The 72089-nt window shown below is 42.3% G+C and overlaps 2 protein-coding genes across 2 annotated transcripts in view; both read right to left on the reverse strand.

The window, feature by feature from the left end:
• Positions 1-2913: 2913 nt before the first annotated feature.
• CD244 (CD244 molecule) lies at positions 2914-40008 on the reverse strand. The gene is made up of 9 exons (XM_058656195.1): positions 39574-40008; positions 16778-17107; positions 16398-16673; positions 14525-14629; positions 13867-14097; positions 12582-12712; positions 7785-7859; positions 6505-6561; positions 2914-5115 (listed from the first exon to the last, which is right to left on the reverse strand). Exons 1-9 carry the CDS (start codon positions 39650-39652, stop codon positions 5035-5037), a joined length of 1365 nt encoding a protein of 454 aa, XP_058512178.1. The 5' UTR covers positions 39653-40008; the 3' UTR covers positions 2914-5034.
• A 27789-nt stretch (positions 40009-67797) lies between these two features.
• Positions 67798-72089, reverse strand: part of ITLN1 (intelectin 1) — a 5992-nt gene continuing 1700 nt past the window's right edge. Inside the window, 5 exon segments of the mRNA XM_012928166.2 lie at positions 67798-68058; positions 69250-69353; positions 70209-70329; positions 70718-70876; positions 71204-71451. Of these exon segments, the coding sequence (XP_012783620.2) occupies positions 67906-68058; positions 69250-69353; positions 70209-70329; positions 70718-70876; positions 71204-71451 (785 nt within the window). The 3' untranslated portion in view covers positions 67798-67905.

Raw genomic sequence — 72089 nt, forward strand, 5'->3', positions numbered from 1 at the left:
TGCCTGCAGCAACCTGGGCTTGACTAAGCCAAACCCAGGAGTGAGGAGCTCGATCCAGATTTCCCTCGGTGTGAGTGGTAGAGATACAACAACCTGAACCACCACCATCACCTCCCGGGATGTGTATTAGCAGAATAGTTGAAATGGAGGGTGGGGCAGGGCCTTGTATATAGGTACTCCGATAGAATGGAGGCATCCCAAGAGGTTGTCCTAATCACAACAGGAAAGGGAGAAAGAACAACATGATTTTAATATGTTGTATTCAGCGTAATATATCCAAAATTTCATTTTCACGTGAATTCAACATGCAGACAAAAACATTCAAAATTATTTATTAAGTCTTTGAGAGCCAATATGCATTTTACATTTAGAAGACATCTCAATTTGTGTGCTAAATTTTCATCATAAGTATGTTATCTGGGACCTGCATTGTTATGCAATGGGTTAAGCAGGTTTCGTGTCCTGAGAGCTCCACTTCCAATCCAGCTCCCTACTAACACACGTGGAAAAGTGGCAAAGATGGCCCAAGTACCAAGAATTCCAGGCTTGAGACAGAAAGAGCCCCAACTTCCACTGAGCTGGGTTCTGCCTCTGTCCCCCTCTTGTCCTGACTCAGCACTATCAGGTTGTGTTTGTTTCCCACTGAAGAAGAACCGAGGATGGAGCTCAAGGTTCCAATCCTGCTTCTCTTTTGTGAGCCTGGCCAAGTTCCTAATCCTTTCTAAGTCTTAGTTTCTTTATCTGTGGGTTGAGAAACAGTAAGATCATTGGACTTCCTAGCATTATGGTGAAAGGCAAATGCCTCACTCTGAGATTTCTCTGTAGAGCCACAGACTGTGACTGAACTCTCTTCTGAGAAAATGAGGTTTTTCCACGCAACAGACCAACATCAGATTAGCCTGAACTATGCAATCAGAACTTCCCCAATGTCACCCTGCTCTTCAGAGTCTTCTCTGGTCATCTCTGACAAAGCAGCCTCAGAACCCTTGGAAAGTGAAGCCCCAATGGGCCGGATAATTCTTTGGGATCTTAACCGCTACCATTTAAAATATCCTTATATAAATGCTTTCTGATTCGTCTAGCTAGAGCAGAGACTAAAATTATTCAGCAGCAATTTTTTGAGAACAAAGCATGTTATTGCTTTTTAATCCCCTGGGTTTGCCTCATTGAACAGTCTGAGATTAGCTTGTTACTGGCTTGGTTGATTGCTCAAGGCCTAAGCTAGTCCACATAACCACTTCTGCAGGACAGAAGATCACAGTCTGGCCTGGCCCAGCCTTCCTCTCTGTCAACAGAACAGGGATATGGGGGAACAGAGGCTTCCAAGGCTTTAATAGTCAGTCTTGTGTGTTCTTTCAGTCACAGGTGGTGGAGGTAGCAGGATGATGCTTGAGTCTTCCAAAATCATCACCTATGAAAATTTCATCTGAAAGGAAAATCAGCTGCTCCCTCTTTCCTGGGGTGCTCAGTATGGACAGACAACTGGACCTCATCCCATATCTGGGCTCTCAAGAGCAGAAGCACATCAGAATTTCTCTCTGTGTTTATGAGATGCCTGGATCTGACTCTGTCCTCCTCCATCTTCTGTGGCCTTCCAAACCCATCAGTGGTACAGACAGTCTCCTTTTGGAGCCTAGGGGCTTCAGATGTGCCTGCTCCATTTGTCCCCTGCACATTTACATAGTGTCCACCTCTTGGATACCCCAACTCAGATGTTGGCCAAATGTTGTTGAAAGGGACTTAACTGGCTATCCCTCATCCCATCCTCAGACACATGGTAAAGCAAATCTCACATATGGACACAACGATTTTTGTAAAAATGATTTTCACTGTAGTATTATGTGAAATATTTAAATGTCCACATAGCAAGAATGCAGGTAGATATGAGGTAATATGTCCATGCAATTGCAAGCTACGCCACTATTAAAGAAAATAAAGGATATACATGCTGACATGAAACAAATGCCAAGATACATTGTTGGGAACTAAATCCAGGACAGCAAGTATTGTATGCTATCAGTTACATAAGAAAAACCTACACTTTAAAGGCATAGATGAGTTCTGGAAGTGTAGGAAAACAGGAATCTGTACGCCAGGAAACCTCGCCAATATATAACCATAAGCAACTGTAATCTTGTGAGAAATCTCCAAGAACTCAGGGCAAAGGTCCTGAAGCAGTTGGGATTGGGAAAATGGGCATAGGAACCCCCTGATCCTCAAGCTTTGGTAAAGGATCAAACAGAAGTGGGGTTTTTTTTCCAGTTTCTTTCATGTGCACACTGTGTAATTATTAGTAGCCTACTTAAAAACACATTGTTTATTGAATCCTTTGCATGTGTACATGTAAGTTACATCCTGTTGCAAACCCTCCTCACTTATGCCTATGTGACCCTCAATCTTTAAAAGTCATTTGCTCATAATATACTTTGTAGTCTATGTGTGCAATTATCGACTCTGTGCACCAAGAGCTCTCTCTGCAGGACGACAAACAGGGAGGAAATACAAAAAGTTGTCAGTAGCTGCCTCCAGGAAGGAACTGATAATCCTGAGAAAGATGTATATTATTTGCTGCATATATTTTTACTGCTATAGGTATACATTTTTTGTATTTTTTGAGTGGTCAAAAGATCTTCTTCATATAAACTTTCCCATATTTACTAAAAATAATCTCTCTCCTTGTTGCCCAGTCTGGGTGCAGAATAGCCACAAAATCTCTTCTCCCCCTAAACTGTGGCTGCCATCCTATCTCTGTCATAAGAAGTGTCATGCCTGATTCCTTTGCAAGATGACGGGTGCTCCAGTGTGCATTTGTATTTCATGCACCTTGCAGCCCTCCATGCCTTTGATGCCACACAGTTCTGCAGTTTTGCTTTCCCCCTACTCAGGTGGTGGTGGCAGTGTGGCTTCTGTGGTCTCTGCACAGTCTCTCAGGAGCTCAGGCACTTCTTCACACAGAGTGGTGGGGCTTACCTTGGGGGGTTTCACCAACAACCAATCACACAAGATGATGGGGCTGTGTATGTAGTACCTCCCATTGACCATTTCTCAAAGCCCTGAGCCCTTGAGTCTTTTCTGCTGATTATATAAATCTGGCTAGTTCAAGATCTGCATCGCATGGGACATGTGAGAGGCCAGCAATAGTCAATGGCCAGTGACTCTGGTGTTTATCTGATCTGTTCTGACCACCATCATTTCCTGCTGTCTTTGCCCACTGAGCTACTTGACTCTACAGCTCAGCTCCTAACGTCAGCCTCAGATCCCCTAGGCCTGTATTTCCTTGGGTTTCAGCCTCTGCGTGGGCCTTAATATATGTAGCCTGTCTGTATTTCTCTCAGAGAGAGAAGTCAGCCTGGCCTGGTACAGTCAGGCAGGGCACACCTCAACTCTCCTTCATCAGACTAAATGGCTGTTGCTGTTGGTTTTCTGTTTCCCAGATAAGAACAAGGCAGAAGGACCTTGGCAGCTTTCCAAGGAGCCAGATCCTTCTCCAGCAGTATTTAAATGGACAAGTTCTTATGAATGGCCTGCAAGTACCCTTTGGCTGCTATAGAAAGTAAGAATGTAGCATATGCAAAAAGACGCATATGTTTGATTCAGGCAAGGGATATAGATTCTTTCCATGTAACAACATAGATCTGAATAAAATTTACATCTTCAGACACAGGCTCTGTGCACTGTCCCCTGTTGTGGTCTCTGAGTAAGTCCTCTTCCAGTTCACCCTCTTCTGTTTCTTAGACTTGGCCCTACTCCTCACAACCTTGTTGAAAAGTTTGTCTTAAAGCCTTGGGCAACCAGTGTAGTGCCTAGCTCCTCTTGTTTCGTAGTCACCATTCAGCTGCCTTAAACTCTCCTGCAGTGTGTACCATGGGGAGCATCATCAGGGCACCAAATCTCACTAGAATGTGGTTTCTAACAGACTACCTCTTCTGGGAAGGAGTCACAGTACCTTTCTTATACTGTGTCTTTGTCAAACAGCGTACGCACACTGAGGGTAAAATTGGTCTTGCCTTGATGATAAAGCATGTTCTCTAAGTGCGTTTTCTCTCTTCTCAAAATATTTACTTATTTTCATTTTCCTTGAAAGGGAGGGAAACACACACACAAATTCCTCCATTCACTGGGTTTGTTTTTTCTATTAATGCCTTTAACAGTCAGGGCTGGGCCATGCCAGAGCAAGGAGTCTGGAACCTAATCCAAATCTCTCATGTGGTTGGTAGAAACCATAGCATTTGAGCCATCATCTACTGCCTCAAAGGCTATGTATTAGCAGAGGGCTGGATGAGAATCAGGGAAGCCAGGACTGAATCCAGGCACTGTGCTATGAAATGGAGACTTCCAAAGCACTGACTTCACTCCTGCTACACCAAGCACCTGCCCCCTGGATGAGCTTTCTTTTTCAGAGATGGGTTGCTTTGCACATCAACTCTCATGTCTGCCCATGCCCCTTTGTGACCAGCTGGCTAGAAGTAGGGTGTAAGATACGGGAGAAAGTTGTTCATCTTCGTGTGAGTCAAGCTCAAGCTCTGATCTCAGAGAATATGCCAGCATCCCAAAAATGTACCTCACAAAGGAGGACATCTTACTCTGCCCTGAAGTCACCATCATTATTTCCTCTTCTTGCTTTGGAAGATAAATCTAGGCAGGGAGAGGAAATGCAGTCATTCAAGATCTGGGAGAATGGGAGCCAAGGAACAGATTAGGAAACCCAAGAAAGGGAATCTCCATGCTAATATCAGCACCAACAGCATTTACGTAACATTTGACAGATTACTAGTACCTGAGATGTGATCTATGAATGATCCAGCATTTCCATCCATTTGTGTCCTGGCTGTTAGTTTGGAGATATAACTTAACAGATGTATGCTTATCATGATTGTGAGAAATCATCTTCAAAACAAAACATAGGCCATCAAAAAATTCCCACATCCTTTCCTGACTAGGAACTTTCCTGTAGAGATTCCTGTAGCATCATTCACTGTGCTAATTCCCAAAGCAGATACTAATGTGTCGGAGAAGTGAGAATGGCTCCAGCACCTAAGGATAAATATCAAAGTGCTCCAGCTCTTTGCGACTCAATCGAGCAGGGTTCTGTGCTTTAGGTGTTTTGCTTCCAACCTGTAGAAGAAAAGAAAAAACTTCAGACCTACTCACTAGGAGCTCCTGTGGAGTATGAAACTGTGTCCCCATTTTACATATTGAGTAAATGAGGTTTGGAGTAGTAGAACAAAATCCTTAGAGCAGACAACTAGTCTAAATCCAATCCCACTGCTTTCAATTCTGGTGCTTTTCTTAACCACACTATGCTTTGTCCAGATCCCCAGTGCTGCTGAGGCCCGCCCATTTCCTGTAGAAAGCCAGTCTGTTCAGCCAGCTTTCATGTTGGGCTTCAGCTGAAGTGCTGGAGATTGCAGCAGCAACCCACTCACCATCTCCCTTGTGACCAGTTACAACATCTTTACTGGACTGCAGATGGAGGTTGGGTGTGGTATGAGGCTAATGAGTGGGGGTGATATGCACACAGTCATTTCTCCAGGCAAGTGAGAAGTGTAGTTATACCAGTCATATACCAACATGTGGAGACTAGATGAGGCAATTCATGGAAGACACTGTCAGGTTGCCTTATATAACATGACCTTAAAGTTTGAGTCTTCTCCTGACTGCCACATGCACATTCACTCTCTAAATGACCTGAGGGGAACCAATTCAGCCACCAGGTTTGGCCCCTTGTAGATCATTCACCCCAGCAGAAGCCTCAGAACACTCATGTCTTTGAATAATCCCCAATCTGATTTCAGGGAACTCATTTAGAATCATTTATCATCCACACACTGACCTCCTCCTCCCCTGATCCTCCCACAACATACACTCAAACCTTTGGAACACTTGTGGCTCACAACCTGGGAACTAGCTTAGGGACAACCATAATGTACAACCCGAGTCCAGTGAGAGTCCAATTTCATATGACCTTGTGTTACACGCTGGCTCTCCTTGAGCCTCCATATATTAATCTCTGAAATGAATAGTTGGCATACAGGCTTTTGTTACAGAGGTTAAGAAGCAACTCGGAGTGCTCACATTCCATATCCAGGTGCCAGGATTCGGTCCCTGGCTCTGCTCCTGATTCTAGCTTCCTGTTAATGCATGCTATAGGAGGCAGCAGATAATGGCCCCAATACTTGGCCCTGCCACCTATGTGAGCATCCTGGATTGAATGCCTGGATCTTGGCTCCTGGCTTTGACCTGGTTCAGTTCTGTATGATGTGAGCCTTTAAGGGGTCAAACAGCATATGGGCTTTCTCTCTATCTGGCTTTTTCTGCCACTTTACATTTCAAATAAAATATATGAATTAAAAAATGAAGATTTGGATTAGAAGACCCCCCCTTCTGCTCAAATGGCTGAAACTCTAAAACCATGTGGATAACCTTTTCCTAAACACCCCTGAACTGGATATCAGTGCTTTGTTGCAGAAACAAACCCACTTAAGAGAAGTTCCAGAATCCTACCTCATCGTAGATGGAGTAACTGACAGGAGAGCTGCGGGTCTTCTCCTTGGATGCAGACTAGAAATTCACAGAGTAAAGAATTCTTCATTTCAGGTTTAATGACATTCCAGCCTGATATGAGGGGTTCTAAAGGAGACTTGGGACCCAGAACCCCCTGGGGATATTCTCAGCCAGTGAATACAATCTCTCACTCAGGAATAAACACTGATATTTATGGTTTCCAAGAAAGGGAAAATGCATAATTGCATATGAAGATACATCTGCCCCAAAGTCAGAGCTTAGCATCTCACACCCATATATGCATAAAGCAACCATACCCCCCCCCCACACACACACATTACATTCCTGGTGCAGTGTCTAGCAACATCTATACAGACTTGTACTGTGGTGCTTAATCCACAACTCACTCTCATGGGAGGCGCACATTGATTCAAGGACTTATTGAAAGACAGTGGAGTAAAAACCTGAAAAATGTGTTCTAAACTGTATCAAACATACAGTCCATGACTTCCATGGTTGCATGGACTTTCACGAATTCCAAGCTTCCCAAGCATCACATCAAGGCTCACAGCTTTACGCTGTGACTCCAACCTTGGGAACACCACTCCTCCCATCCCTTCCCACACAAGGTAGAAAGGATGGCCACAGCCACCGGATTACCTAGTCCAGATTCAGGTACATATGTGACCTCACTGAAGATGAGGAGCTCAGTAGATGTACAGGCTCCCCTCAGTCAGGAGGCCTCCACTAGCAGCTAGTTGGTCAGAACCTCTGGCCCCTGAGAATCAACAGTATGTTGCTCCATGTCTGGTCCCCACCTCCAGCTCCAGGTAAGGATCTGCCTATGTAACCTCTCCATTATCTCAGCTGTAGGGCTAGCTGCTCTTGCAAGATCCTGTGGTTCCTCTGCACAGACCACTTCCTTTCTGACCTTTGCCCCAGCAACCTCCTCCTCCCACACTCTCCCCACAAAGAAAAAAACTTTTGGAAAATCCTATTATTCACTAGTCATTAAGTTTCAGAATTATTCCTTTTCTGTATATAGACTCAGGAAGGCATTTCTTGTTAGCCTCTTAGCATCTAAAATCAGTTAATAAAAGCTCTTCATAAATATATACAATGGAGAACAAGTCCATATACACACACTTTCTGCAAACTCATCCCTGCATGTGCGTGCGCGCGCGCACACACACACACACACACACACACACACACACATACACACATGCCAAACACACAGCTACCTTAGTAGTGCCTGGGAGGAAGGGGGAGAGACTCACCTTCCGCGAGGTCTGTACGAATGCATACAGTGTATTTGATGCATTTGAAGCATCTTGTGAAACAGAAGCAGGTACCTAATGAGAAGAGAAAGAAAACCATTTCAGAATCATGGATCCAGCCCAGCAATAGCACTCCTAGGGATATATCCAAAACATCTCTTACACAAGAAACCAACATGCACGCCTATGTTCATAGCAGCACAATCTACAATCGCAAAAACCTGGAAGCAACCAAAATGCCCATCAATAGAAGACTGGATAAGAAAGCTATGGTTCATCTACTCTATGGAATACTACTCAGCTATTAAAAAAAAACGAAATGCAGTTCTTTGTGGTCAAATGGGCCCGACTGGAATCCATCATGCTAAGAGAAATGAACCAATCCCAAAAGGTTAAATACCACATGTTTGCCTTAATCTGAGATGAAAAGATGACAACTTGGAAGATAGTACCTGTATATTGTAATATTAGTGCAATCTCTAACAACCTGTATCCAATGCAATAAGATAATGCGATATAATCTATAAACCAACAATTAATGTCAGAATACTTAAGATCTACATCGAAAAACTGTAAAACCTACTATACCCTCAATATGCTATGTTAATCCGTAATGGGGAGGGAGTGCAGGGAAGTCTTTCAGGACCATAAAAAGAGTGAGGAAAAAGTACAATATAGCCTATCAAGATCAAATCTGGTAATTCATAGACAACAGACTAAAACGGCACTAAACAATAGTAAAACTACTATACCAATGCATGAGGGGGGAATCGGGTGCGATCCTGACAACCTCTTAACAGGAGGTCATGTGCATGGAGCAGGGGGGCACTCCAGAGTGGAGCAGGTGGTAAGGAGGAAGCTTGGATCCCAACCATCAAGACTCCCAGACCTTCACCACAAAACTATTAATACGAGCAACAAGGACTATACCCCAACTGCCAAGGAGGCCACAGGGAATTGGATGGCCTCGGAGGCCGAGTACTCTGAGGTCACCCACCCCCAACCAGAGCTTCCGCAGGGGATAGAAGAAGTCCAAACACTACCGTGCAGAAACCAAGGTCATCGGAAAGACAACCAGAAGCCCTGAGCAGTCCGCAGAAACAGAAGAACAATAAACGTCCTTCGGGACCAGGGAGGAGAGCTTTTCTCTGGTCTGAGCCTGGCTCCAACTCTGGATCCCCACTCTCCCTCGCGATGACCATCGGGATTGCTCCGAAAACCCCTCACAGCAAACAAACAATCATACAAACTAAAAAAACCTAAAATAAATAGACAAACAACAAAAAGTATTGGTTGGAATCTGACAGGAAAGAGCTGGCGTGGATTGGCTCATGCCTCGCTGGGTGGGACACAAAGATTAGTCACTCCTCACCATGGTGTTGAGGATTTTCCTGCACACCACACCCCCCCCAAAAAAAATGTTCTGCACCTTAAATGTCGACAAATGTCTTGTTAGAGTTACAAGCCAGTCTAGATTACCCTAAAATTTGCCAAGATCAGCAAAATTATACTTCAACACAACAAATGGCTAAATACGAAAATGAAATAGACACGAGACAGCTGAATGGTACCTTATAGCCATTTTAAGGTATATAGCAGCCGGTCCTGTATATAAACTAAAATTGAAATGTCAATGAGCTAATCATAGGTTGTGGTTAAGAACTTGCTCTTTTTTTTTAACATACTGGTTACTCAAAACCATGTCAATTCCATAATGTTGCAAATTGCTGTTGATGTTATATTGGGACTCTTGATTGACTGGGATGATATTCTACCAGCTCTAACTTCGGACCAGAAATGGTCTCCCCAAGAAACTGTTCAACCCATCTGGACAATAAGTAGCTGGACTCTATGCTTGGTATACGTTTGCAAGGAAAGAATCTTGATTGAATTTGAACTGTAATACTGCATCAAGGTGGAGGAATCCACCAGGAGGGAGGGGCGTGGGGAGGGGTGGGGGGATTTCCAGAGCCTATGAAACTGTCACATAATGCAAAATAATTAATAAAAAAAAAAACCAAAGAATCATGGATCCAGCACAACCCTCAGAATGTCATCTCTACCTTGCCCAGATAGGAGATGTACCTGGTACTGAGAAGAACCTGGACTAATGGGGCAGTCAGACAACCTAAGAGCTGGTCCCACTTGCATTGAGGACAGTTACTTCATATGCACATGTTTGCTTTATCCTCGAGACCATTCCACAAGATGAGAATGGCCACAGCTTACCTGTAGCACAGATGACGCTCTCAAAGTGTAAGTAGCCCATAGAGACATTGTGCACACAGAAGCAGCACTCAAACCCAAGATTCTCATGAACAATTTTCTAAACACGCAAGTGCTGCTCTTTGCCCATGTGGATTTGGGCTAGGTGGTCTCTGAGACAAAAGTCCACCCTCGTTTTAAAATGCTCTGATCTCACCCTCACTCAACACCCAAGGCTGAGAGGAGCGCTTCTTTTAATGAACTGCAGTTTCTCTCATTGGAGTTCCATATAGAAGAAGTAGAATTAGCAGTCATGGACAATTCTTACAATCAGGTTTTGTTGGATCTATAACTTAGCAACAAAGTTTTTTAAAAGATGCTACTGCTTCAGCTACTCAGCATTTTTATTATTTTTTCCTTTTTTTAATATTTTATGATACAGTTCCATAGGCTCTGGGATATGTGTTACCCCCTTCCTGAATCCCTCTCCCCCATTGATTTCCCTCAAATTATTACAGTAGTATAGTCCTTCATAAACAATCCTAAGTCCATCATTCTGCCAGAGAATGGCAGAGAGTCCAGCATTCTATTGTCAAGATATATTTAATAGTTTCATTGGGAGTCCATCATTAATTTGGAAGTCGAGATGCATACTACATTGTATCTTCACATCTGTATGTGATAGTCTTGATTACACAGTTACTATATATCCCCCTTAAATGAAAAGCTATAAAACAAAATCAGCAACACGAAGAAAAATAGCAAATTACAACAACATGAAGTTAAATAGCATGCTACTGAATGACTAATGTGTCTCTGAATAAATGGAAATGAAAAAAATAAAAAAATAAAAAAACCCTTTTTGAAGCAAACGATGCTACTGTATGAACTATGAGTCAGTGAAGAAACTAATAAGGAAAAACTTTTTTGAAGAAATGAAAATAAAAACAAAAATGTCAAAACCCATGACATGTAGCAGAAACATTGAAAGGGCCATTGATCTTGTGTTTTGTATGAAGGTCACCTTATATCAGGAAGAACATATGATTGTTCTTTTGAGATTGATTTATTCATTGTGCATAACGGTCTCTAATTGGGACCATTTGATTGCAAATGGTAAAATTCCATTCCTTTAGCTCTTCCCCTTTTTTCTTATCGCTCTCCCACCACCTCTATCCATTCCTGCCCCATTGGAATAAACCCCCTAAGGTTAAAAAAATCCATTCCTGTAAATGGCTGAGTAGTATTCTATGGAGTAGATGTATCACAGTTTCTTTTTTTTTTTTTTTAAGAAAGATTTATTCATTTTTATTACAAAGTCAGATATACAGAGAGGAGGAGAGACAGAAAGGAAGATCTTCCGTCTGATGATTCACTCCCCAAGTGACCACAACAGTCGGTGCTGTGCCAATCCAGAGCCAGGAGCCAGGAACCTCTTCCAGGTCTCCCACATGGGTGCCGGGTCCCAAGGCCTTGGGCCGTCCTCGACTGCTTTCCCAGGCCACAAACAGGGAGCTGGATGAGAAGTGAAGCCGCCGGGATTAGAACCGGCGCCCACATGGGATCATGGCACGTTCAAGGCGAGGACTTTAGCCACTAGGCCACGCCGCCAAGCCCGTATCACAGTTTCTTTATCCTCTCCTCTTTTAATGGACGTCTGTGTTGTTTCTATGCATTTGCTATTGTAGGTTGTGCTGCTATAAATACAGGATTACAGATCCCTTTCCTCATATATTTTTCATGATACAGTTACTACCCAACATTTTTCAAATTCTTATCAAGATATTTTTTATCACTGGCCACAAGGTGGCAGTGTTTTGCCCAAAAGTGTTAGGTTATCGAGACCATTTCTCGGCTGCCAATATTACAGGAGGCTTCTCCAGCTCATGAGAGAATTTCTGTAATCCCAGAATGTCAGGGGCCAGAGAGGAAGGAGGATAGGGACCCATGAATCACCTGGCTCATCATTGTCACTACCTAGCTATGTGGCCTGAAGCACACTGAATTAACCTGCATCTCAATTTCCTCATCTGTGATTTGGGATTTAAAGCACATATGAAGTATTAGAACCAAATCATCAGGCTACATGACATTTATTAAGAAAATGGGCGTTACTTTAATATGCAATAAAGCAAAAGGGAGCAAGACAGCTCTATTCTTTGCTGAAAACTGGAGAAATCGAGACTGAAGACTTAAGGAAGAATAAGAAGAAGAAGAAGAAGAAGAAGAAGAAGAAGAAGAAGAAGAAGAAGAAGAAGACGACGACGACGTACAAGTGTTTAACGTGTTGGAAGCAGCAGGAAGGGAAAACAGCAGCTGAGTTCTCTCACAGGTGTTTAACCCTCCTCCTGCGGCTTTACTCGGCCAGACTGTATCAAGCTTGAAGAAAAGATACCTTTTCCCAAGCTTCCCAGCTCTGCTCATCGCCACATGGGAATTTTCAAATAATTTCTTAAGGCCATTTAAACCAAGCTGACTTCTGGACTCCAAACCCTGAGGTCTCATCCTGCCATTTAAAGCTGTGCATGTAGAGAGTGCATTAGGGGGCCCTTGGGGTGGGTACAGAACGGATTAGGATTACCAGAGTGGTACCTGAGCATGGATCATGGAGTAGATGGTGCTCCCTTCTGGGGGTTTCTGCTGCTCCTCCTCTTGCTCCTTCTGCTCCTGCTGCTGCTGCTGCTCCTGCTGCTGCTGCTCCTGCACAGACATGGGATAGGTAGCTGGAGTGATGGGAGCAGGGGAAGACAGCATAAAGGAAATGCAATGACTCCTGGGAGGCTGGGTGTGGGGAGCTGGTGGAGGGGAGGGAGACAGGGGAAAGCAATTTGTGTAGAGGAGCAGAGAACAGGTTGGAAGGGCCTCACACAACCCCACCCAGGGGATTCTGTCTCTCTCTCCTGGTGATGTAGAAACTCTTCCTTATTTCAATCATGTCTCCATGAAATTGGCCACACAACCATCAATAACTGGCTGAGCTGCAAGAAGGGCTGTTACCTGAGCTTTGACTCAGGGTACCAGAATTCAGAAGATTTAAACACTGTAAACCCTTCCCTGGCTCCAGACTTCATGGTCAGCATTCCCCTGGGCAGCTACAGGGCTGTGTGGAGGCTTGGACACAACGCCCAAGTTACTTAGTATGACCAGGACAGAGCAGTTTGGCCACATGTGCTTTCTCTGCAAGACTACATCCTGCAGCCAGATGCCAGGAAGGCACTTCCTCCCCATCCGTGCTGCCCCTTCACACAGCAGTTCAGAGGCAGTGGGAGACAAGGCCTGCCCTCTGTCCTCTGCCACCATGCCTTGCTTGCTCAGGGGCACAGAGATGGAGACATCTGCTGAGGAGGTATCCTCTTCTGCAGCCAAGGGTGGTGGGCAGAATTGACTGCTGCCTGCAGCGAGCTGGTAAGAGACCTTCTGCTCTGGGCTTGGTTGGTCACTCCTTCTAGCACTTCAGGCAGACTCAGACCTCTTCCTTCCAAAAGGGTATGAGTGCAAATCACTGAGCCAGTTACAGAACTGTTGTGGTTTGGCTGTCACGCCACCCCAGCTTACATAATAATTCAGAGACCATGAAGGTAACTCCAGGCTTCCTAGGAAGGTTAGAGTTTGTGACTGACACAATCTTTTTAAAGTAGCATTCCTCCTAGCACTACATCCCAGTTAATGACACTGGGCAAAAATGAGGGTGCCATGGGAAGGGTGCCAAGGGTGTCATGGGAAAGAAGTAAGGTGCCATGGGAAGGAAGCAGCAATAGACTGCCTTCTGCTAATGATTTCTGACATGCTCCATCCCTTCTTAGCAAGTGCATCTGCACCAAGATGCTGCCTCCCTTGACACTCTATTTACTCAGCCTTCTGTTTTCCACTTTTCCTCATGACCACAGCCAAAAAGCTGTGCAGAGAAAAGACAGCTGGGGATGGCTGAGGGCCCCTTGCAGAGGACAGCTGAGCAGCTCTCTGTGCCAGCTCTGAATGCCCATCCCCAAAAGAGCATTTTTCCAGACCCATTGAGAAAGACTCCAGCCCCCAGGATGCCATACTTGACTTCTCATTTTCAACTCCTTGATATCTTCATAAACTGTCAGAAATTCCGTGGGGCTGGTCTCTGCAAGAGTAGAAAAGCAAAAAAACACAGTTGTTGGAACCCCCACAGGGCTTCCTGGCCATGATTCTGCTTTTGCCAGGTCCCTCCTCTAAGGCAACTGGGCAAGACTTAAAGTCCAGAAAGGAGACAGGTTGATGCTGTATCCAGAACGTAGTGGAGCAATCAATCTTGACATGCCTCTTCCATCAGGCTGGGCAGGCACCCCTCACACCAGCCACCTACTGGTAAAGTTGAACATTGGGGGTTAGACTAAATATACAACAGCCACCACTGAAGACATGAACCGGGAGAAAGGGCCCAGCAGCTGGGGCTTGTCCTCCCCCAACCAAGCACACACAGCCTCCTCAAGGCTGTGTTCCCAGGACACAGGATCAAGATCCTGAGTCCAATGCTGCAGGCAATGACACCCCAACAACCTTCCACTTACCCGACTGCTTCCTCTTCCTCCTCCACACGCAGAAACAGGTGACGGTGCCAAGAAACAGCATGGTCAGAATCACGATGACCACCAAAAAGGGCAGAAATTTGGATCCTAAGAGACACAGAAGACTGTGCTCTCAAAACTCCCTCTTCCTCCCCTGCCCTCACCCATCCGCTGCAGGGACCATCTCAAATCCCACTCCCCTCTTTGGTGTTGACCTCATGCCTTATGAATTCAACAATGATGTCGTCTCCTTGCTTAGCTGAGTGGCTCCTGAGGGATGTCAAGGCGGGGGGATTTCTATCCAACAGATTTGTTTTAAATTCTAACTTTGTAAGCTCTGTGCTACTTGCTTAATGCCGTTCAGCCACAGTTTCTTTCCTGTAAAAAGATGGTTTGTCTCCCTATGTGGGTTAATTACAAGATCTAATATTAAACTGCTTCAAGAAGCTCACAGAAAGTGGAATTAAAAAAACAAAGATTTTTGTGCAAAATTTTTTTGAAATTCATATGTTGTTTTTCCATAATAAATATTGTTCATGAACTTTTAGAAGACCTTCTGTATGTATGAATTTCAAAATTTTTACTTCAAAGGTAAACTAGAATTTATTCCCATCTTCTATGAATCTCTGAGGCACCCATATATATGCAAAGCATCTGGCATAGCAAATGTGACATTCATCCATTCACTTGCTTTTAGTGGGGCCTGATGCCATGGCATAGTTGGTTAAGTTTCTATCTGTGATGCCAGCATTCCATATGGGGAAATGGTTTGTGTCTCTGAAGCTCCACTTCTGATCCAGCTTCCTGCTTGTTACCAGGGAAAGCAGACAAAGATGGTTCAAGTCTTTGGGTCCCTGCAACCATATGGGAGACTTGGAAGAAGCTCCTGTCTTCTGGTTTTGGACTGGCCAGCTCCAGTTGTTGCAGCATTTGGGGAGTGAACCAGTGGATGAAAAACTTCTCTCTGCAAGTCTCTCCTTCTCTCTGTAACTCTACCTTTCAAATAAAAATAAAACAAATCCTTAAAAATTATTCATTGCATACCTGCCATGTGTTGACAAGTCTGCCATTCACCTTCCTGTCCTGCTTTCACTGCTGCCCCTCATTTGCATTTCTCATTTAATACTGGGAGAAGGAGCTGATTTATGATCCAAGCAACAAGGGAAGAAGGGAAAGGAAATCAGTGTCTCAGGTGCTGGCTGATTAGGTTCTTTGGAAAATGTCACATCTGCAATTCTGTTAAGTGCATGTTAACATCACTCCATCCCACCCTCCCCACCTTAAAAAAAATTAGAGGTTCACAGAAGATGAGAGCCTGAAATCGCCAATTAGTGGATGATGAAACCATGACTGACATAATCCAAAAGCCACTGTCCTTGTCACTGTCTTAGGTAGTTCATCTTTGCTCACTAGTGCTTAGTTTTTTTGGCCCCAATATAGCTATAATTTCCTTAAGGTCAGGAACTACATTGATTGTGTTCCTTTAATGTTGCTATTGATGGCAATAAGTCTTGATCTAATAAAAAGTGGTGCATATTTAACTCAAGTAACCCTCCAGATGAACATATGTAATAAACCAGAATTCTCCTAAATATCACTGGATCCTTCTGCAGTCCAAGAGCCATTGCAGGACTGAGTTGCCAAACTACTGTGCACTACCATAGTTAAGATACACTTTCCCCTCCAGAAGACAGGGATTAGATTCATCCCTGATCAGAGCAGGCCTGGCTCTGCAGGCAGAGAGAACCCTGTGGGAATGCTATAAAGCATTGGGAGACAAAACCAAGCAACCTCACACCTGGGCTTCTTTCCCAAGAGTCTGCCTTTTAGATCCAACACCTTCAGTCCCTGTTATAGGCTGAAGCACCCCACATACCCTGGTGGGCACTCTGACAGCCCCGGTTAATGGTGATGGTGTGACTTGCCCAGCTGGCAGGGTTGCTGACATTGCAGGTATATGTGTTCTTGCCATTAGCATCACTCCACAGTTCCACGAAGGTGGCATTTCTCGACACCTGGAGCAGTTCACCATCTCTGTACCAAGTGTAGTTCACATCTCCTTCCATGGAAACTAGACAGGACAGAGTCATTTGGCACCTTCCTGTCCACAGGGGCTTCCAGTCCTCCTGTATGTCAGGCCTCTTGACATGATCTGGAAGCAGAGATGCTAATCAGAAAGGCTCTGCATAAACTAGGAATCGGAGGAGATAAATTACAGGAATCAGGATAGCAGGGTAACAAGCCCTGGAGACTCACCAAACACAGAAACAATGAACCAGATTGTGCAAACTCTCCCCTCAGCAAAGGTGATCTCTAATATGTAGAGACCACTGGTCTGCTTCTCTGCTGCCTTGATGTGAAGAGTCTGGTTTTCCATTATCCATGTATTGTTTGAATTAGTCAAACACGAAGAGACAGAGGTCTTACCAGTTTCATTCTTCCAAGTCCATAAGACCTTACTGTCTGCAGAGGATAGCTTCATCTTCCACTTTAACTCCAATGGTATCTGTGTTGTAAAGGATGGGGGCTGTAACTGAAGAGGCATTCCCACGACGCCATCCTTTTGGACAGTAACATCTGGGCGTTCTATAGAAAAGAACCCAAGTTAAAGTGAAGATGGCAGGAAGAATAGTGTGGACAGTTGAATGTGACTTCTTTTAAGATAAGAAGACTGGAGATAATCTAAAGAGCTTCCAATGTGCTTCTCTGCCTCCGTTCTCCCATGTTCTGTTCTTCTCATGTGAAGAAACCAGCAGCTCAATAATACAAGCTGAAATCTCTCAAGTAATTACTATGTGATGGGCATTTTCCAAACACTTTAAATGTTTTAACTATTCAACATCACAATCATCCTAGAAGCTTCTAACATAATTTTTATAGGCGAGGAGGTTGAATTAGAAAGAACTTAAGTAAATGGCCAAGTTACACTACAAAAATGCTGAGCTTGAAATTCAGTCAACTTGGCATTCTAGGATAAATCCATAAACATTGAAACTTATACTATTTACAGCAACACAAAGTTTTAAATACCTATAAATATGTTTGACAAGAAATATTTAATACCTGTATACTGAGTGCAGCAGAAGATATAAATTCCTCTAGTTTTGTAGTTCTGACTTTAAACTACAAAATAAAAAAACTTTGAAAGCTAACTAAGTGGAAGAATATATTCTGACTTTTGTTGCATAAGTTGATACTGTTAAAAGAACAACTGTTGGACTTGACTGGACTATAAGATGTTGGACTCTATGCTTGGTACATGCTTGCTAAAAGGGAATCTCAACTGAACTTGAACTGTGGTGATGCAACAAGGTGGAGGAACCCACCATGGGGGGGAGGGCGTGGGGAGGTGCGGGGAGAATCCCAGTGCCTATGAAATCAGAACACAATGTAATTAATGAATAAATTTAATTAAAAAAAGAACAACTGTTTCTAGATTAACTTATAAATTCAATACAATTTCAATAAAAATTCTAGTAGGTTACCTTGTAGAAAGTTATAAATTGATTTCAATTTTTATATAAGATGTAAAGAACTTGGAATAACTACAAGACTTTCACTACTCAATATCAAGATTTACCATAAAAATTTCAGAAATTAAGATAACATTACATCATCAGGGGAATACAAATAAAAACCACAGATAGGTTTCACCTCAATGCAGTTAGAATGGCTATCATCCAAAAATCAAATAGCAAAAATTTCTGGCAAGGGTGTGGGAAAGGCACATCTGTGGTAAGAAAGTAAACTAGTGCATCATTATGGAGCACAATTTGAGATTTCTCAGATGTCTGACAATAGATCTACCATATACAATCCAGCCATTCCACTCGTAGGAGTTTATCAAAATAAAAGAAGTCAGCATATAGACAGTTAACACATCTTTATTGCAGCACGATTCACGTTACCTAAGATATGGAATCAACCCAGATGTCCATCAGTGGAACACTGGGTAAAGAAAATGTGATGTGTAAACACCACGGAATACTACTCAGCCATCAAAGAGAATGAAATCCTATCTTTTTCAACAAAATGGATGCACCTGGAAGCTATTTTGCTTATTGAAATAAGCCAGTTTCCAAAAGATAAATATTGTATGTTTTCCCTTGTTGGTATTAATTCATATACAGAGTACCAACTCATATACAGATTACAAAAAAAAATCTATATCAACAAGATTGACACTCTGAGATTTATCATTGTTTACAGCTTTGGTTTATACCCTAGAGGAATAGCAAGGTTTTCTTTCCTTTTTATTTGCTGTGGGTTAAACTCTTTTTCTGATAGATTGTTAAGCCTGTGATAGTGAAGATGAGTGAAATTAAAATATGTCATTGTAAAATTTTTTCAAGAGAAAGACAGAAGGAAGGTGGTAGAAGAGGAATGTGGGTCTGAGGGTGGGAAATTATCACTATACTCCTAAATCCGTATTGAGAAATACTTGAAGTGTGTTAGCTTTATATAAATAAAAAGCTATTTTAAAAGATCACATGGCATTATTTCAAGAAAAAGCTAATAGAATACTGAAATAGAACTATACATATGTGTTTTTAGGGGAAATTTATTAATTTATTTACATATGTGAAAGTCAAAGTTTCAGAGAGACAGAGAAAATCTTCCATTCACTGACTCACTCATCAAATGGCTTCAATGATCAGCATTGGGCCAGACCAAATCTAGGATCCAGAGACACATGGATGGCAGGGGCCCAAAAATGTGGGACATCTTCTGCTGCTTTTCCCAGGCCATTAGCATGATGTTGGATCAACTGTGGAGCAGCTAAGAAATAAACTGATGCCCATATGTGATGTTGGTGTTTTAGATGGCAGCTTTACCCACTATACTAGCCAGATCCCAGATATTTTTCAATCAATGGTGTTGGGCTATTTGGATAATCATAAGAAAAAGTAAAAATATCTCCCTCATAAGCACATCTAAAAGTTAATTCAAAATAGATAATAAATTTAAATATAAATGGTGGTTTTGGTCTAGAATGACAACTCTTCGCCCTGTGAAGGACTATACGGTTAGATCATTTTGGGGGCCTTCGTGCCATGGACTTGGCTGTCTCTGCTTTCTCGTTGAAGGGCTGTACTTCAAACATGGACTCTTCAGGTAAAGCCAATCATCTTGAGTGCTAAGCCTCTTTCATAGAGAGATCCCTGGAGAACCACTGAGTCAGTTAAGAAAAAATTTTAAACTTAATTTAAATAAAGTTATTTTGGGAACAGGTATTTAGCCTAGCAGTTCCAATTACTATTAGGACATTCACATTCCATATCATATTGCCTGTGTTTGATGCCCAATTGACTCCTGACTCCAGCTTCCTGCTAATGAAGACCCCAGGAGGAAGCAGTGATGATCTAAGTCATTGAGTTCCTCCTGCAAATGTGGGAGACCTACGCTGAGTTAGGCAACTCATGGAGTTAGCCAAGTCATGCCCTGGCCATTGTAGGCACTGGGGGAGTGAACCAGCCTCTCAAATAAATAAGCTTTTTTAAAAGAAGAATTATTTTTATGGAAGTGTTTTGAATGTGTTTGTTCATCATGGAAAATGTGTGTTAAAAGAAAAGCATCAGTCTATTGTCTGAAGTGGGTAAGAAGGATTTATTCAGGGGAAGAACAGGGAGGTGGAACTGTAGTTTCAAAGGTTCTCTGAGTACAGGGAACAATGCAGAAAGTGAAAACTTCATGCAGAATATTAGAGATCAAATAGCTAAGTGAAAGTAGAAAACCAGTTGCCCTTAGTGACTGGCAGCATTACAAAAAAATAGATCCATACCATAAAGAACAAACTTCTTAGGCTATAGAAAAGAAAAATAGATTCAAAGGACAAATCCAAGCCAGTAGGATGTAATAGTTGTTAATAGAGTCATATACAGAATGACAAATATGCGCCTCATATTTAACAAAAAAGTGTCGAAGAGCGACGAGCTGGAAGATGTAAGACAAACTGTCAGTCACAATGTCAGTCATTGGAAGGGTCAAGGATAAAGCCCCACAGACAGGATGCCAAATCAACAGATGTGCATTGCATCAGCCAGGCATGGGGCTAGTAAACTTCCACCCCATCTAAGTCACTGATGGGCTGAGACCACAGGGGATCTGACATGGATCAGCTAAGACAGGCAATGGTGACAGAAGTAACCACAAACTCAGCAAAAGCACCAGTTCAGGCAAGGTTCTTGGAAAGCTGAGAGGCTCTGGCCTGTTGAATGTTATTGTCTGTTTTAGGGGATGCTGAGCTCTGTAACTTTCACCTTGTTTGCCAAGATGTTATTGCTTTTTTAACTAACAGATTGCTACCAGTGACCGCCCTGCTGTTGTGCACGTAGCATGGTTCTCACCCTGCTCTTGTGCATGTAAAATGATTTCTGCTTATTCACTGTAACTATAAAAACCCTGTTTTTTCCCCTTGGTGCACTATCCTATGAGATAATTGCTGCCCTGCTTCATAATAAATTCATTTTTCTTGAAAGATTGAAGATTCTGCATTCTGATTTAAAACATTTGGCAGCTGGACATAGGGCTCAACTGGCAGAGGAAAACCAAGAGGTTATTGGAGGAAAAATCAAAAGACTACTGGAACTCCAATTGGAATGCTCAAGGTAAGTGACTCTTGGCAAATCATGGGAAACTCATTGTCACTCAGAGAACAGTACATAGTTCTTTTACAGGGGCGTTTGAAGGGCTCAGGATTATAAACCTCTCGGCGTACATTCGAGGATCTCATTCCACTTGTAAGTAAGCACTGTCAGTGGTTTCATCCAACTGTCAAATGTGTGTTAAACTATAAGATGTGGCAGAAAGCATGGTGGGCTTTATACTTCAACACAACAAATGGCTAAATACTAAAATGAAATAGATATGAGACAGCTGAATGGTACCCTATAGCCTTTTCAAGGTATATAGCAGCCGGTCCGGTCCTGTATATAAACTAAAATTGAGATGTCAATGAGCTAATCATAGGTTGTGGTTAGGACTTGTTTTTTGTTATTTTGTTCTTTTTTTTTTTTTTTAACATACTGGTTACTCAAAACTATGTCAATTCCATAATATTGCAAATTGCTGTTGATGCTATATTGGGACTCTTAATTGACTGGGATGATACTCTACCAGCTCTAACTTTGGACCAGAAATGGTCTCCCCAAGAAACTGTTCAACCCATCTGGACAATAAGTAGCTGGACTCCATGCTTAATATATGTTTGCAAGGAAAGAATCTTGATTGAATTTGAACTGTAATGCTGCATCAAGGTGGAGGAATCCACCAGGGGGGAGGGGAGGGGGAGGGGAAGGGGGATTCCCAAAGCCTATGAAACTGTCACATAATGCAAAATATTAATTAAAACAAAATAAAAAAAAATTTAAAAAAAAGAGAGTAAGTATGAACCTTAAGCCACTACAACCAGAATCTGAAGCGTCTAGCTGTTACTGATCTGGAGCCTGCTTCTCCAAAAGAGCATGCTTTGAGACGTTATCAACCCACCAACGAGTTTCAAAGATGGTCCCTGTTGCCCTTGCCTTCCTCGAGGACAAAGAACAAGCAAAAAGCAGGGCTCAGAAGTTCATGCTGGATCGCTAACTTCCTCCTCAACTGAGGAACAGCAAGGAGAAAATAGCGATGAAATCTGGGACAAAGTATGTACTAATAAATCTCAGTATCAGGTATTATTACAGGAAATTTTAAAAATGACCAGTGAGCCTGATCATTTGAAACTAACAAAGCCTCATAAACTTGCTGCGGCTTCAGCTGCTCATAATATTTTGTCGCCGCATCCCCTCCTCCAGCTGCCTGGTTGTCACCAACGTCACTTTCACTTTCAGAAGCTTAGCCTCGGATTTCTCCTCTTTCTGATTTTCCTGTAACTGTGAGGTGGTTGAATGATGTAGAGGCTGATCCAGACTTTCCAGAGTGACCTGACCTTTTAAAATGTCTTTGCGTGGACACTAACGTTTTTAAGCGATTTAAGAAAGCAGTGACCACGTATGGGCTAAGGTTGAAGAGGCTGGACAAACTCCCTTCTCATTTGTAAAAACGACCCAGGGAAATAAAGAGCCTGATGTGGATTTCATAGCTTGGCTAAAAAACTGTGCTACAAAAAGGAATTTCTCAACCAAACATTTGAGATTTACTTTTACAAACTTTGGCTTGTGAAAATGCAAATTCTGAGTACCAACGTGCTTTACATCCAATTAAAGCTGCTGGGGGCTCTATGACTGGTTACGGAAGAACCTGTATGGATATAGGATCAGAGTTCTATAAGGCTAATTTATAGTCTGCTACACTAAAGCACTAGGCTAAAGCAGAATTGACTCAAATGTTATAATTGTGACAAGCCCAGACACCTTCAATAACAATGCAGAGCACCTCTTTTAACTCAAAAATATGGTACTAATACTGCTGAGCATCACTCCCCTAAAATGCCATAGAGGCCTACACTGGGCAAAGGAATGTATAACTAAAACTGATTGTGATGGCCGATGCCTATGACCAGGAAACTCCTGCCTAGACCAGATCCAGGTCCCAAATAATCAGAGGTTTGTAAAACACCAATATCCTATTCAATTTGTGCCTATACAAGAGTAACAGACTTAAAATCTGGTGCTAACAATGCTAATTAGACATTAATATTTCTCCAAATTTCACTGTCACTCCTGTGTCTCTTTATATTGTGCTCCTCACCCTACAGGTGGAAATCTTCAAGAACAAAGTTCTAATCAATTGTGGCAAATGGATGTTACTCATATGTCTCTCTCCCAAATAGTCATTTGTATAAACTAAACCAATGTGCTCATTCTTATCTACAACTTTTTGTGTTAGAGTAATATTTGTGTTCTCTGTCTAGTTAAGTTCTCATTGTTTAAAAATATCTAAAAAATTATGAAAGTCTAATTCAATTTTGTGTACCTTCAAGAGTTTCAGAACAGGTGAAGCTATTGGTAAAATGTAGGTCAAAAAGCCAGAAAAAGATGAATATTTATAATTTTGTAAATGTATGCAGATTATGCAATGAATATCTTGTAGGATAATTTATATTACTGAGAAAACTAAATTATAGGTTTTCAGTTTAATGGATATATTCCACAATAATGACATTTTTTTTCCCTCTCAGGGTTTCAATTCAGACTGGATTATCATGGCTGACTTTTCACTTGCTAATTTCTAGTGGGCACTGCTATTACCAAGCTTGGTATAAAAACTCCTTAGTAAATCCTAACTTGTCTGACATCTCTCTTTGCACCCTGCAACATTTAAGAGGCCTCATTCAGAGGGCAGTGGCTGTCCTGTGTTCTGGAACCTGGCTTGATAATCTGGGGAACCGCGGTGATGATTAACGCAGCCCCAGTTGCTAATCCTGGCTGCCTGGCTCACAGGATTTACACTGACCTTTACATCTCACCATCTAATGTTTGTTTTGAGTGCTCATCTGGGACTCAAGACGGCTGGACGCAGCACAGCTTCTTGAGTCAGGTCCATATGAGACATCGTTATGGCCCATTACATTTCTAAATTGTGTGTGGTGGCCACCTATGTCTGTCTTAATGTATGTCTTTTTGTTAAAACTATTTGGTTTAACAGGTCCAGTGTCAAGATAACTTGTTATCAAAACTCTATTCTTACAATCTCCCAGGATGTGTCTTATAAAACAGAAAGAGATGTTGTTTTACAGTAACAGTAGTTGGCCTCAATACTCCTTTAAAATTAAACGAAAAATGGTCACATAATGAATCTTCGTTTTATGCCACTCTTTTCCAGTTAGAGTTATTTTAGGCAAAAAAAAAAAAATTGTCAGTAAACATGTGTTTACTGGTCAGAAAATGCTACACCTTTTACTTATTATAACGAGCTCTTAAAGTTTTTCTGTAACAATAAAGAAATTATTTAAAAGGACAGATGTAATTGTCTAATCTATGTTCCCTAAGAAATCTTGGAACAACTAAGTGTAAATTGGACAAAGGTAAAAGACTATTTGGGTCTGTTTCAAATACTATATAAACTAACAGGTGCCTCTTGTTAGTTAATAAATTTTATAGTTCCAGGCACAACTATCTAAAATCTAAATCTACCTATATTTGTAAACCATGTTAAAAAATGTGGCAAACTCATGTTACTAAAAATAAAAGGTAATTCTAATCAATTAATTATAATTTTAAAAATCTGAAGATCTTAAAGTCTTCCTAAAACTAATTTATTGGGGAGGGGTGGGGGGATTCCCAGAGCCTATGAAACTGTCACATAATGCAAAATAATAAAAAAAAACTAATTTATTATTCAGTCCTTAATAAAGATCACTAAGTCAACACAAAATATTTGTTTCATATAATTTAAATGCTTAATATAAACTGTAAAAAATATCTTAAGTCATTAATGCATTCATATTCAAATTTGCCAATCAAACAAGTTATAGACATTATATTCTCATTACTGCCTATAATGTACAATTTAGTTTAGTTGCTAACTTGTACTCTTAGATTTATAGCAAGCATCCAACCTTCAGGTAAATGTTTTCTAAAATTTTTATTTGACAGTTTTCACTTAGTATTGTTCCTCAGAGTAAACAGCCTGGTGACTCAGACTTGGTTCTTCATTTCTCCTCTACTCTCTCTCTAAAACTAAAAAACTCTCAGGATCTCCATACTCTATAGAAATAATGACTAATTTATTTCTGTAATAATGCCTAAACACATATAAAAGAACAGGAAACCTGATTATCTCCTCATGGACATTATCCTACAACATTTCTAAATTCCTTTGGACACAACCTGTAAGTTCTAAACATACTTCAACTATTAAATCTTTCTTTTTCATCTATTTTTTCTATCGTAAAATTTTCTCTATTATTAATACAAACAATAAACATTCATATACTAATAAAAATTTCAAAACATTCTATTTAGAGTAGTCCATCCTACACATTACAGGTATTCCCTATAACCCTCAAAAACAAGCTATTATTAAATGTGCACATCACACCCTAGTATTGTTAAAAAATTATAAAAACAAAAGAGGAAATATCCCCTGGAGACACTTTATGTCTAACATTTTAATACTTGATTTTTAAAATTTGCCTTAAGGAGACTTTAATACTGCTAACAAACATTTCTATATCTATATTCTCTAATATGGTCTTATAAATTACTGTCTTGATGATTGGTATTCTGGAACACTAATAACCATTGACAGAGGTTACACACTAATCTCCAAAGAATTTTCTAATTAATCCTCTGAAAAACTATAGGCTTCTCTACTGTTCATCTGGCCTCTGAAGTGTAACAGTTCCCAAGAAAATAGCTCTGTCCCTGAAGAAAATGAATCTTCCTCAAAAAACAGAGGAATTTCACAGAATGAAGCTGACAGTCAAGGTACCACTCAACATAATGACAGCTGCCAAACCACAGGCATGGGATCAACTTAAGAACCTCTCTCATGAAACTACCAACATGGTGCAAGGTAAAGAGACAATGGTATGTCTCCAGAAACATTGTTTCTAGCCATGGTTGACATCACCACTATGTCCTCTGCTGCTCCAGTAAGCGGGGGTAGTAATCACACTTACTGGGCTTACATTCCTCATCCCCCACTAAATCTCCCTGACACATGGTGGGATTCAAGTGTTCCAGTATATGTTAATGACTACACTTGACTTCCTGGGCCTTTTGATGATAGGGGACTTAGGAAGAAGGGATGCCGTTAAATATGGCATTTGAGTTAAGTTCAGAAGCAATCCCCTCTGCTTAGGGCCACACTCTCACTGTTTGCAACCAGAGCACAGGGCTTGGCTTACCGTATTAAAAAATAAAATCAGTAAGTTCATACAGAAACAATTATTTTTGTTATCTGGTGTAGCTTTTAAAGGGTCCATAGTTAAGTCCACAGGGGTATCAGGCATGCCTTGCCACAGTCCGATTCAGGATTCTGCTGTGCCATAGTTGTTTTGGATATCTTGTGTGGGAGCAGTAATGAGGCAGATGATTAATATTTCCTATAGAAATGTCATATATCATTGCATCTTAAATTAAGGCAAACAAAATATGTACCTGTAAATTATAGTATTATTACAACCTCAAACAGCCTGTATCACATGCAATAAGATATTGTGATGTAACCAATGAATCAACAGTTGATGTGAAACAGACTGTTTATGATCTACATCAAAGAACAGAAAAGCCTGATATGCTTTTAATACACTATGTTATTCCATAATGGGTCAGAAAAGCAGAGAAATCTTCCACATTCTTGGAGTGTGTGGGGAAGATGTTATGTATAACCTATCAAGATTGTAACAGGTAACTTACAGCAGACTCAAATCTTCACTAGACATTAGCAAAAACTATAAAGACATTCAGTGGGATCCAGAAGCGATCCTGACAGCCTCTTAATAGGAGGTCATATGCACAGAGCAGGGGCGGGGGGGACCTCAGAGTGGAGCAGAAGGACAGGAGGAGGCTTGTATCCCAACCCTGGAGATTCCCAGATCCTCACCAAGGACTATATGCCAACTCTCAAGGAGATCATGGGGAACTGGACTGCCCTCACAGGCCGAGAACTCTCAGGTCATCCATTGCCTATTGGATCTCCCATACAGGATGGAAGAAGCCAGATCCTTTCTCATAGAATTTAACGTCATCAGAACAACAGCCAGGAGCCCTGAGCGGTCCTCAGATTCAGAACAGTAAACTTCCTTCAGGACTAGGAAGAGGAGCTTTCTCTGGTCCTTACTTAGTTCCAACTTTGGCTCCCCACCCTCTTTTGCAATGACCATCAGGGTCGCTTCAGAGCCCCCCAAATAAGTTAGATCAGATAGATAGATAAGGAAAGCTTAGAACAGACAGGAAACAGCTTGGACTCCCACATACCTTACTAGGTAGGACACAAAGATTAGTTATTCCTCACTAAGGTATTGAAGATTTCTCTGCACACCCCTCCTAAAACTGTTCTGCTCTTCAATTGTTAACATATATGTTTGAGTTATAAACCAGTTTGGACTATCCTAAAATTCGCCAAGTTCAGTAGAAATCATGCTTCAATACTATAAACTGCTAAACATAAAAATGAAAATAGACATGAGACAACTGAATTGTACCCTATAGCCATTTTAAGGTGTATAGCAGCCAGTTGTGTATAAGCTAAAATTGAAATGTCAATGAAGTAGTCACAGGATGTGGTTAAGAACTTGCATTTTCTAGCATATTGGTCACTCAATACCATGTCAATGAACTCCATGATGTTGTGAATTGTTGTTGAAGTTGTGTTGTGGCTTTTCATTGGAGGGGATGATATTCTGCCAGCTCTACTTTTAGACCAGGGATGGTCTCCCAATGAAACTGTTGAATGTATCTGGACAATAAGATGCTGGACTCTCTGCATGATCCATGCCTGCAACGAAGGAATCATGACTGAATTTGAACTGTACTACTGTAACAATGTGGAGGAATTCAACATGGGTGGAGAGCTTTTTGGAGGGGTTGGGGGAAATCCCAGAGCTTATGAAACTGTGTCATAAAATAAAATTTAAAAAGGAAATGTCATAGATCATAGTTCTGTGGGCTCTGCCCATAGCCAGTATGATAAAAGTTTATTAAGATGATTAATAAAACCACTGAGACTCATGTTAGTTCATCTGATTTTATTATTTGGCATGGAAGTGGCATGGCTGATCCTTCTTATATTTCTGGATACTCCCATTAGGACGACATTTGGAAGCTAGCCAGTGCTCTATAACCTATGAAGACTTGGATAGGAACTGTCTCCAACTGGACTGGGAAACTCTTGGTGTCATTTACCAAAACTTCAACTGTTTATACTCAAGCTTGTGTTAAACTACCCTTTGTGTTACTGGTGGGGCCTGTACGTCGGAATGACTCAACGAATTTTCTGTCATGCATGAATTGTTCTTTGTACACATTCATCTGCAAACAATACTATAAATTTCTCCCAAGAATCTGTATGCTTGCTCAGGGCTTGTGTGGGATTATGGCTACCTGTCAGACCTGAAAGGGGATGGGAAGAGTCAGCCCTACATTCATTCTACATACCTTGATTTATGAGCTTAAAACATAGGCTACACGGTTTATAGGAATGTTAATTGCAGTCATACTGGGAATTATTGCTGTCACTGTAGCTGCAGCTGGAGTGGCCTCACATCTGGGAGTGCAGACTGTACATTTAGTACAAAATGGCAAAGAGATTCAGAGCATCTATGGGTTACCCAGAGACAAACTGATAGATAATTATATGACGAGATAGCCAATTTGGACAACTGTCATCGTCCTGGGAGATCAAATACGATCCATTAACATGCAACTATCTCTAAAATGTGACTGAAATTATACTACTGTATACGTGACTCCTGTGCCTTGAAATAGTGCACAACTATGACTAGGAGAGGGTTAGAAGTCATTTAACTAATCATGGTAAAGTGTCACCTGAGATGAAGGAACTTCAAACTGCTCTTAGGACAACTTTTCAAAATGCATTAAGTATCATATATGACGATCAGTTATTGGAAAATACAGCTAAGGGTGTCTCTTAATACCTTAAGTAAGATTAATTGTCGGGGAAGTGGATTACTTGTATCATTTCTACTTATTCTTTTATGTTTTTGTTGCCTTAATGTAGTCCGGAAAACTTTTCAACCTTCAAACTAACTGCACACCATCACAAGGTGATCTAACATATTATGCTTCAAGCTCAAAAAAACAAAAGGGGGAAATGATATAGATCAGCGAAGACAGACGATGGTGACAGGGCCAACCATGAACTCAGCAAAAGTGCCAGTTCAGCTGAGGCTCTTGGAAAGCTGAGAGCCTCTGGCCTGTTGAATGTGATTGTCTGTCTTAGGGCATGCTGACCTCGGTAACTTTCGCTTTGTCTGCCGAGGTGTTATTGCTTTTTAAACTAACAGATTGCTACCAGTGACCGCCCTGCTTTTGTGCACATAGCATGATTTCCGCATATTCACTTTAACTATAAAAGCCCTGTTTTCCTTCCCCTCAGTGCGCTATCCTGTAAGATAGTTGCCATCCTGCTTCATAATAAATTCATTTTCTTTGAAAGGTTGAAGACTCTGCGTTCTGAATATATAACAGGATCCTCATTACTTCCCTAGAGGTACAAGAGCAGCCAGACAAGCCAAGCCTAAAAACTGTGGGATGGCAGCCAGAAGCATTTGCCACAAAGCCAACACCCTGGGCCAGATAAGCAGGATTTTGAAAATTAAATGGAAGCTAAATCACAGCAAAAGAAGCAAGCAAACACAATACCTGAGTTGTGAACAGTTAGCACTATTGGTTCAAGTATGGGTGTATCTTCTGACTCAAAGACAGCACCGAAGTTCAGCTGGTACAAGTCAACCTGTCTGTGTTGCTCAGAGCTGTCATCTGAAATGAGTGGAAACTGCTCATGCCAATATTGTAGGTAGATATTTCTAATATCACTTTTACATGAGGGAGGGGAGTTATTAAGGACACTGGATCAAGACTTAAAGGAGAGCCCAGCATGGTAGCCTAGCAACTAAGTCCTTGCCATGCCCATGACAGGATCCCATATGGGTGCCAGTTCTAATCTGTAAAAACAGTCAAAGATGACCCTGCGACCCTGCACCTGCACAGGAGACCCAGAAGAGGCTCCGGGCTCCTGGCTTCAGATTGGCTCAGCTTCAGCCATTGTGGCTGCTTGGGGAATGAATCAATGGATGGAGGATTTTTTTTGTCTGTCTCTCTTCCTTTCTGTATATCTGACTTTCCAATAAAAATAAAATAAATAAATCTATTTTAAAAAGACAAAGGGAAAGTTTTAGCCCTTGCCTTAAACTATTTATAATATAAAGGAAGACAAGCCTATGACATCCAACTAGGATGAGCACAAGCATGATTTGTGCACAAGAAAGGCATGGGGCATTACGAGTCGCTGCTCAGATGAGGTGGCACTTAAGGAAGGAGTGAATGTCAGCCTGGCAGAAGGAAGAAGGGCTAGGGAAGAGAGTAGAGCAACAGCAAAAGGGACACAACTGCACTCTGGTCACAGGTCTGGGCAGGGTGGTAGTAAAACTCTATCAGGTTTGGACAGTGAAGTGAGGTTTGGAATATGAGCATCATTTGAGGTGTAATTAACTGGTTTTATTTTTAACTTTCATTAGATCATGAGAGCGTAAATACAAAAAGGTGTCAAAAGCATAAACGTATAGCACAATGAGTAAGTATAAACTCCTACACAACCACCAGCAGACGGTGAGCTGGATGAAGAAGTACATAAAATGATTAACTTGCTGACTAGACTGTCACATACTTGAATCAATTCTCTGATCTGTAGTCCCAACGTTATACTACTGTCAGGTTATTTTTCAAACTACACCATTTTCAAACTATTTATACAGATATGATGGGTTGTCTACAAAAAAAGGAGCTTGGAAGAATATAAAGTGTTTGGGTTTCTTAGTTTGATGTTTCAAATGGCAGGAAAATGAGCAAAGGGAAGAAAGCGCTGGAAGAGTGCTCCTGCCCTGAGCACGTGCAGATGTGACCATTAAAAGAGGTCAATGACATTGATTGATGCTAAGAATTGATGGGCCTGGTTGAGGTTGGAGGCTGTGAATTGGTAGCTTTATTGCTACAGCTGTTTCCTGCAGTCCTCAGCAGTCCAGTATGAGAAGAAGGAAAGGGTTGGAGTGAGCTTCCACAGTTGGGCTGGAACTGGGGCAAGTGTGAGAGTGTGGGGTAGATACAGTGAAAAGCTAAGCACAGTAGCTTACACTGGTTACTGTCATTGATACCAAAAGCTCTCAGCTGCTGTCCCAGAATGATACATGTGTCTACTTGGGAGCACAAGAGTCACAGCTCAGAGTGGGGAGGCCACAGCAGATTTCAGTGGTCAGTGCAGACCTCAGGGCTCCTTCCACTGCCGTGCTACTTCTCAGCAGTCTTGGGGGCCCCTTTTCCGGTGGTTAACAAGCGGTAAGGTGAAATAATTGCACAGGGGAAGGGCAGAGGACGGGAGGTGCATTGCACTGTAGCCTCAGGCAGAAGTGTGTACCAAGCGCACTGGAAGCTCAGAGAGACCATCTGACCCAGCAAAAAATTCCACTCACCCTTAGATCACACAGTGGGTGATCTACAGATGGGAATAAGATGTAAGTCCTGGTTGCCCAGGAGAGAGGGCTGCAGAGCAAAGCAGAGTAAGATATGCACCTGCCAGCAAAAGGATCCCATATGTGCCAGAGCAGTACCAACACTAGTTAAGGAAAAATGCTAGTATAGATACAATGTCTTCCAGAGCCCAGGCTCACTTCACTTCTCAACTTACCTCTGTTCTGGCCATATTAATTCCTCCCTTTTGACAATGCACCCCCTTACTGCTACCAAAACCTGCCGTCCTGATATCCCTCTCCTTTTACCAGTTAAGCAAAACTTTTCATTTATAACAGGTCTCCAAGGTGATTGGTACGTTTTATTTCCATGCTTCACATTAGCACCCTATGTTTTCCCTGCTTTTATGGAGACCATTTCCCTGCTTGGGCTATCATTCTACTTTACTTCCTGAATTTTTCCTTATCCTTTAAGGTCAGTTTTCCAGAAACTGACCTTCCTAGAAGAAATCTCCATCTTTTCAGCTCTCTCTCTCTGTGTTGACTTTGTTTTATTTTTGAGAAGCAAGCAAACAGAAAGTTCTCAGCATTTGGTTCTCTTCCCAGATGCCCACATTGGCCAGGGATAGGCCAAGATCTATTTAAACAAGATCTGGGAATTCAATCCAGATCTTTCACATGGCTGGCAAGGTTCCAACCCTCCTATGTTCAGCATTGGCAAGAAGGTAGAGTCAGGGGTCTGCGTCAGATATCAAATCCAGGCACTCTAACGTAGGATGTGGGTTTCTTAATCAGTAGGTTAAATGCCTGCCCCTTAGCTCCCTTTTTACTCTAAATGTATATTGCTTGCCAATAACACTTTGAATTTTCCATCTTTTTCAATGTTTTTATACAGACATCTTTCCTTTGTCTGAAACATATTTAAGGATAGAATTAACATCTGTTACATCCTTTGTTTCCACCACAAAACTTTGCATAGTTCTTGGAACATAGCTTAATGAAGTTGTTTATTAATTTATTAATTATTAAATGGGAATGCACCTCAATTAAGTCCCCCAAATGGCTCTAATATAGACATTTTATTCATAATACCAGAGAATGCAGGCTGCACACCCCGGCAATTTTACTTCCAAAATTGCAGGCCCTCAGAACAAAAAGTCAATGACCCCGAAGTAATGAAGAACTATCACATACTTCTTGATTCAGTCACTTGAGGAAACAATTTGACAAGATGTGCCAGAGGCATATGCACATAACTCTTAGAGATATATCCAACAGACATGCATGGACAAAAGGGATCTTAGCAGCATTACTACAGTAGGTGGAAGAAAGAAAAACAGAAAGAGAAAGAAAGAAAGAAAGAAAGAAAGAAAGAAAGAAAGAAAGAAAGAAAGCAAGCCAGAAGTTCACCTGTAATAGCATGAATAAATAAACCCATATACCATGACATAGACGCATAATAAAGTACCCTACAATTATGAAAATGATCAATTTATAAATAATAATGTAGAAAAACTTCATAAGATGTTGAACAAAAGAAGTCAGACACAGGAGTGTGTGCCATGAGATTTCATACAGAAAACTAGCCCACAATGTCAGAATCCAAAACAGTGGTTGCACATCTGGATGCAAAAAGGAGTAACGAATGGGAGAAAGTACAGTAGATAAAAGGGAGTGCTTGCTTATTGCTCATTGAGATGTAAGTTTATACTTTTGTGCACTTCTCTGTACATATGCTGCACTTCAGTTGAAAAGACACACGTTGAAAGACAAGGGCCTAAATCCCCCTTGAGAGATTTTCATAGACTTGGATTCCCTCTGGGATGTGCAGAGTTCTGGATCCCAGTCTTTCTCCTGTGCCTAGTCATTCCACCTGTCACAATTGGATTAAGGGAAGGCTCAATGAGGAAGAGATGAATAAAAATGATTGAAGCCTTCATATAGCCTATAGTAGAGACTCCTCCCTGAGAACACTTAAAGACAAAGGAGTAAGGGCTAGGGTAGATTTTTTCCCATAAAAACTCACCCCTCACCCCAGACTCCAAGGCCCCTGGAGAACCAAAGCCTTCATCATATTCTCTGGGGTTTCCTCAGAATGAACAACTGAAATCTGAATTTAAGGTCCAAAACGAACAGCAGGGCCTAGGCCCACTCTTTGGTCTCTGTCTCCCAATATATCCAATCCCCAAATCATCTCAGTCAGCCTGTCTGCCCACCACACACCATTTGCTTTCAGTGGCTATGTATTAGGAATAGGTGTGCACTGATAATGGTTGTAATTACGTATGGATTCAGGTGACACAACCAGAGAGAGACCATGAACATATTCACTGTTGAACTTCAATGCCTGGCCCAGTGCCAGGTGTAGAGTTGCTTGGCGAAGGGGTGGGAACAGAGAAAGGAATGTTACTGTGCAAACAGCATTGGTTGGATATTTGTGCTATAGACTGTTCTGGATGCTGAAGGTGCAGCAGTGAACAAACCAGATGAGCCCTGGTCTTGTAGGTCACACACTCCAGGGGCTGAAAACACATCAGGAAACAGAACACAAGAAGTGAAATGCACCTTGCATGTGCCAGGATCTATCTCATGTGGGCACCGATACTAATCCTGGCAGCCCTGCTTCCCATCCAGCTCCCTGCTTGTGGCCTAGCAAAGCAGATGAGGACAGCCCAGAGCCTTGGGACCTTGCACCCAGATGGGAGACTTAGAAGAGGCTCCAGACTCTTGGCTTCAGCTCGGCGCAGCTCCAGCTGTTTCTGCTGCTTGAGGAGTAAATCAAAAGACAGAAGATCTCCCTCTCTGTTTCTCCTCCTCTGCGTATATCTGACTTTCTGGTAAAAATAAATAAATCTTTTTTAAAAAGTGAACTGTATGTGGGCCCGGTGGCGTGGCCTAGCGGCTAAAGTCCTCGCCTTGAACGCCCCGGGATCCCATATGGGCGCCAGTTCTGATCCCGGCAGCTCCACTTCCCATCCAGCTCCCTGCTTGTGGCCTGGGAAAGCAGTTGAGGACGGCCCAATGCATTGGGACCCTGCACCCACATGGGAGACCCGGAAGAGGTTCCAGGTTCCCGGCTTCGGATCGGCACGCATCGGCCCGTTACGGCTCACTTGGGGAGTGAGTCATCGGACGGAGGATCTTCCTCTCTGTCTCTCCTCCTCTGTGTATATCTGGCTGTAATAAAAATGAATAAATCTTTAAAAAAAAGTGAACTGTATGTAACAGAACATGCAGGTGAAAAATTAGACAGAGCTGAGGGGTGGCAGTGTGGTTGGCTGCCATGCTCGGTGAAGAAGGTATCATGGGAAGTATCTGAGCAAAACCCTAAGAGTGCGAAGGGGTGATCTGCCTACACAGTGAAGGAGTGGCATCCGAGGTACAGAATGCCCAACATGGAGTGTGTGCAGAGACCACTAGCTGGCACTGCACAATCTGTGAGCAAGAGAAAAAGCACAGAGGATGCTGTCAGGCAGGCCAGGTTGCACGGACCATCATAAAATGTGTGGCTTTTCCTCTGTGAAATGAGAAGCCTTGTAGTTTTCACAAAACTGAAGATTGAAATGTGCGTGAAAGAATGCGTATTAAATTCTTCAGCAAGTGAAGTGTACAGATATATTTCAATCACCGTATGCTTCTGATGAGGTGTGTTGAGAAAGACACAATGTCACTTTTGCTTTATTCCTGGTCACAATGCATAGGATAAGCTGAATGAAAGGAGGGAACCTTGCACAAATCCAAAGTAGGGAACCTCCTACTCTCCCAAAACATCCATGTTACAAGAGATAAAGAAAGGCAGAGGATCGGCTACAGGTTGAAAAAAATACGAAAGAGCAGTATCAACCAAATGCCATCCATGATTCTGACTGGAACATGGGTCAGGGAAAAGATACCAAAATGCTCATTATTGGGAGAATCAGTTATCAGCGACTGCAAGTTTGGCAGTCCCAATGTTAATTTTACAACTGTGTTGCAGCTATAATACAAAGACCTGGCTTGCAGGATAATACAGGCTAAGACATTTAGAAGAGGTAACTTTTCAAATGAAACATGTCAATATACATTTGTATGCACGTATGTAGAGAGAGAAAAAGAAATGTGTATGTTTACATTTACATGTTTTTTGAAAGAAAAAGAAATGCAACAAACGTGAAATGTTAATAAATGATGGGGTAGGCATTTGGCATAGTAGTTCAATGCCACTGGGGATGCCCGCATTCTACAGGGGAGGCTGTGGGCTTGAATCTTCTCTCTGTTTTCCAATTTAGCCTCCTACTAATGTGCCTCCTGCGAGGCATCAGGTGGAGACCTGAGTATTTGAGACCTGCCACCCTAGACTGAGTTTAGGTTCCTGGATTCTACCTGGGATAGCACTAGTCGCTGTGGGCATTTCAGGAGTGAACCAGAAGCGTTCTCTTTTGCGCTCGCTCTCTCTCTCGCTCTCATTCTCTCTCTCCCCCCCCTCCTTTAATTATCTTTCTCTGTCATCACCCATCCTTTTCAAATAAAATTAAACTAAAATTAAAAAAAAAATCTCTTCTCAGCCTTTTGGCCAAGATCAAGTGTCCAAAAAAAATTACATGGGGAAGAGCGCCTGAGCAGCCGCCAAGGAAAGTGTGGCTGGGGGGTGCAGCAGGAAGGTGAGGAGCTCCCTGCTGCTGCTGCTGCTGCTGCTGCTGCTGCTGCTGCTGCTGCTGGGCTGCTGCTGCTGGGCAGGGGCTGGGGCTGGGACCTTGAGCCTTGAGCCACCTGAGCTGCAAGCAGCACCTCGGGCCAGCCAAGGTCCCGGGTGACAACCTGCAGCCCCAGAGGCAGTTCTGCCAGCAGCACTTCTCAGTCCTGACCCTAAGTGCTCTTCACCTCCTACACAAGCTTTCAGAGGCAGGATGATTTCCGGCTTGCCTCTCTGAATTCGCAGCTGCAGTCAGATGGAACTGGTGAGAACTTCCTCCACTGTGCGCTGGGGAAAAGCCTCAGAGCAGAACCAGGCCACACAGATTTCTACTCTTGGATCTTAGGGAGAAAGCCACTTTTCCAAAAAGTAGAAGCTGAACGGCCCTCCCCCACCATCACCACCAAACCTTGCTCCTTTGGGTGCCCCATTCAGCCTGTTGGCTGCAAAAAACTTGTGAAAACAACCCCAGAATAATCTATTCTGTGAAATGTTACTCAGCCATTAAAAAGAATGAAATTTAACCATTTGCATAAAATGGTCCCAACTAAAGATCATTATGCTTAGTGAAATAAGCCAATCCCAAAATGACAAATATATGTTCTCTCTGATATGAGGCAACCTTTATACAAAATATAAGATAAATAAATATATAAGTAAGCACGTATATACATATATTTATCTAAAGGGACAGTTAAATGGAGACAAGTATAGAATGAAGTGGAGATACATTGCAATATTCATCTCTACTTCTGAATAAAAAATTAATTCCCAATGTAACTGTTATAAATATTTTGACAATAGAATACTGGACTTTATACTTTATACTTTACACTACAATATCAGGATACACTTAAATGGAAGAATGATGGACTTGTGACTGTTGTTAGGGACTAAGCTATTGTTACAATGTAGGAGGTAACAGTGGGGCTTGAGGGGTCGGGGCGGGACAAAGTTGGGGAGAGTGGAAGGGAAAATCCCTGAGTCTGAGGAACTGTATCATGAAAAATAAATTTTTTTTTAAAAAAAAGGAAAAGCCAAAAGTTCCCTGCCTGATTGCCTGACAAAGATGGTTTTTTTTGTTGTTGTTAATATTTCATTTATTTTTATTGGAAAGTCAGATGTACAGAGAGGAGGAGAGACAGAGAGGAATATCTTCTATCTGCTGATTCACTCCCCAAGCAGTCGCAATGGCCAGAGCTATGCCAATCTGAAGCCAGGAGCCCAGAGCCTCTTCTGGGTCTCCCACACAGATACAGAATTCCAAGGCTTTGGGACATCCTCTATTGCTTTGCCAGGCCACAAGCAGGGAGCTGGAAGGGAAGTGGGGCTGCTGGGATTAGAACCGGTGCCCGTATGGGATCTGAGTGCATGCAAGGAGAGTTAGCTACCATTCCAGTCCCCAAAGATGTTCTTAAGGGAACAACCACCTCCTCTCTCCCAGGACACAGCTGACATTGGCTGTCACTTCCTTCTCATCAAAGTCCAGAGAAAAATAATGGTACCACATCTCAAAATGACACACTGATCATTCCTTCATGGCCAACGGCGAAGGAGGCCGTAAGACTGACCTGGCAGCGGTCAGGTTTTAATGAGTCACCTGTGTGTAGCTACGTGACCAGTCTTTGTTAAAACTGAGCCTAAACTCTTACCCTACTTCTGGTTTTGTCCTATTATGTTGTGATAAAACAGGACATTAGAAGCTGTTTTTTCCCCCCAAATTTTCTATTTCTCCTTCCTGGTCTGGGTTGCCCGAAAGAGATAAGAGGAGAAGCCACACCTAGCCTCCCAGCCACCCCAGTTACCTAGGGATGGAGGATGGCTACCTGATATCAACTCAGGGTCTTTGGAGGTAAATTTTACTTATTTCAGTTCAAGTAGATGATATTTATTGGTAGGACAGTGAATTTAAAACTTAGGAGTGAATCTAAAGGAAGGGAAAACAGGAGTTCTTTGCTCTATTATCCCAGCATCTCAAGGACTTTGCAATTAATTCAAACTACTAAATCTGCAGCCAAAGCAAGCAGAGCAACTTCTGTTTCCTTAAACTAGCCCCACCAACACAGGGCGTGTTCAGGGAGAGGAGAGTTGACACATGTTCTGGCCCCTACCCAGGGAATCTCTTGCTGATTTTGCTGTGGTACAGATCTGCCACCACTATGGCAGATGGTGTTGAACCCCTGGGCACAAGAAAGCAAAGAATGCCATGCTCCTCTCACATAGCCTTATCCCTGCTGTCACACTTATCCTTCGACCCCAAATCCATGAGTCTTCTCTCATTTGTCTCAAGGCTTTCCAGGCTTCCTAGGCCAGATCCCAACCAGGTTATCACACTAGAATCCTGGGCTGTTGGGTCGCTCCTGTCCACCCATAGCAGCTCAGGGCTCCAAGCATCCCTCCCTGCTCCCTTCTGTATCATGCCATGCCTAACACTATCTGTCTTTCCCACAAACGCTGAGTTATGTGAGTTAGACCATGTCTTCCCAGAAAATTGCTAGAATCCTCAGCGGCTCCAGATTAAATGGTGAGCCAGGGCTGGTATTTGAATCTCTATCGAGCTCCTGGACAAACACCTCCGGTTGTCTCACTTTCCCTTTTTGTATCCACCTCACCCGTGTCCTTGTAGTGTCGTTCATCTAGACTGCAAGATCAAAGTCTCAGAATAACTCAGAATAACTTCTAGAGAAAGAGATGAACTGCCTTGGGCTGGATCCCCTGAGGATGCCTTAGAAAGTTCCATGTGGTGCAAAACAGCCTTAGGTTTGCTGTGCTGCCTACTAATATTGTGTTCTCCTCCCACCCAAGCCAACATTTCCCTTAATAATCTCCCAGGCTCCTGAGAAGCCTGGGAAGAGCTGAGAAGCTACAGCACTGTGTGTATTGGGACAAGGTCCCTGTCCTAGCCAGTGGCTTCCTCCCCAAGCACCTCCATCCTTCCCCTGTTCAGCTTGCCTGCCTGGGGGTCCTCTGTCTGTGTCTGAGATCCAGAATCGTCTCCCTTTGCCCCACAGTTACAGGGTGGGGTCTTCTTTGTCCTCCCCCTTACAGCAGCTAGGGAGAGATCTCCCCAATTCTTAGAAAGTAAAATTAAAGACAGAGGAAAGCAATCCCCTTGTCCAAGGCTGCCTGTTCTGCTTAAAGGCCCATGACCCACTGTCAGAGCCCTCAGGAACTGTCAATACCCCAGCTCCAGCTGATCCTGTAGGTGGCCTGAGTGGGTCTCACTGAGGGGTAGAACCCCTAGTCCATGCCAGCCCCTTACCCCCAACACACACACCAGGTTAGGGTTCTTACCTTCTCCCTGATGCTGCTTGAGGAGCAGGAGGAAGGTGAGTGTGAGGATGAGGAAAGAGAGGTCAGGTGGCCTCATCATCCTCAAAGGACAGAGAGGAGGCCCCCTCACCCACCAGAGAGTCTAGTGTGCAAGGGCTCAGCCGCTGCTGGGCAGCTGCAAGACTGTGGTAGCAGAGCTGTGGCGCCGTCTGTCCAGCCACAGTTTCCTCAATTCGATGCTGCACAGAGCTGTCGTGAAGTGACAAGGCCCCTGAGAAATCCCCGGTCCCTGGACCTGCTCTGACAGTTCCCACAAACTGACGCTGTGAAGTGCACAGTGAGTGGGCGGGTCCTTGGGGCTCCCTGTGACCCATAAACCCATCTTCAACATCTGAGCCCTCTCTGTGCCTGAGCCTGGCGGTCTCCTTCAAAGGGTAGGTGTCTGAGGCATTGTCCAGTGCCCTCCACCCCACTAGCAATATACAGAGACTACATGGGAACCAGACCGCCATTTCCCCATACTGGAGAGAGCGTTGGGAACAGAAACCTGGGTGGAATATAGGAAGAGACCTAAGAACAGGGTGGTGCAGGGGTGGTTTCAAACAATTCAAGAGGCCTGAGGTTCTATGCAGGTAAATATCAAAATTTGAGCACATTCAAGTGCATGTGTCTTGTTTTGTGTTTTGTTTGTAAGAATTTGCTTTTGCTCCAAGCTTTCTATCTGTATAAGGTGGTCGTCACCAGGTTCATGAAAACCTGTATAGTAGGAAGGATTCTTCATAAATTTCAAGATTTTTTTGCAGTAAACATGATGAATCTTTTCCCACACATTTTTGAGTTCTCATATGCTATCTATTTTTCTACCTTCCGGTAGAAGTTCTCTCTTCCCTTTCCAGTCTCTTCCCAGAAAGCATGTGTTCTCATTTGTGCAGCCCTCGCTCTTCACACTTGAAGTCCACCCTCCTGGAAGGTTCAGCAGCTCTGGGCTCCCTGGGGTCACCCTGGAGGAGCAGAGTCGGTGACACCCCAGCTCCTTTTGCTTCAAGCAAAGGGTTTCTACCTTCATAGCCCAGGGTTCATGCCTGTTTCTTCCACTTTCCCTTTAATAGCAAGTAATTTCATTCCTTTCAAATCTACCATTCTTCTCTTTTTCCATTCTTCTATTCATTTCAGGCTACCCTGTCTGGAACAGCACAGGGGTGGGGCAGTGGCAATGTGACCTTGACGGTGAACATCCAGACAGAGCTCCAGATTAGGAGTCAAAGACTCGGGCTTGAGTGGCAGTTCAGCAACTTGTGTTCTGCACAATTCTGGCCAGTCACTTCCTGTTCTGCAGTGACCTCCCTTCATGAAGTAGTTTTCAGGATAAAGTGTACAGTTAGCCTGAGCCTATGTATGTAGAACCCTGGCCCTGAGTTTGTGTACCCAAAACTCACACTAACATTGAATCACAGTGTGATGCTATCAGTATGTGAGATCTTTCAAGAGGTGGCTAGTTCACCAGAGCAGAGCCCTTGTGGGTTGAAAGAATGTCTTCATTTCAAAAAGGCCCCCAAGAGCTTGGTCAGCTCTTCCGCTGGGTGAGGACACAAGAAGATATTAGTATTTTGCAACCGAGTGAAGAAATCTCACTAGACATCAACCACCTTGCCTCCTTGACCGTGGATTTCAGCCTCCAAAACTGTGAGAAGTAAATTTATAGGTTGCTCATTTTGTGGCATTTTCTTAGAAAAATCCAACAGAATAAGACATTTGGATATAGGTAAGATTTTATTTAACTTGTCTAAGTTTGTCTACTAGCTGTCATCTCTTTTCTCCTTTGTCTCCTTTCAAAGGGAAGCCCTCCACCTCAGAGAGTACTCTCAGAATTGTTCTTACAAAGCTCTGGATCTTGAGGGGTTGTGCTCAAGATATCATGTAAAAAGAAAACAAAGAGTAGACTTCCTTGTAAGTCAAATGAGGAGCAAAGTCCAACTGTTAGCAGAAATAATGAACAGCCTGCATTAGGAATCTACTTCAGAATCCTCAGCTGGGAGCAGGTGTACCACTCGTGTGTATACATAATACTTGTGCCCCTTTCATTTATGATTCCCACCACCTGGTTCTGTGCCTTTTTGGCCTGAACTGCCATCTTCCAGTAATTCACCAAGGTGACAGACACAAAGGGAAAGAGGAGAGGCACCCAGGCCTTTAAGGAAACGTGGAGTCATTCTTTTGAACACATACATGTACACTTACAAAGAAAGTGACATTGTAGACAGCCAGGAAATTTTGTTCAAACATAATTGTTACCATGGCAAAACTGGTAGACGCTACAATGTTGCCCAGCATGTTTGTTGGCACTGTTGTGAGTGAACAAGTTTAGGGCAAAATTCTTGCCAAGAGAATAAATTTGGGTGTTGAGCATATTAAGCACTCTAAGAACCAAGATAGCTCCTGAAATACATACTGAGATAGCTCCTGAAATAAGTAGAGGAAAATAATCCAGAAAAGAAGGAAGCCAAAGAGAAAGATACTTGGGTTAAATTGAAGCATCAGCCCATTCAACTTAGAGTAACATACTTGCAGAACCAATGGGAAGGAGCCTGAGCTACTGGGAACTAAGAAGTCCCTATGAATAAAAATATAATAAATGTTAAAAAAAACTTTTGGAATGCAAAAATTCTAATACTAGACACTCAATGATAAATCATTGCCTTTCCTTCTAACCATCTGAGTATCATCCATGTATTTCTTCAAATGAAAGCCTGACTACTTGTAATGAGAAAATCATTCTTTTTCTGTCTCTTGTTCTAAGCCAAGCTAGGAAATTATTCTTTCTTAAGCTTTCACTCTCCAGAAGAGAATTATCCCATTATTGTTTATTTATTCACTGTGATGACTTTCAGGTAAGGTGAAAGATAACAAACTTCCACAAGAAAGAGGGAAAATGGAGCCTCTTAAAACAACACATAACATCAGAACACCTGATGGACCTGCATCGTAGTCAAGGACACAGCAGCAAGGGCGTAGACTGCAAGGCATGAAGTAGATTACTTCACACTTTCCATATAGTGGTGAACTGTTTCCAGTTGCAGTGTGGAGAATAAGTCCTGACAATGCAGAAGAGGTGAGATTATCTCCCTGATAGTCACAAACAGCAAACAGAATCAATCTTCACCTTCTTGTGTTGTAATAGATGTTTCTACACACACACGCAAAGAATGAATTTTCCAAAAATTTCACTGATAATACACCAAAGAACTATCCTATACTACTTAAAAATAATTTGAATAATTAATTTCTTGTATCCCTATGCCTTATTACAGTGTATTGGACTCTGACTTTATATCAAATTGCATTCTGAGATTTTTTTTTACCACTGACCTACTAATATGTTAATGTTTTTGCAAAAGTTAAAAAGAAAACATAACTTCTAAGCTCCCCCAAGTATTTATCAGTGCAAGACCCAGATTGAATTCCTTAACTGCTGCCTTTGACCTTGCCCAGCCCAGTTCCAAGTGTTGTGGGCAACTGGGGAATGAGCCACCATATGGGAGATCTCTCTCTGTTTTCTCACTGTCTCTTTCTAAATAAATAAATATTTTGAAATAGCTATGATATGGATTTGCATATTTCTACATGCTCACAGAAAAACCACAAAAGATGGAGAGCTGATGTCTGACTTCCTGTTCTTTTAACAGTTCCCTTTCTTTACCCTTCCAGTGCCCCATCCCACTTCTTTACAGGAATTCATGCAAAGTTCTCTTTTTCTGGTGTAGCTTCTACTCACTTCCAATTAGCGTCCTTTGACATATCTATGTGCTTTCTTCTGATGAGCAACAAGCCCTTAAGAACAAATGTTTATATCTCCCCTTGTTCCAGGCTGAGACTTCCACCTCCCAATCCATCCTATTTCAGGACATGTGTGGGTAATGAGATGCACTGTGATGGAAGCTGGATATACTTTAGACAGATTAACCAAAGGAATACCATTTTCATGCCAACTGATGTTCTTACAGCACTGGACAGATTTATCATCTGTAGAAAAGACTTGTGCTACCTTGTCGTTCAATTCTGGGACTCCTGGCCTGGTGCAGTGGTTCAGTTAGCTAATCTTTTCCTGCAGGCCTGGGGAGCCCTTATAGTCATCAGTTCATGTCCTGACTGCCACACTAAACATCCAGCTCCCTGCTTCTGACCTGGGAAAGCAGTAGAGGTTGTTGTAAGTGTTTGGGACCCTGCATCCATTTGGGAGACCCAGGAGAAGCATTTGGTTCCTGGTTTCGGATCGGTTCAGCTCTGGCCATTGTGGCCATGTGGGGAGTGAACCAGTAAATGGAAGATCTTTCTGTCTCTCCTTCTCTCTGTAAATTTGCCTGTTCAGTAAAAATAAATAAATACTTAATTAACCAAAAAGATTCTGGGAATCTTTCTTCGTCTGTATCACAAGCTGGCTTTTAGATCTAATGTCCTAGATACTTCACTCTCTTCCCCAAGTCTGAAAACACTGTATCTGTCTTTCCTATCTAAGTTTCTTTTATATTCTAAAAGTATTGTGTCCTTCTGCCCCATTCTCCTGTGTATGTATGTGTGTGTGTATGTGTTTTATCAGATCCTTTTTGTGGCTCTAGTCAAGTTGTCAGTTCTGCATATACACTGTTTCTCTTGAACAGTAGCACTTGTCTTGTATCTTGCACTCATTTTGATACATATGTGGTAGCACAATGATCATTGATACTTCAAAGAAATGCACTCTGAACATTTCTTTAAATTCCTTAAAGCTTCTACTGCAGTTGCAGGAAGATCATCAGCATGAACATTCAAAGGTTATTGATAAAATAACATGAGCAATATGGAATACTTCATGGAAAGTAGTCAATATTTCAACCATCAACAATTTCCCAAGATTTCATTGTATATTTGCCTCATAAAGAATTAAGGCCTAGGGATTCTGTACAGAGAAATCCTGTAGTGAATCATGGAAAGGAAATTTTGGGAGTCATTTTCTTATTTAGAGAATTTGCCATTGGACTTTAAAGTAATTCACTTCCTTGAAATTTCAATATAAGCTAAGAAAGAAATAGTGTTATGTTACTCATATTATCAACTGCTCTATGATCTAAAGAGGATTTAAAGTTTTATTTAAACATGTTTGGCATGTCCATTACCAACAACTTTACTTTATTTCATTTCTCTAGATCATCAAAATGCAGAGAAACTTAGAGTAAGCATCTATGACAATCCAAAACTTTCACAGTGAAGTTCAGCTATTTCCAATAAAAGGTTCTGAAACAAAATATCAACAGCTATTACAGATTATAGAATCTTCCCTATTTCCTAACCCTATACCAATCATAAAAAAGAAAAATTGGAAAAACTTTAACCTTTGCTGACATCCCACATGGACACTGATTTAACCCCCGCCTGCTCTTCCTCTGAGCCGGCTTCCTTGCTGATGCACCTCTGAAAGCAGTAGATGACCCAAGTTCTAGTGTCCCTGCACTGGAAGAAAGTTCTGGCTCCTAGATTCAGACCAGCACAGCTCCAGCTGTTGTAGCCATTTGGGGGAGTGAACCAGCAAATGAACATCAGCAATATGTCATCTATGAATATGTTCAAAGTATGGTCACATCTGTATAGTTGTTTAAAAGTAATTCAAACAACAGAAGTGATAAACACAAATTGAAATCATAGCAATAACCAAAGCAGAAGTCTAGGGTGGCATAATAGCTCAAGCTGAGTGTAGGGTGGAGATTACTAATAGCATTCAAGATCTCATGTTGTGTCATAGCTTGTAAGTGACCACTGCATTTCAAAAGAAAGGATGGAAGGAAGGGCAGAGAGAGGCCGGCAAAGGAGAGGAGGAAGAAGGGAGAGAGGACTGGTCTAACTCCCATGAATCTCTGCATTTGGTATAATCATAAAGAAAACACTACCCACAGCACTTTGTCTTGAAGCCATCCAGGTAATTAATGTTGTTCCCTGTGATTTCACTGTCCTCTTCTGGCCGGGGATACAAGGAAGAATTTTCTTTGCAGCTAAACAGGACTGTGTGACTTATTTTGTCCAAAAGAGACAGAAAATATCACTTTCAGGCTGAAATCTTTCTCCAAAAACTATTTATTTGAAAGGCAAAGTGATATTGAGAAAAAGCAAGATCAAAAGGGAGAGAGAGAATTTTCCATTTGCTGGTTCACTCCAAAAACTGGGGCTGGGCCAAGCCCAAGCCAGACAGCAGGAGTTCCAGCTGCGTCTCCCTTGTGAGTGGCACAAACTAAAGTATTTGCGCCATCACCTGCTGCTTCCTAGATACAACAGCAGGGAGCTAGACCAGAAGCAGAATAGCAGAAGTCAAAACTTCTCCTTTGATATGGGATGCTGGCATGCTAAACAGCTGCTGCTGCTCAACAATGCCCTCCCTTCATACTCAAGAGAAGCAAGGCACCAGGTAATACATAGTTTCAGCAAACACCTAAAACCTGCAAGTATTATCTTGGCTGTAGGTTTATAGATGACGAAGAAACTAACGTTGAAGATTGAAAGGATAGTGCTATCTAGTATTTGAGCATATTCAAACCATTGCCTGTGGTACTCCTCTCGCAATCAGGTATATACCTAGCAGCCCTGAATCTGAGAGAAAGCATTAGGAGAACAGGATGTCCACATAATGTGTGGACTCTCTGTAGTGAGATTCATATTATAAAAGGAATTACCTCAGAGGGTAGGGAGAGGGCAGGGAGAAAATTTGTTTGCAAATAAGAACAAAGGGCTAAATGGCTTTGGCAGGTAAAAGATACAGAAAGTTCTCATAGATACATGATTCTCAGTAAGGACACAGTCCTGGGAGCAGCCCATTCCCCACACCTACCTCTTTCCCCTAGATACAAGAAGAAAAAAAACTTTCTTTAGTTTGGAAACGATTGTCTCATCCACCTTACCCTATTCCTCAACCTTTCTGACCTAAATCACGTGGGCATGCACACTTCTCCACTATGTAAACATCATAATTAATTCATTAATTAAAACAAATGTGCCATGTAGTACATAGCAACACAAATGACAGCAGTTGAAAAAGCCGAAAAATGTTATTTTATGCTGATACTCTATATCAAACTTCTAAAATCTGATTACAAAACTGTTTGGAAAGAAAGCAATAAATTAGCAATTTATATTTGAGATTTAATTCTATCTAGATCATCTACCTTTAAGGGTAAACACAGCTTTCTCCTCTGAATACTGAATACTAACATTGGACCCCTGAACACATAGCCATAGAGTGTATTTAGTGATCTCTACTGAAAGGATGTGTGTTTCGGGCTCAGGGTAGGAAGGCACTGTTACTAAACTACAGGGTGGCCTTGTGCTTACAGGTTCCAAAATACTAGGATTTGGGGGATTAGCACATTTTAGTGTTTCTGAAAAATGGGCACACAGTCATCTCACTGGCTAGCAAATTATTGTGGGGTGATGCCAAATTAGTCACATCATTCTGTGAAGCCACTGAACACCACCAGTCATTTTCATATGAGGAAGGATGGGAGAAGCATTTGACCAACACAAAGCAGAGGTAATGCAATATCTTCTACAATGGTGATTCCACAATATCTGTAATAAAAACAGTGGTATTGCAATATCTACAAATTTTCTATAGTAGATCACGAGGCTTTAATTGTTAATCACAGCTTCATTTTTATACCACTCGTTCCTTATTTCCATTAACCTCTACCAACATCTTGGCTAGATGAAAGTTCTTTGATGCGATTCTGTTTTACTGTTGGATGTGAGTACCTATGGTTCTACCTTTGATAGATTGTCACAGCATTTTCATTGGCCAGGACTTTTGCCCATGAGTTTTAGGAATGAACATTTTTCTATCCACTGCGTGAAGGCACTGCAATTTTTTCTGGGAAACCAGTATTCACAAATCCAGTCAGCTCAGTGGCTTCTTGTTTGCCTATTGCTTTATATATGAAAGGAATACAAAGTGAGCAGGAGTGGTCTCAGATGCCTCTGTAACTATATTACCTGGAGAAAGTGTTCATCCAAACTCACTAATTCACTGAGACCTTCAAACCAATTGAAGTTGAAAATACAGAAGGTGGAAGCAACAATTTCTTCAATATATTGATTGGTGTAACAGTGACTAGAGTGATTCTTTTGTTGTTCTGCATTCTCACTTCCACGGCTCTTGAATCCACATCTTCCACAAAGCAAGTATAATCTTTGCGAAACCAAAGTTCTTCAAGCTAACTTTCCATTCAGAATTATACAAAGTCTCATTATTCACAACACAAATTGATATTCTTTTATTTCATTTTATGACACAGTTTCATAGGCTCTGGGATTCCCCCAACCCCTCCAAAAAGCTCTCCACCCATGTTGAATACCTCCACATTGTTACAGTAGTACAGTTCAAATTCAGTCATGATTCCTTCGTTGCAGGCATGGATCATGCAGAGAGCCCAGCATCTTATTGTCCAGATACATTCAACAGTTTCATTGGGAGACCATCCCTGGTCTAAAAGTAGAGCTGGCAGAATATCATCCCCTCCAATGAAAAGCCACAACACAACTTCAACAACAATTCACAACATCATGGAGTTCATTGACATGGTATTGAGTGACCAATATGCTAGGAAATGCAGGTTCTTAACCACATCCTGTGACTACTTCATTGACATTTCAATTTTAGCTTATACACAACTGGCTGCTATACACCTTAAAATAGTAATAGGGTACAATTCAGTTGTCTCATGTCTATTTTCATTTTTATATTTAGCAGCTTATAGTGTTGAAGCATGATTTTTACTGAACTTGGCGAATTTTAGGATAGTCCAAACTGGCTTATAACTCTAACAAGGCATATGTTTAACACTTGAGGTGCAGAGAAATCTTCAATACCTTAGGGAGGAATAAATAATCTTCATAAATTGATTTATTTTTTAAAAGATCTATATATTTTTACTTGGATAGGCAAATTTACAGAGAGAAGGAGAGACAGAAATATATTCCGTTGATTTGCTTTCCAAGTGGCCACAGCAGCTGAGGCTGAATTCAATCCAAAGCCAGGAGCCAGGAGCTTCTTTTGGGTTTCCCATATGGGTGCAGGGTCCAATGGCTTTGGACCATCCTTGACTGCTTTTCCAGGTCACGGGAAGGGAGCTGGAAAGGAAGCGAAGCAGCCAGGACTCAAACTGACATCCATATGGGATCCCGGTGCACACAGGTGAAGGCTTTAACTACTAGGCTACCTCACCAGGTTCCAAATCGTTGATTTGAGACAGAAGTCTCTCCATGCCTTGGTTTTGTAAGTATTTCTGCTGCCAGCCACTTTCTCTATGCCAAGCTACAAAACTATACAATATCTTACAGCCCATTCAGTACACCAGGTTTTCTCAAACACTAGTGATTTTGAACAATTTTTTATTCATGCTAAAACATACAGTACTCGACCCCTTACTACTCTTGAACTTTTGAAATTCAGTACAGATGTAATCTTCCTTGGAAAACTAGCAATGTGCATCAGTATAGTTAAGAGCTCCTATGTTGTATAATCAGAGCCCCCTGTAACATCACAAAGGTAGAAATTTAGCATTTAGCTCTGTGTCCTGCTCAAATGGAGCTGCTTGGGCAGCCTGGATCGTCTCTGTTTCCCTAACATCCTGCACTTTGTAGGTGTCCTATACACGCATTTATAAGAATCAGTGTGTGGAGAGATATATGCAGACATGCACTAATGAACATTTTACAGGTTCGTAAAAGCCAGTGTAGGCCAGACTTCTCAAGGAAGAGGGTAAAGACACATATGCCACCCCTCCACCAGTGCACACACACAGTGTCATCAACTGAATCATTCTGGAGGTGTACCCATGAAAGCTCAGCTGACTATCTTGCCTAAAAAATGGACAGACTAATGGCTGAGAGGGAATGAGACACAGTGCTGTGAATCAGGCTGACTTCCAGCTGGGCAGGAATGGGTCACTATCGATGCTTCCAGATGCAACAGTTCTATGCTCTCTGCCTCTGCCAAAAAATAGCACGTCCCTCAAAGATAATTTCCAACCAGTATATCATGGTGCTCTCTCCTCCCAGACAGGAAGAAGATAAAACATATATCTTCCAGAAGTTAATATTAATATTTCTATCCAAAATTGATAATATATTCATGACTTTACTGTACATCACGAATAGTATCTTTATAACCTCAACCTAGATTAATGCATAGCAGTGGAAATCTGAGGATGTTAAACATTAATGAAAATGTGGCTAAACTGGGCTACACTAAAATACACTAAAATAAATTCCATTCATATAACAACATCAAGAGTATGAAGAGAATGAGAGCAGGAAAGCAGCCACAAAGACATAACATCAGCTGAGTCACACAAACACACATATACACAGGCCCACAGCCATACAAATACAAGAAAACACACACATAGACATACAAATACGCATAAGCAAATGCAAGGACAACATGCAGGTGAATGCACACAGCACACACAGAAACACCCGCATCTATATACCCACACATTGGACCCTGAACTACCAAAACACTTAGTGCTTAATATGACAGCCAGTAGCTCTCATTCCAGCCTATAGTGGATTGGCTGTGAATACCCTGAACCAGACAAATCCTGCAACAAATTCCTCTGAAAAATAAGAATTAGTCAAACATTCAAAGGATGGATAGAAGCAGCTTCCCTTTGATATGCTCAGGAATTCCCTCTTCCCAGAGCTTAAACTATGTTGGTAGAACATAGTTCCTCTGTATGGGCCACTGACTGGTGCATTTTAATGCTAAACTTGTCTCTGAGATTACTATTCTATTATCAAGATAATTGATGCTGGAACTTACACCTGGATACTTCTCTACATAGGACTTAAAGGAGAAATGAGACTCTGCAGAAATATAACAGGAAGACCTAAAAAGTTCCAACAGGGATCAGCAGTGATCAAGTATGGCCACCGGCTGCTCTTACACACTGTTCCTCCAATTACAAGTGTGGAATATCCTAATCAACACTTGTCTTATTTTCAACAGAAAACAGAACCCGTAAGGGCTTTGACTACCCTATCCGAGACTTAAATTATGTGGTTCTATTATACTGAAAAATGACTAACATAATTAATAGGCATCTTTCACAATAAAAATCAACTATTTTCACCACTTTGCTATCTAATCTTTCTTTAAAATATGATCATATGCTTTCCCTTAACTATAACAGGCAGAAAACATGGGTTTATGTTCTCAGAAATGAAAATAACAATTCTCATTTCATTGCTTTGTCATAAAACTTAAACCTCAGAAAATAATGTCAAATTCCTGCAGTCTGGCATGTTGTCAATAATGTCAAATTCCTGCAGTCTGGCATGGCTCAGCAAATGCCAACAACCATTAAGGCATTTATAATTCCTCAAGGTACAGCAGGGTTTATGATGACACTCTCCCCATCTAAGGAGTGAGTAAACAGATGAACTTTTCTTGGCATCACCAAAGTCATAGAGCCCTGGCATCACTGGGCAATTGTCAGTCAAATACATCCCTGATCCATGATTCACTTGATATTTCTGTTGGGTGTTGGAGCCTAAAAGAGAGATTTTGTGTTGATGCTACAGGGACTGCAAAATGAGGAGAGGGGGGAATTCTTCACATTAACCCAATATTCAGAAACAAGTCTCTAAAAGAGTGACTCCTTTTCCACCAGTTATGTTCTCCAAGAAACCCACTCTGCTCAACCCTCTCTGTGCCCACCTCCCTGATGCCTCTGCCTATGCCTGGCTGAGCTTCTCTGAGAGAAGCAAGCCATGGGTCCATAGCAAACCATAATTAGAAGAAATAGCCAATCACAGGCACTCAGAGGAGATGTCAGAGACACAGATATTTATTCCACCATAAACATATCAGTCTGTTCACCAAAGAATGTGCCCACACAGCATTCCAGTGCGGCTGGTAAGGCAAGAAGATTGTGTCCCAGGTGCTGGAGAAAGTCAGTGTCGGTGCAATGCCTCAGCAGGGAGCTTCTCTTCCAGGGCCACAGGTTGTTCTTTTTAGACACATACCAAACTTGCAGGTTCTGGACCTGGATTCTGAGCATAACCAAGAGATGCAAAGGATGCCGCACCAGGCAAAAGACTCACATGCACAGCCCTGGATGGGCTGACAGTCCTGGACTCAGGTAAGCACCTGACCAGAAGTCTCAGATACCCCAACTTCTAGCACATCATAATTGTCTGCCTCTACCCAGTCCCTTGGGGTCTGGTTGGAGGGATTTTGTGGTTTAGATATCTAAGTATTGTTTCTTCAGTCCTTATCCACATCTCCAACTTCCAACCCTCACTACCTCCTGCTTGAGGTCCAGACAACCCAAATGTCTCATACTTGCCAAAATGGAAGAGAAGTGGAGCATGGTACCAACCATGTAGTCATTGCTTGTGGCTGATTCCTTGAAACCAAAAGTATTGTAATTAGCCCAGTTGTCGTTCACCTCTGGGCAGTTTATTCTGTTGCCCAACTCACCAGACTAGCAATCACCAAACATGTACCTTCCACCCACCCACATTGTATTGTACATCTATGTTCTGTATAGCATTTGTCACAAACGAGATACAATTAATCACCACCAGATGAATGTATATAAAGCACAATTTTATATAATTATAGATAATTTTTATAAACATTTGACACAAACACAATGGATAAAAGGAGTGATTCATCCATGTAGTACCGTGAATCAAATTTGAAAACATCAAGGTGAGTGAAGAGCCAGGGTTGAAAGGGCAATGAACATAGCACTATACCTACATGAGGCCACAAGAATGGACATTTTAATTGTTATGGAGAGTAGAACAAAAAAAAGCCACTAAGGTCTAGAATAACACAGGACATGGAGCTGCTATCACTTAAGAAGCACAGTTTTTATATTCATTTGAGAGCAATGAAAATATTCTAGAGATAGCTAATACTGATATTTATGCAACTGAGCAGAAATAATTGCTGTTCTTGAATATTATGCTCAATGTTGGTTAAATGTCAAATTTTGAATGATGTATGTGTTATGTGTGTGCATGTATATATTAATTTATCCATAATTATTTTCAAATTACTTTCAAACTATTTTCAAAATTCTCTAAAGAACATCCATAGTGGATAAAAGCAATTGCCCTGCGAGTTTCTATTTAGGTGGCTCATAATTCACCATGTTCTCCTAGGGTGCTCCTGTTTTCTTATAGCTTCTGGGCAGAAATGAAGAAAAGCTACAGATTCACATCTTGGTATCTATATTGGCCACAGCTATAGAACATGCATAGTTTGATTCCCATTGCTAAGTTGAACCCAAGCTCATTTGCCCCTAGTTTCAATCCCCCACCAGCACAGAGCCTACTGACCATGTTTGGAAGTGCAAACAGGTGCAGATCACATCCATTCTGCCCTCAAAAGGATTTGCTGGCTCTTGGAAACACCCAGTATACTGTGTGCCCTTGGGCAGCACAGCTCGGCTAGAAAACTGCTGCTCAGAACAGGGCAATTTACCTGCAGCACACCTGCTGGTGCCACAAGCATGAGCAGCAGGCTGCCCAGTTTGGTCATGACAACCTAAAGAAAGCATGGTAAAGATTCAGAGGCTCCTCACACTCATGGTCACTAAAAAAAAAAAAAAAAAAAAAAAAAAAAAGCAATCAAGGGTCATTTGCCTTTTATAAAACTCTGTACATCTCAAAAAAAAAAAAAAAAACTCTGTACATCTCTGAGACCAAAAACGTGACTGCAACTCTGAAGTAAAATTGGGGTTCTTCCATTTACAGTGCTTGTCTGAAGCTTGTAGTTCATTGATTCTGCTTCCCACCTTCTGGCAAATCTCTTCACCAAAGAGGGGAAAATGTTGATTACTATCGTTTGATGATTGTATATTTTATACATGCTTTTGAAAGATCATACCATACCCCAAATATGTAATTTTTGTGAATAAGAAATGTTAAATGTATATTAAAATGAGAATATGAAGATTTTAGGAAACAAATAAAAATTAATTTTTAAGGATTTATTTATTCTTATTGGAAAGGCAAATATACAGAGAGAAGAAGACATAGAGGAAAGATCCTCCATCTGCTGGTTCACTCCCCAACTGCTTCAATGGCTAACACAAAAGAAATTCTACTTCTGGAGTCAGCACTGTGTCATAACAGATAAAACTGCAACACGTGATGCCAGCTTCTCCTATGAGCATTGTTTCACATTCCAGCAGCTACACTCCTCATTCGCTCCCTGATAATTTCTGGGAAAAGTAGTAGAAAATGGCCCAAGTATGAAGTCCCCTGCCAAGCACTTGGAAGACCTTTGTGAAGTTTCAGGCACTTGACTTCTTGGGGCCATATGTAGAGTGAACCAGTGGATAAAATATTCTCTCTCAGGACCAACACAATGACTGAATGGCTAAATCCTCCCCTTTCAAGTGCCAGGATCCTATATAGGCACCAATTCATGTGCCTCATGCTCCCCTTCCCATCCAGCTCCCTCCAAGTGGCCTGGGAAAGCAGTAGAGAATGCGCCAAAGGTTTGGGACCCTACACCCACATGGGAGACCTGGTAGAAGCTCCAGGCTATTGAGTTTGGATCAGCTCAACTCTGGCCATTGCAGTCACCTGGGGAGTGAACCAACAAGCAGAGGATCTTCCTCTTTGTCTTGCTCTCGGTAAATCTGCCTTTACAATAGCAATAAACAAGCCTTTAAAAAATATTCTTTCTTTTTCACTCTCCTTCACTTTGTTTCACTTTTCATGTCTCAGAAATTCTTTCCAAGAAATAAATAATAGCACTTCTGCTTTTGTTGTCTTCTCCGTCACTTTCATTCCTACATCCAAATGATGTCAGACTCATTATTCGGCTCCGTCAGTTAGAGAGAGATTACATACATCTAAATCCGTTGTTTGAAAACCACACTGCACTATGCACTTGGACTCAAAAGTAGATACTCGAATTGCTATCTCAAAAAATTGTAAGTTTTGAGACTCCCACTAATTTTAGTCGAGGAGTAAAATGATTTGAGGAAATATTTGTGGGTTTTGAAACTGAAGTCATAATATTACACACAGACACCACTGTTGACTACCGTTTCAGAGTCTGTACAAGGAGATGGCCGGCAGGAGCAGAGTCCCTGGAGTGTCCCAAGCAGACACTTCCACACTAGTGTTTCATGGGTAGGAAACTGGCTTTGAGAAGTAAAGCCTGAGTAGTCAAAGAAATATAACCTCCTGGAATAATTCACAGCCTTCAGGAGGCCACTACTCCAGTGCATAAACTTGTTTCTATGGATAAATGTTAACATTCAAATTCAGATTGCGTCAGCCAGAAAGAGGAGACAGTATTAGAGAATGTTGAGAAAAATAGAATGATTATGACTCTCGGCAGTGCCATCAAGCTGTGTGCAGTAGCACAGGTGGTGCAATTTTTATAAATGAAGAACAAACGGTAAATAAGTTGAATACAACCATGTCTGGATCTACTGCCATATTTGACATTGAATATGCTAATAATAATGAAGGCAGAAATTTCAAGCTTCAAGTAAATACTAGCTCTATTAACAGAAAGGTGAATTTTTAAAGAATTATTTATAAAGGTGCTTAAACATGCATATTAAAAATCAATTAACATATGCAGGAAATCTAATCAGGATCACTGCTCACCTCTCAAAGGAAACTCTATAAGACAGAAGAGAATAGAGTAACATATTCCAAATTCTAAGAGGAAAAATTTATCATGAGTTTTATATTTTTCCTTTTATTTTCATTTTCTCAAAAATGCTTTTTCTTTTAAATTTTATTTTTGATAATTTTTACATAGTTGATTAGGATGCAAAGTGTCAAGGGCTAGAGGAAAGTGAGTGAGACCATTGTTTTCACATTCTCCTTTCTCTTTACTCTCTCTCGGGAAAAGTGAAATACAAGGAGAGAAGCCACACCCAGTCTCTCAACCATTCCAGGGACCCCGATGGGCATGCTCTGACGGCCCTGCTAAAGTGCTTTTAATAATTCAACAGTTCTATATTGCTGTTGATCTTGCCACTCCAATCATGATGAAATCTTTCCAGAATCCACTGGCTGATTTACTCCACCTTAGAATCCCCACTTGCCCAGGTATTCACTGCCAACTCTTTGATGAATATTTGATCAATTTGTTCTGTCCCCGGTTTTCTGTTGTGATACCAGGTATCCTCTGCAGGTTCCAGTGTACGGCCACCTCCTCCATGTGCATTTGGATATGCTATGCACTGCTCTGTCTAAGCCACTGAGGAGGCCCAGTACTGACACATGCACTCCACGGATGAACCATGGACACTGCAATTCTCTCCATGGTTTCCGTTCTGAGTCCAGAGGTTCAGTTGGTGGGAATTCCCAAACAAACCTCATTTGAGGTGAACCCAGACCTGATTCTTGTGTGTGCTTGCCCATACAGGGTCCAGCACAGTCTGTCGCCCAAATCAGCTTACGCATACACTGGTTGTTGCAATTGCTGGGTCAGTTCTGTATCCTACCCTGTCCTCTACACAAACCAATGGGTGCTGAAGTCTAGCCCGATCCTGTACGCTGTACATTTGGCCCTCACGCAAACCAGTGGGAGCCGCAGCCTAATTGGAGCAACCCACAAAAGCTCCCACCATTCCTCTTGCACTGGCCTCTGTGCTTGCCAGCAGCAAGAGCAGACTAGTCCAGTCTGTCCCAAATCTCATTCAGCTCTCCCACATGTCAATGGGCATTGAAGCCTAGTTCAACCTGACCAGCCCCATTATCCAGGCTAGACTGGTGCTGGGAGGTGCCATTCTCTATCTAGCCATGCCTGCTCCAAGTTTTGGTTTCCATGCTCACCAGTGGGAGTTGTAGCACATAAAAGGGATAGCCACTGTTTTCCTAATGGGCTCACTCCTTCTCCTGAACCTTGCATCATCCAAGTGATTCTGCAGTTCAGCTTGACAGAGATTGCACCCCGTGCCAGCATCTGCTAGCTGATGCTATGGCAAAGCCCAACCAATCCACATGCACTCTGCTTATGCATGTACCAGGAGGTACAGTCCACCCAGCATGACTTTCCCCTGATCCAGTTTTCATGCGGGCCAACAGGTTTTGTAGTCCTGCCCAGCCTGGTCTGCCCCCAATCCCAGCTCTTACACTCACCAGTGTGAGTAGTAGCACAGCAGGAAAGGTCCCCACAACCCACTTACTAGGTTCGTCCCTTCTCCCCTGGGTCTCACATGTGATGTATGGGTGCTGAGGCCTAGTCTAGCATGGCCTGCCTCACCTTGACATTTGCCAGTGGGTGTTGTAGCCTGGCTAGGCCCGACTCACCCCCAGTTCCAGCTCACACTGATGAGGAAGATAGCCTACCCAGATCAGCCAGTTCCCAGTCCTGGCCCTAATGTGAACTAGCTAGTATTACAGCCCAATAGGACATTACCCACATACCATTCTGGTTCTTGGGTTTTACAGCAGGTGAAATGGACTGAACAAACAAGGAGAATCAAGATGGTGGAAAACAGTACAGACACATTTAAATGGACAGAGAAACATTAGCCAGTGTGAAGCAGAGAGAGAATATTCCAGGAACTAGGAGAAGATGGAACAACAGCAGAGGGGCTCCTGGAGATTGACAGACACAGGAAAGCTGCAGACATAACGGTGTGGTGTTGCAGTGACTGATACCCCAGCAGAATTCAGCGAGTGGCAATCTGAATTGCACCAGCAGCTGGAACTATATCAGCAACCGGAACTACATCAGCAACAAGGTGGGAAAGGATGTTCACTGGGAGTGCAGAGGTGAACGCAGATAGACAACTGCCCATCCTGATGGTCTGTTTGATTTTACCAGGAGCAGAGACAGAGCAGCATATTCCAGATGAGCAATACGGGAACAGGGAACACTTGTTACAAAACTTGTTATCAACAACGAGAAGCATGTAAAGCAGGCATTCAAGGAATTTAAGGAATATGTCACACTGGAAATGAATCAAATAAAAGTTGATACATTGGAAATGAAGGATACAGTGGAGCAAATTAAAAATACAGTGGAGAGCCTCCTAAATAGAATGAAGCAAGCAGAAGAAAGAATCTCAAAGTTGTTTCCTAGGTGGAAGCAAACAAAATCTGCAAGCAGAGCTGGATCAAGCTATAAAAAGTATTCAAGAATTGAAAGACACTATTAAGAGACCAAATATAAGAATTATGGGAGTCCCAGAAACTACAGAAAGAGATGCTAGATTTAAAAATGTATTTAATAAAAATAATAAGGGAAAAATTTTCCTGATCTAGAGAAAAAATTGGGAAACAACATCCAGGAGGAGCACAGAACTCCCAACAGGCTTGACCAAAAGCCATCTTCACCAGGACACATGATAATCAAGCTCTCTTCAATCGAACATAAGGAAAATATCCTTAAATGTGCACGTAAAAAACATCAACTGACATATAAAGGAATGCCAATTAAATTCACAGGAGATCTCTCACAGGAAACTCTACAGGCAAGAAGAGAATGGAGCGACATATTCCAGATTCTAAAAGCTAGAAATTGTCAGCTCAGGACAATGTACCCAGCAAAACTTTCTTTTGTCTTTGAAAATGAAATAAAATTCTTCCACAGTAAAGAAAAGGTAAAAGAATTTGCCTCTTCCAAACCTGCCCTACAAATGGTACTTCAAGATGTTCTCTTGACAGAGAAGAGGAATAGTACCCAACAAAATCAAAAGCAAACGTGAAGAACATCCCAGTCCTCACCTTGAAAGCGCCGAGATCCCATATGGGCGCCAGTTCTAATCGCGGCAGCTCCACTTCCCATCCAGCTCCCTGCTTGTGGCCTGGGAAAGCAGTAGAGGATGGCCCAACAGCTTGGGACCCTGAACCCACATAGGAGACCCAGAAAGAAGTTCCTGCCTCCTGGCTTTGGATCGGCGCAGCACCAGCTGTTGCACTCACTTGGGGGAGTGAATCATCGGACAAAAGATCTTCCTCTCTGCCTCTCCTCCTTTCTGTATATCTGCCTTTCCAATAAAATAAATAAATCTAAAAAAAAAAAAAAAAAAAAAAAAGATTCCATAGCTCCTAGAGACCATACCAAGTTCCTGAAGGACAACCAGGAATGTTGTAAATGCTCAGTAAATACCAACAATTATGAGATGTACCAGCCATTGCATGTTGGGGGCATGATGTGGACCATGCTAGAATGAACCATGACACTCACCAGCATGCAGGAGAACCAGGTCTGGGAGCAGATTCTGTGGGGAGTTTCTGGGCTCACCCTGTGGGCATGTCATATCAGCCTGTTAGCTCGAGAGTGAGATTGGTGACAGGCAGAGGTAGGCACGACCATGGAATTCACCCACACTCACAGGTACTAAGACTGTGAACAGGCCAGACCAGTCCAGGCTGTAGCACCTACAGACACACCCAAGAATTGGGTATGGGGCAGGCCAGTCCACAACATCCACCAGCACACACAAAAACAGAGACTGGGGGCGGGGAGGAGGGGGAGGAGGAACTGTGTTGGGCAAGGGCCTAGCACCCATGGCATGTGTGATATCTGGGCCTAGGAGTGAGCCTGGTGGCAGAACATGGGAAACTCTCCATGATGAGCCGTCACTCCTACTAGTGAGCATGTGAGTTAGATGGGTTTTGGTTAGGCCAGGAAGGGCTGTTTTGATTGTCAGCAGGTGTGTGTTTTGACTCTGAGGGAGTGGACCTTGAGGGATAGGCTAAACCATAGCACAAGGGCATGTGCAGCAACCAGGGTGGGTCCTTACAGACTTGACTAGGGTATTACACCTACTGCTTGGCATGAAAGTCAAGGATGAGGGCAGGCTTGGCAGGGCAAGGATACAGCACCCACTGGTGAATGTTGGGACTGGAGTAGGCCAGGCCAGGTCAGGCTGAAGCATCTGATGGCAAAGACCATGCTGGGTGATGGGCTATTCCAGGTTGGGTAGGAGCAATGACTGGCCCACACAAGATCTGTGGCTGGGAGTGGGCCTAGACAAGGAACTAAGGGGACACCACTGCTAGGCTGCACTTCCCACTGGTGAGAGAGAGAGTCAGAATGAGAGCAAACGGGGTTGGACATGGCTACAGTATCCCTCAACATGGTTGTGAACTAGGTCTCAGGTGTGCCAAACTGGGCTAGGTTCCACCACCTGCTGGTTCTTGCAGGAGCCAGAGTGGGTGCAAGCCAGGCTGGGATAGATATCTGAACTCACTATACCATGTGAGAGCTGGGACTAGGGGATGGATCAGGAAGAGCTAGACTATAGCACCCAATAGTAACAGCTGGAATGGGTGTGGGATGGTCAAGCAAGGCTGCTTTACCTACCAGGACAGGAGGTGGGTCAATTCATTCTGGATCAAGCACCCACTGGTGTACACAAGATCTGCCACTGGGAGGTGTTCTGATAGAGGAACTTACTGAACTTCTCTTTCAGGATGCAGTCCGTGCAGGTGAGCACAAGAATCAAGACTGGGAACATCCCAGACCAAGCAAGGTTACAGTACACACCAGCCTGCATGTGTGTCAGGTCTGGGGGAAGGTGGGTCAGGCTGGGCCAATTCATGACATGCACTGGCACATGTGAGAACCCAGATGGGGTGCAGGACAGACCAGGTTGGGCCACAACACTAGCCAGTTAACATTAGGGCTGGAATTGGGGGCGGTCCAGGCTGGTCTAGGCTGTAGCACCTACCACATGAGCTGGAACTGTTGACAAAATGGGCCAAGCCATGCTGCAGTACCAGTAAAAGCTGAGGTGAGGTAAGCCATGCCAGGCCAGGTCGCAGCACCCACCAGCACACATTAGAGCTGGGATAGAGTTAAATGCAGTAGAGGGTCTGCAAAGACTCATCTGCTGTCCCACTGCTCCTCTGGTGAGCATTAGAGATGGCACTGGATCAGATCCAGGCTGGGCAGAGCTACCAAGCCTGCTGGACTGTGTGTGAGCTAGGTTAGGAGGCAACCCAAGCTGGGCTAAATGACTATATCTACTGCTGCATATAAAAGGCAGAGTAGTGTGGGCTTCTCAGACTGTGCCGCAGCATTGCCTAACAGGTGATGTGACTGGGGCAAGTCCTGTCAAGCTCTAACACAGAACCACCTGGAAAGTGCAAGATCTTGTTCCAGTTCATGGTGGGCTTGGAGTGGGCCTAGTAGAGAAGTTGTGGGCATTTCTCTGATGGGTTACAACTCTCACTGGTGAGCATGGGAAACAGGGCTGTGGGCAGGCCTAGCTGGACAGGCAATGGCAGTCAGCATCATGAATGTGGGTTGGATAGTGGTGTTGGTTGGGCAGAGCTAGGCTCCAACACCCATTGGTATATACAGGAACCGAATGGAAAGAAAGATGGATCGGACCAAACTGCTATACATACCCACGTGCAGAGAAACTGGGGCTGAGGGTATGCCATGTATGGGATTTTGGGAATCCCTTTGACTGGCTGCAGTTCCTCCTGGTGTGAATGAGGGTCAAGTGTGTGGCTGGCAGGGATAGGCTGGGCATTAGCATTCATTGGTTTGCACACAAGATGGGCTGGGGCCAGAACTGATCCATCATTGTAACCATTAGCGTTTGTGTGAAGGCAGATGTGGGTAAGACTGAGCCAGACTCCACCGTGGCTGGTACACACAGAAGTCAGGTGTGCGGGGTCACCTCTGGTAAGGTTTCTTTGAGGACCACCCCCCCGCAACTGGAACTCTGGACTCAGAACTCAAACCACAAGCAAACTGACCATAGAGTTCATGTGTCAGAACTGTGCCTCTTCAGTTGCTGAAGCCTGTGCAATGGACGATACACCCAGATACACAAGGTGGACATGACATCCAGTTCATTGAGGCCTGGAGAGGTCATCTAGTACCATGGAGGGCAGAATAAATTGGATAGTTCTCCAAGTCAAGCTTTAATAGCAGCTACCTGGGTGAATCAATAATCTAAGCTAGATTGTGTTAGCCAATGGACCTTGGAAGGACTTCCTCAACCTTGCAGCAACAAAATCAACATCATCAACATCATCTCAGAACTACCAAAACTACTTAAGTAGTACCCTCAGAATATGCTCCTCATTGAGGACCTGGGATGAGACTGGGTGACTGTCCCTGGGTAATGGTATGGTTGGGCTTCTGGGAGTGGCCCTCTACCCTTCTCTCCCCACTTTGCCCAGACACAAAAGAAAAAAGGAGATTGGATGCAGATGTCTCATCCACTTTCTCCAATTCCTCAAACCTCCACATCTTAATCAGTGGTTTACATGATCATGCATCCTTCTCAACTATGTACACATCATCAAAAACAAATTTATCAAAAATATTTAAAAATTTTTTAAAGACAAATAATATATGTTTTCTGTAACTGATACACAGAGTACAACAATGCAGTGTATAGGTGTAAGTTTGACATTCTGGAGTTTGATAATTGTGTACAGGTTTTGTTTATACTCCCCAAGGGACAGTAAATTTGAGAGTTTTTTGTTCTTTACTATTCTTTTACTTTTTTACTTACTATATGTTGACAGTTTTATCTAGTGGTGTGCCAAGCCTGAGATTCTGAAGGGAGGATAGATGGAAATGCAGGCAGGAGGGAATCTAGGGTAGGAAGTATCACTAAGTTCTTTACATCTGTATTGCTGTATAGGTGAAAGTTGTTCACTGCACATAAATAAATTTTAAGAAACAAAGGAAAAGAGGGCCCGGCAGCGTGGCCTAGCGGCTAAAGTGCTCGCCTTGAAAGCCCCGGGATCCCATATGGGCGCTGGTTCTAATCCTGGCAGCTCCACTTCCCATCCGGCTCCCTGCTTGCGGCCTGGGAAAGCAGTTGAGGACGGCCCAAAACTTTGGGACACTGCACCCGCATGGGAGACCCGGAAGAGGTTCCTGGTCCCGGCATTGGATTGGCGCGTACCGGCCCGTTGTGGCTCACTTGGGGAGTGAATCATCGGATGGAAGATCTTCCTCTCTGTCTCTCCTCCTCTCTATATATCTGGCTTTCCAATAATAATAAAATCTTAAAAAAAAAAAAAAAACAAAGGAAAAGAGCTTGCTTCATGGAATACACAAGGTTAAGCTACCACCTGTAATGTCAGCATTACATATCGGCACTCCTGCTTGAGTCTCAACTACTCTGTTTCAGATCCACCTCTCTGCTGATGGGAAAGCAGATGAAGACGGAATCTACATGAGAGATCCAGATGAAGCTCCAGACTCTCGACTCCCTTCTAGCCCCTAGCCCAGGCTACTGCCTGCATTTGGAGAATGAACCAGCAAATGGGAAGAGGTAGAGTTCAAACGGCAGAGATGCCAAATGGGGATTGCAAAGTGCTAGAAGAACCAATGACCTGGGCATGCACCAAGTTCGTGGAGAATACATATCTGGTTCTCCAGGAGATTTCCACATAATTGAATACCATCACTGCATTTTTAAATTCCCATCAGGAATACACCACTGACTGACTTAGCATCTCATGGGTGAAATCCAAAAATAAGTCTGCATTACCCACTGACCTAGATGCTTACAAGTTCTGGCAAGAAAATAGGTCTGTGTTCTGCACTGAATTAGAGTCTAAATCAAAGAAAAAATCGGGAACTGGGCGCTAAATGGGGACACAAAAATCCACCCACAGACCTGTGAACTCATACACAGCTTGCCTAGGAAGAAATTTGACATGCAAGGTTGGAGAGTGTCGTAGAACTGTTACACCTCAACAACCTGGGGCTTTGGGAGAATTAAGCACAAGAACTATGGGAATTCTGTGTCTTCACATTTAGGGCCAGTGGATAGCTAGATATCAGGACACACAGAAGGCTACAGAGATTTATTCCATGGCATCGTTACCAGTGTAGGTATGGGTCACAGCCACTGTGGTATGGCCTTGGTCATCATTGACCTTGAAAGAGCCACGGTAGTAGTGAACACTGCCTTCCTAGAAAAGACAAAGAAGGCAATCCTTAAGGCCCAAGGGGGTGCCATCCTGTACACTCACCCCACACTTAAGCACTGACCAGAGTACATGACCCACTCCTAGAGCACATCACCAGATTCTCATGAAAGAACTAATTACACATTTAAAATCACAGTGACACAGTTCAAAGATTAGAATGTGCCTGAGGAGAAACCTAACTATATTGCAGTGCCAAAGGGCAAAACGAAATACAAAAGTAGTGTAAATAAGGAAAATATCTTCCCCCAAAAAAAGGGCATAAAATTATTTCAATCATAGAATTAGACATCGTTGAGAATTGCTAAATAAAGAATTTAACAAGGTTATTAGAAATAAAGCATTCCCAAAATGATAGAAGCAAATACAGGAATTAAGACACTCCTTACAGGTGCAGCACAATGACTCAGTGGATAAATCCTCACCTTGCAGGTGACAGGACCCCATTTGAGCATATCCCAGTGGTTTGTCTCCTGCCTGCTTCACTGCAGCAGGGGATAGCCCAAAGCCTTGGGACCCTGCATCAGAGCAGAATACTCAGAAGAAGTTCCTGGCTCCTAGTTTCAGATGGACTCCACTCTGGTCATTGCACCCATTGGTGGAGTGAAATAGCAGATGGAAGAGATCTTTTTGTACAGAGAGAAGGTCCCTCCTCCCTTTGATAATCTGGTTTCAAATAAAAATTAACACATCTTCTTTAAAAAATAAAGAAAAATGACTAAATGTGAATGTGAGAAATGACTTATAACTATACAGGAGCTCCAATCAGCTACACATCTGACTTATCAGAAACCCTACAGGCAGGCCTGGCATGATGGTGAAGTAGTTAAAAATCCTTTGCTTGCACATGCTGGGATCCCATATGATAGATAGATAGATAGATAGATAGATAGATAGATAGATAGATAGATGATACACATAAAGCATGTGGTATATAGTTCTGTTTCTCTATATCTTCTTTTTTTTAATTTTGAAAAATAAAGCTGGCAAGTTTACTTAATATAAATTAATAGATTTTTAACCTATAACATACATCACAGAAGTCCTAATAAGACAAAAATGTTAGAAAATATGAATAACCCACTTATGTGAATGATGGCAGATAACTGGGGGGGAGTATAAAATTTTTTTTGTATTAATTATTTTGCATTATGTGACAGTTTCATAGGCTCTGGGAATCCCCCCACCCCTCCCCACGCCCCTCCCCCCTGGTGGATTCCTCCACCTTGATACAGTATTACAGTTCAAATTCAATCAAGATTCTTTGCTTGCAAACGTATACCAAGCATAGAGTCCAGCTACTTATTGTCCAGATGGGTTGAACAGTTTCTTGGGGAGACCATTTCTGGTCCGAAGTTAGAACTGGTAGAATATCATCACAGTTAATTAAAGAGTCCTAATATAACATCAACAGCAATTTGCAATATTATGGAATTGACATGGTTTTGAGTAACCAGTATGTTAAAAAAAAAAAAAAAAGAAAAAGAAAAAAGCAACTCCTAACCACAACCTATGATTAGCTCATTGGACAATCATACAAACTAAAAAAACACTAAAATAAATACACAAACAACAGAAAGTAGAGCTTGAAATCTGACAGGAAAGAGCTGGCGTGGATTGGCTCATGCCTCACTGGGTGGGACACAAAGATTAGTTACTCCTCACCATGGTGTTGAGGATTTTCCTGCACACCACACCCCCCCAAAAAAATGTGTTCTGCACCTTAAATGTCGACAAATATCTTGTTAGAGTTACAAGCCAGTCTAGATTATCCTAAAATCTGCCAAGATCAGCAAAATTATACTTCAACACAACAAATGGCTAAATACGAAAATGAAATAGACACGAGAAAGCTGAATGGTACCTTATAGCCATTTTAAGGTATATAGCAGCCGGTCCTGAATATAATCTATATCTTCTTTATCTAGTTCCCAGATAAATCATCTTGAAAGGCAATGGATAATATTTCTAGTGCTTGGGCCCCTGACATACTTAGGAACTAATAAGAAAACTATGTGTCCTCTGGAGTAGCACTGAAATCTTTCACCCGCACAAAAGGAAGATTAGACACTTACTGGCAAAACGATTTAGCCATGACAGGTTTTATTCATCCTTCCAGAGTCATTCTCTAACATGACTTTCTTGCTAAACAGGCTGACCTTCAGGGAATGCACTCACAATCTCCTTTAGCCTCTGGTTGCTAACTAGATGCATTCAGTGAGAAGCAGTGATGATAAATCAAATGGCAGAAGGAGGATGAAGGTAATGATTACCCATGCCCTCCTCCTGCTACATTGCCATGAGTTGTCCGCATCTTCCTATCAAAGGCTAAGTGTCCACCTGGCTGCCTTGTCAATTACCGCTCTTCCCTGGGGAAACAGCTACCATTTTCTCCCCTTACCATGAAGATCTAGGATTGCTCACTGCGCTTGCTGTTATTATTCTTAGATTCCTGTGCATGTCTCAATGGTTTCTCATAACCATATCCAAGCCTTTTTGTTCAACTCTCCTCAGATACCCTGTTTAAGTGTGCTATGTATTTCCTTCAGAAACTTGAAATTTGGAAACAGAAAGAAAAAAACAGATAAGATGGATAAGAAAAGGGAACACAGAGAGATAGCAATATACTTTGTGCAACAACAATAAAATACTCAAGACTCAGCAATTTTAAAACAAAATGACTTTATTTTCACAAAATTCTGGAGGCTGGGAAATCCAACATGAAGTTTTAACCAAATGCAGTGTTGTGAACCCAGGTGTCTGTTCACGGGATGGTAACTAGGATCAGAGCCTTTAGTAGAGCCAAATGTGATGTCTTCTCAAGATTAAAGAATTTAGTAAATTCATGGAAACCTCCCACATGCCTGTCAAAAGATGGGTAAAGAAACTGTGGTATATCTACTCTATGGAATGCTACCCAGCCATTAAAAAGAATGAAATCCCACCATTTGCAACTAAATGGTCCCAACTAGACACCATTATACTCTGTGAAGTAAGTCAATCCAAAAGGGCAAATATCTCTCTGATACATGGCAATCTTCATGAAAAATGTAGGATCAGTGGATATGCAGGTAAACATACATGTGCATGTATTCATCTGGAGTTACTGGAGACGAGTAAAGCAAGAAGTGAAGATACATTGCAGTATGTACTTCTACTCCCAAATAAAATATGGACTCTCAATGAAACTGCTAAATATATCTTGATAATAGGATGCTGTTAATACCTACAAAGTCATGATACACTTAAAGAGCAGAATGATGGACTTGTGACTGTTGAAGGATTGTATTACAGTAATAATAAAGAGGAAACCAGGAATGGGAAGCGTGAAGCAGAGGGTATTAGGGAAAATCCCTAACCTATTGAACTGTGTAATAAAAATTTAAATCATATCCTCCAGTCCATGTTTTCTCACACTAAAATCTTAACATTTCAGACCACATTATTATTATGAAAGAATGTTTTGAGCCATGGGAAATGGCTCTCAATGCTTTGGGTCTCTGATCAATACCTGCCAAGAACATTCCTGCTGGAAGCCCATATAAACACTCCAATGGTGGCAGTGTCGATAAAAACAGCCAAATGCACCAAGAGGGTTGGCAGATAACATATTGCATGGGCCATATTAAAGAAAAAACATGATTCATTGTATGTCTGAAATTCAAATTAAGTTGGTCTCCTCTATCTTTATTTATAAATCCAGTAATCCAAATGGAAAGACAAAATCACCCCCAAACACTCACACCTCATGTTCCATTTGAAAACAAATGTTCTAATCATGATGAGTAGTGAAAATGGTAATGATGGGATTTGAAGAATGTAATAATCAAATTTACCTTGAACAGTGTGACAAATCTGAGTTCTGTTCAGAAGTCAATACTGTTATGATATTCCATGGGGATGGATGAGTCACTCACTGTTGGCTCCCCTATTGAAAACCAGGTAAGATGGGATGCCAGATGAGCCTAACCACATCCGCCCCAGAAGACTGTTCTGATGCTGGATGAACATAAGTAATGGCTAGGCTTGTCCTATGTTTTGTGCTTTTATGCTAAACTTAATATATATTCTTATCTCTTTCTAATGCTGTTCATATTATGCATGTATTAGCCAATAAGAACACATTGTGAAGAATTAACAAGACATCTTTCCCTTGTCCCTAAGTCAAATTCAGTGTTCTGTAAACAGAGATGCTCTTATTCTGTCACACCCAAAATGTCAGTGGTGAAACTCAGCAAAATAACACATATTCTTTAAAATATTTCTCGAATTGTTACCCAATTTATACAAAGAACTCAAAGCAGACGGACATAAGTTGATGCACTTTATTGTTCTTTTCTCCTTATTATTTCTTTAGTTTCCCTGTCTCTGACATTCTGGGTTTTGAATGCAGAGTACTGGTGTCACACTGCAGAGCTCTCATCTGTAGAACAGGAGCACAGCTGCCTCGGTGATCTCCCGGCTGCTGCTGTAGCCCTGATGGGTTCCATATCCACTGTAGTCAAAGGCAGAGAAATCTCCACATTCCAAGGGACTGCTCTCAGGGAAGTATCCTCCTCCACCAATGCAGTGCTGGGAACACAAAGAAGAAACTGACATGGAATGCAGCCAGTGATTGCTCCTTCACCTCTCCTTGTATACGCTTCCTCCCACGTCCTAATTCAACTGGGATGTTGGATGAAGATATATCCAATTAGTCTTTTTACCTACAAGCCCAGTTCCTGTTCCTGCCCATCCCAATGAGCGCCAATTAACTCCTTAACTCACAACACTTAGGTATTCACTCCTGGCCACATGACTCACTTATCAACTGAGAGGAGAGGGTATTGCATTATTGTGTAACCACTCCCTTCACAAGTCCCCTTAAAAGGTCTGTGAAGCCAGGGCTCACTCTCTCTCTCTCTCTGGTCAGGTGTTTCCTTTACTCTGGCACCTTGGCTCTTGGCTGATCCAGGACAGGTAATCCCCTGAGCATGGTCCCAGTATACTGCTTTGATTGGACTTGTGATCTGTTATTTTAGTATGTTCTGTTATCACCAAGCTTGGTTAATAAAGACTCCTTAATAAAACCTTAGACATGTCTGCTGTGATCTCACTCGCACTCCGTAACAAAACACAGGGAGGGATTTGATTGGCTGTGAACACCAGCATGTTCTTAATGCACAAGTCCGCTGGAATCTTGGTTCTAAATTTACATCCTTTTGATCACTCTCTCCTGTAAAAACCTGCTCTCCATTGTATTAGAAATCATGATCTTTTTCTTACTTTTGAACTTTTCTTCTTTTCAAATTTTTTAAACAAAAATAGAAATGTCCAGTCTTAGACTCTATGTTTGGTATATGCTTGCAATGAGGGAATTTCAACTGAACTTGAACTGTGGTTATGCAACAAGGCGGAGGAATCCACCATGGGGGGAGGGTTTGGAGGGTTGGGGAGAATCCCAGTACCTATGAAACTGTGTCACATAATACAACGTAATTAATGAATAAATTTTTTAAAAATGTATAAAAAATAAAAATGTTATTTACTTGAAAAAGAATCACAGAGAGATACCCTGTATCAGTGTTTGTACTTACACAGACACAGACGAGTACAAACACTGATACACGGTAGAATACATACAGGCACAAGGAATATAGAAACAGGCATACAGACTTACATACATAAAGATAACACAGAAATCTAAGCACATAGACACACACGGAAACAAAACCATACACCTATACACACAAGCACAGGAAACTGATCTCCCAAAACACTCACATGTTCAGTGTTGCAACCAGTAACTTTAACCCCAGCACATAATGCATTTGCTGCTTTCTCAGTATTAAATACCCGGAACTGGACAAATCCAGGAACAATTTCCTCTGCCAAAGATAAGACAAAGAGTCATGCTCAAAGAAATGCCTTCTGTTTCACCTGTCCAGACACCTAGAGATTCCCTAAGCCCAAATCCAAAGCTGCAGCAAACCTCATGTCGTAGCAGAGCCCAGTGCTTCTGTCTGCTGCCAGTGGCTGTTGCACGCCTACCATGAACTTGTCCCTGGGGGGGAACTTCTCCCCATCTGGCACAGCACAGAACTAATACTGGAGATTACAAAAGTACATTTCTCTGCCTAGGACATATAGGAGAAATGGGACTCAAGATAAAGATCAACTGCTAGATATTTTAAAATCTGGCAGGAATCAGCAATGAGCAGGAGTGGCCACCTGTTACTCACCTCACACAGTTCCAATTGCTAGGTGTGGATTATCTCCACCATCACCTGCCCTCGTCAACACAGAAGATGATGACCACGACCTTCCCATCTAAGATTTCACAGATGCAAGTTTGTTGTACTAAAAACGTTTGTCTTAGGATGACTGATAGCTTTTCTTGCTATCAAGCATATAGTTATCTTGCTTCAACAGAAATTAAATTCTCTCACAGAATGATCACTTCTTATTTCGTAGGAACACTACCCTATCCCTTTATTAACTCTTACAAGGGGCTAATTAGATTACTGAACTTTAAAAAAAAAACTTGGATTCAAGCACTGCAAAAAGAAAAAAAACTGCAATTCTAACTCCATCACTTTCTACCGATAAGCAAATGATGCAAGGCCATGTCAAGTTTTCAAAGAAGAGTGTGTTAATATTGTAAATGTTTAGCAAATACCAGCAATTAAGTGTTGCGAATAGCTTCTCTATGAAGGAAAATCAAAATTTGTGATGAGACTTACTCTGGCAATAGGGTGAGTAATAAGAGGCAGTTTTTTCAGCATCACCAAAGTCGTAGAGTACAGATGACACTGGGCCATTATCAGTCAAACATTTCCCTAACCCATATTTCACTGGATATTTCTGCAGGGGCAAAAGAGAGGTTATGTGAGCAGAGGAAAATAGATGGAAAATTGTAGAGAGGAAGGAATTTCTTCAGATTAACTCATTATCCACAAACCATTCTCAATAAGTCACTCCTTTCTCAGCAGAGCTGTCACCACAATACTCCCAAACTCTTTGTCCCACTCTCTCATACTCCCCATCTGCCCAGGGTCTCTGCCCTTGCCTGCCTCACTGTTTTCTGGGAGAGGCAGGTCATGAGTTCACAGTGAACCAGAAGTAACAAAATCAGCCAAGCACAGGCATTCAGAGGAGACCAGAGACATCCACAAATTTACCCCACCCACATAACATGGCTCCCTCTTCACAAAAAAAAAAAAAAGTGCCCACACCCAACACCCCAGCATACCTGGTAGAGGCCAAACAGATTGTGCCCCAGGTCCTGGAGGAAGCCAGTGTCGGTGCGGTACCTCAGCAGAGAGCTGTTCCTCCATTGCATCAGGGGTGTTTTGTTGGGCACGTGCCAAATTTCCAGGTCCTGAGCCTGGATGTCGAAGTACCCAGGATTCTAGAAAGCAACAGACACTGACAGCACACCAGGCAAAAGCTCCCATGCACAGCCCTAACTTAGCTGACAGCTCTAGGCTAATGTGGATATATAGGAACAGCCTCAGACACCCCCAGTTCCAATACATAATTCTCCCTCACATACGTGCCACTCCCTTGTGAGATGGGCTTGTTGGGGAGAAGTTGTGGTTCTAGATAACTAAGTACTTCTTCTGCCACCCTACCACATGTTTCCACTTCCCAAACATCCATCCTGTCCTGCTTGTGGTGCAACCCATTCATCTCTTCACCCTCGCACAAGTGGCAGAAAAGGGGCCACGGTACCAACCTTGTAGTCATCGCTTGTTGCTGCCTCTGCAGACCCAAAGGTGTTGTAATTGGCCCAGTTGCCATCCCCCTCTGGGTAGTCCGCTTTGTTGCCCTGCTGACTGGACCAGCGATCACCCTGCGTGCACTTCCCACTCATGTAATTCTCATGCACACTGGCCACCAGAGTCCAGCCACCACCCCCAGAGCTCATATCACAGAAGGTGTGGTAAATGACTCCATTCTCAGTGCGGAGGAAATACAGGCCATCTGTGGAGAGAACCAACCAGAGCTTCACTATCTGCAAGCTCATGATGCACCTCAGCCCATTCTAGAAAGGCCCAAAGAACCAAGAAAATAGTTTACCAGCTCCTCTCCTGTGTCCTGTTACCAAGTGTGCCTAGAGATGCTGTTCTTGTGACTGCAACATATCTTAGAACTATCAAAAACTCTTAGAGACATTCCTTAGAAGTCCAATATTAAATCATCAAATGACATTGAAATTCCATCCTGAATTATACACATAGAAATGTTAAATAGCCAGTCACGCATATATCTGTGCAGTGATGTTCATCACACCATTAGTCACAAGGCACAAAAGGTGGGAACAACCCAAAACTCATCAAAAGAAAAATGGATGCACAAGATACGGTGTGTGTATGTGTGTGTAGACACAAAAGGATAAAAAGGAATGAATAATTCATGGTAAACCATAAATAAGCCTCTAGAACATGATACTAAATAAAACAGCCAGGCATGAAGGTCAAGTGACCCATAATCCCCATTCTGTGAGACAAATCCATAGAAAGGGAAAACGGCCACTGCATGAGAGCAGAGAATACCTTGCTTGGTGGGCACTGAATTTTTGTTTCACTCTGGGAATTGATGATGTCCTTGAGATGCAGCCT

Source organism: Ochotona princeps, chromosome 2, assembly GCF_030435755.1.
Source record: "Ochotona princeps isolate mOchPri1 chromosome 2, mOchPri1.hap1, whole genome shotgun sequence".
Taxonomy (NCBI): domain Eukaryota; kingdom Metazoa; phylum Chordata; class Mammalia; order Lagomorpha; family Ochotonidae; genus Ochotona; species Ochotona princeps.

What these genes read in the sequence shown, in the direction of transcription:
- CD244 (XM_058656195.1), bottom strand. Translation starts at nt 39,652, where the DNA reads ATGATGAGGCCACCTGACCTCTCTTTCCTCATCCTCACACTCACCTTC. An exon ending in CTGTCAGAGTGCCCACCAGG is followed by an intron (nt 14,630 to 16,397) that starts GTATGTGGGGTG and finishes TGTGTCTCTTAG; the next exon opens with GATCCAAATTTCTGCCCTTT. An exon ending in ACTCCATGATCCATGCTCAG is followed by an intron (nt 7,860 to 12,581) that starts GTACCACTCTGG and finishes TCTTCTCATTAG; the next exon opens with GTACCTGCTTCTGTTTCACA.